At 37.7% G+C, this 57,184-nt stretch overlaps 1 protein-coding gene across 3 annotated transcripts; it reads left to right on the top strand.

Moving 5' to 3' along the window:
• Window positions 1-3,529: 3,529 nt before the first annotated feature.
• On the top strand, window positions 3,530-25,424 carry LOC121390440 (ATP-dependent RNA helicase DDX19A-like). Of its 3 annotated transcripts, none has more exons than XM_041522257.1 (12): window positions 3,530-3,552; window positions 9,411-9,524; window positions 10,699-10,999; window positions 12,779-12,917; window positions 13,781-13,873; window positions 14,678-14,780; window positions 15,383-15,497; window positions 16,776-16,953; window positions 17,737-17,977; window positions 19,359-19,521; window positions 22,992-23,183; window positions 25,293-25,424. In XM_041522257.1, exons 2-12 carry the CDS (start codon window positions 9,471-9,473, stop codon window positions 25,352-25,354), a joined length of 1,641 nt encoding a protein of 546 aa, XP_041378191.1. In that variant the 5' UTR covers window positions 3,530-3,552; window positions 9,411-9,470; the 3' UTR covers window positions 25,355-25,424. The 3 variants fall into 3 exon arrangements, with proteins under 3 accessions (XP_041378191.1, XP_041378192.1, XP_041378190.1); XM_041522258.1 differs by lacking the exon at window positions 3,530-3,552 and adding an exon at window positions 3,635-3,823; XM_041522256.1 differs by lacking the exon at window positions 3,530-3,552 and having other exon boundaries at window positions 9,211-9,524.
• Window positions 25,425-57,184: the final 31,760 nt, after the last annotated feature.

Genomic DNA, 57,184 nt, shown 5'->3' with positions numbered 1-57,184 from the left:
ACACACACCAATATTTCTCCTATGGGTCATATACATACAATTTTATGCATTTTCCCCCTCAGCTACGCCTTGATACTTTTAATATGTTGTAGATGAGGTATTTCAGATTTAAAAAACATTCAAATCAATTCTGTTGCAATTACTTGTGGGTTGACCACTTTTTGGAGCTAATTTGACTGGACTAATATTGGAGAAAGCCTATGGTAAAGTTCTTGCCTTTTAGAGTATATTTCACTTTGTTTAAAAAACAACGCCCGCCGCCTGCATTTTTGTTTGTTTGTTTGTTTGTTTGTTTGTGGGGGGTTTTGTGTGTGTGTTTTTTTTTTTGGGGGGGGGGGGGGGGACGAGACATTTACTCTTAATTAATGTGTTCTGGTTCAGTGCTGTTGTATATAATTATTAAAGGTGCATTTTCGTGGTCTAAAGAGACCATGTTTCACTACTTTTACATTTACTTGTGACAAAACATTGAAATTGGTTTAAAACTGCAGTCCCTGGAATATTTTTATTATTTAAGCATATGGAATAGATGATCCAGTTCTGTTTGGTACATATAAGATCCACCACATCGCTATAGTTTCGCAATGCTCGCTTATCTACATTATCTAGGTCAACTACAAACGATTTGCGCAACATTTATCAAGACTATATGTTATTTCTATTCATTACTTAGACCTAAAAAGGTGGGTGGGGGAGAGGGGGTAAATGCGCGGTCGGTCTAGGATCGATCCCCATCGCCGGGCTCGTTCCAGCTAGTGCGCCATGACTGGTATATAAAAGGCCATGGTATGTGATATCATGTCTGTGGAATGGTGCATATAAACGATCCCTTGCTAAAAAAAAAAGAAAAAAAGAAGTAAAATGTAGCGGGTTTCTAAGGCGCGTGTACACTAATTTCAGCGTGGTTGAGCGAAGTTTATATGGGGCCATGCTCCCCCAGAAAATATATTTTCATTTTTTTTTAGCTTGGGCAGGTAAGGGTTCGACCCCCAATACCCCTTCCCCCCTGCACATGCACCCGTTTCCTCTTAAATCAATATGCTCAAACAATGATGTCGTTAAACAAAACAAACTAACTTTGCCCTTTCCAAGCGAAAGAATATTTATTTGAATTTGTCGATTTTAACACACGTAAAATTAAGAAGTGAAAACGTTCATTGTCTACTTTAGTATATTTTATTAAAAAATGTATACATGATCAATATGTTACTAGTATACAAACTAAACTTTGAAAGTTCTACTGACACTTTATAAAATATTAATTCTGAAATAGGAAGGTACGCTTGTCGATAATACGTTGTCAAGATCAAACCGATTTTAACGAGACTCTAGTACCGTATCCTCAGCCGAACGTTCTTCGTACAGCGCGAGACAATCTGATTAAAATTAGCTCTTCTGGTCTACCAGTAGATCTAACAGCATTGCGTGGACTCCCATGTCCAGGTGACATTTCATCTATAAATAACAATTTAAATATCGACCAATTACACTTCGCCTTTTATAGCGTTATTCGGGGGCATACAAATTCTAAAAATATCGGGCGAGACTATTTATGAAATAGGCGAACTTGTTGATCTATTTCAACATTAAAAAACACGGGGGAACGTGCAGTAATAAACTGTGGATTGTATACTAGTATAAACAGTTTGTATGGCTACACCATCACGGGGTTGGGTTTTTTTTTACTTCTTGAAACGAATTTTATATAAAATTTTATATTGAAATTAGTTTCCGGCATACTTCGTAATTCACCCGAATCATTTCGTATACCCTCGGCATAATCCCGAATGTTTTCAAATTCTTTTCAAATCACTGGCATGATTTTGCAAGTAAGGTTTTGATTGGTCGAATGAAAGGTCAATTGGACATGAGCTCCAACGGGTTGCTTTTAGATCCACATGTAATAGTGGAGCTAATTTTAATTAGATTGAGCGCGAGATTTCTTATTTCATTTTTTGAGACGAACCCTACAAATTGAAATTGTCAAACGCACGTTTTAACTGAAACTGACAACAGGCTGTCGTTTGTGCGGCACAGGTGACGAATCTTGCGTATACTTTTGATCTGTCCCGGGTCAAGCCCCTGGCTATCCAGAGACAGGCCCCGGGACGGACATACTCGAAACTCTAGTGGTATATGAGCATGTAAACATTATTCGCACTCGCACTCGTATACTTTTGACGATCTCCTTTCATAGCGAACACACACGAGTTTTTTAAACGTGCATTTGAGCTGGTATTTCATATTTGTACATGATGTTATAATATGGTAACCAGAGACTTAATTTTAAACAATATTTTATTACCGCCACATTTGCGGTTTTGGATTGGCTAACAAGCAGACGCATATATATTAAGGCCTCTCCGTAAATGTTTACAATACAATTAACGTATTTCATTTGTGGCTAAGATGACAAAAATAATAGGAAGGGAGAGGGAGGGAGAGAGAGAGAGAGAGAGAGAGAGAGAGAGAGAGAGAGAGAGAGAGAGAGAGAGAGAGACAGGGAAGGAGGGAGAGGGGAGGGGGAGAGGCGGGCAGGTAGGCAGGCAGACAGACGAAGGATGTAAGAATTACAATAAGCGAAAGTAAAAGTAAACGCAATGAATGGTTAGCCTAATTTATATTTCAAAACGCTTGTAAGCTTCTTATAATTGATCTGGTATAATTTCTCTGTAATGTAAACGAACATATCAAAACTGTTATGTTTTATGACTGCGTAAACAGTGTCTTCCCAAAGATTCACGGTTTAACAAATAGTAAACTGACAAATCGTCGAAATCGTTGTAGAATATCCATTAAAACAGCGGTCAAAGATGTATGCCAAACATTTATGTGCAAACTTTGACATTCATCCAGTCACATGAAAATCGCCGAGTTTCGAACCTACGATGCCACGGATGGGTGCAATGACATGCTTGTGAAGACAAACTGAATTGATTGTTTGTTGTTTGTTTGTACTTATATCCAATTAAGGTTCAAGCACGCTGTCCTGTACATACACTTGAGCTACATGGGTTGTCTGTCCATGAATGTGGGTTAATAGTTAGTTTTGTTAGTGGTTAGTGAGAGAAAAGTTGGTATAGTGGCCTTACACCTACCAACTGAGTCGTTAAACTCACTCTGGGTGGGAGCCGGTACCGGGATACGAACCCAGTACCTACCAGCCTTTAACTGTGCTCACTGGCTCAGTTCGGTACTGACTTGATGACGAAATGTCTAGCTGGTAGCGCCGACTTGGATTTGACATGTTTCCATATCAATTAGCACCTACTTGTTTATTCGGAGCATGTATTAATTACACTGTGTACACCATTTAAATGTTTATTCGGAGCATGTATTAATTACACTGTGTACACCATTTAATTACAGCAATTAATCACAAATTACCTCATGAAGAGATTGGTGCGTTTGCGACAAATCGAATTTACAGACACCAACAAATCTGATTTTAATAGACTGGTACCGAAACAAACTATTGTATAACAGCGAAAAAGCGAACGATTCAAGCGACACGAATGCTAAAACACCAGTTGTAACATACAGCGTGTTTTGGTGAGTTATTTAGGGGTTTTCCGTTTTATTTTGATACGATTTAGTTATGAGTAGTGTTGTGAATATGCTATAAATATTGTATTTATGGAGTAAATCGTATATTGCTATGTTTTGTGAAACAATTTTCACCATCTTTGATGTAGTAATCCGATTCTGAGTTAAATTATTTTACTGATCATCCAAAACATCATTCAATGATTCATTGCGAAATTCATACCCCGATGATTATGATACCGGCGCATTTTACAATTCTTAGTCATCAGTAAATCGAGTTAGTAATCGGTTACGGAATTATTGTGAGATCCATAAATACACATCAGGTTTCTCAGTTGGGGATATGTTTTTCAGCTTCTGACATGAAATAGGTCACTAGGTGGACTAGTTCACCAAGGTAAACATCTACGGTCCGTTTTTTAACATTTTGACATTTATTGGACCCGATGTTTACAACTTGAACAGCAAAAACAAGCGTGCAGTTTCCGCCCAGATTTCAGGCGGAATCGATACAACCATGGAATTAATTATTTCGTGGCGAAATATGAGATGTACCAATAAATATAAACACTTACTGTATAAAGAAAACTTCCCGAGTCACGTTTTACGCATAAATAGACAGTTTGTCCAAATAGTAATCCTGCATTAATCCAATTTTCAGTTACGAACAAAATCTCGAATATTCCCGCCAGCCATTGTGAGCATATTTAAAATGTGATTGAAAACTGTTGGTGGAATCGGATTATTTTTATTATTATTCGTCTCGGGTTCACGAGTTTATTCCACGATATTTAATGGAATATCACGTTTTATAATAATAAATAAATAAACTTAATTAATGAATAATATTGTTTAAAAATCAATTAATTGATAATAAATTAATAATAACAATTAAATTTAACTGAATAAAACTCCTAAAATAACTAATGACCAGTAATTATAGCTAAAAAAAAGAAATGAAATTAAAACAAAAAAGAAGAGAAAAAAAGAAGAAAAAAAACCTTTGAAACACATGTAAGCAATGGCCTGTAATAATAATATTTAAAAACAATTACTAAAGGAAATAATAATTTTGGAAAAAGTAAATAAATGAAGGCCTTAAAATAAGTAATGACCTGTACTAACAATCATTATTTTTTTAATAATAATAAAAAATAATAATACACCCCAAAACTTTAATGTGATAATATTATTAACAATGCTTATAATGCAACCCACACAAAGCACATATGTAGAAACAAAAATAACAAAATAAATAAATTTAATAATCAATTCCATTCAGTTCCGCAATATTTCTTTTTACGTAAAATGCTTGATACGAATAATTCTCGTTCCGCAAAATTTTCATTCCGCATTTTCGATGTGCCAGGATAAAAATAGTTTTCAAATGTTTAAATGTGTCATCTTCAAACATCTAATCCTGGAAAGGTTACCAAAAGTATTGTACTTAATATTTTTGTCTAAAATTTATTAAAATATGTTGTTGTACGTGTTGAGGCTCTTAAATAAAGCACATATGCCTGATTTTATTAAATCGTGATTGCAAATGGAAAATTCGATCCAATGGATAAACGTTACGGCACAGCAATAAACATCACAATAATAAATATCGTGCCGGAGACGTTTATCTTGATGAACTATAGGTGGACAAACATTTCAAAGTCCAGTAAATTAACAATAACTTGATATTCTCAGAACCGAACATACGGGTACTTCGACCCCTGGCCGTCATTGTTTATCACGTGACGCGGTGAAGCTTCTCCTTAGTTACGTATGGTTTGATAGTGAAATGAGGCAACTTTGGTCGATCGTTTACAACAGTTAACGGTCACGATGCCTAAAACATGTTGTGCAGTTGGCTGCATAAACCACAACATGATGTTAAAAAAAATATCTTTTTACAAATTTCCAAAAGAAGAGACTAGGTGCCGCTTGTGGGTAGGGCCATTAAAACGACAAACCTGATGGAATTTCATGGCTTCCCTCACAGAATGTGACTACGTTGACTTTAATGTTGTTGCTTGTTGACACCAACAGATTAATTTAGCAAACAAAATGGTTAAAGCATGTGCAGTGATAAAAACCCCACATTATACTGTAAATAAAATACACAATTCCATCGTCTTCCATGAAAAAACCCCCAACAAAACGATGCATCCAGTTCTTGAATAAAGAGTATATTCCTTTATCATTAAATTTGTGTGGTCTTTATTTTTCATTTAATCATAGTTGCTTGGATATTATCATAATTTTCTTTGATCTTAAGATAAAAGTAAATGAATTCTGTTACCAAATTATGTGACATAAACTAAAAATAAGTAAAAAATGATGTAAGTTCCTTAAAGTTGTAATAACTTAAAAATAACCCCCAATAATTTAAATCAATCAAAATGTTTGAAATTAAATAGAATTACAAAGTAATGGGTTTGATTTGTAAACAAAGCCTGCTGACCTATCATGTGTCCTAAATCGCTCCAAAAAAACCTTGCACTTCCCCGGTATCAGGTCGTTTCGCCCTTATTCCCGATCGCCCCGTGTCGTTTCGCCTTCTGTACAGGGTCGTTTCGCCCTCATGTTTATGTTTGTGAATCGTGAATAAATTTGTTTACGTGACTCTAGTTGCAAATCAGATATAGGTTATCAATTTGTAACCCTTTATCAACCATAAACACCATTTATATGTATATGTTATTATGTGCAATATTTTAAAGAACCCCTCCCCTCACACCATCCCAGTTCCTACGGGCCTGATGTATTTTATATTAATAAGTACAAAGACTAGCCTACACAATGATATTGTCGATAGGACATATTAGTTATAAAGTGCTTTGATGTGTGTGGGAGGGAGAGGGGGGGGACCGCTTTTTTGCAAATTTGCGAAATTGGCCTCTGTAATATCCATTGACGTGTCATGTTTACATCTATGCTGAAGAAGATTTATGATGAAATATTAAAAGGTCCATTTGCTTCAGTTTACATTTAAATACATGCAGTTTTCTGCTGTCTGCCATTTTGGTTTTTTATGGAATACTCTTCAATAGGGGTGAAAGACTCTAAAATATTAATATAAAATCAATGGTCTCTAGTGGTATCTTTAAACAATCAAATAATATTAATAATAATAAAATAATATGACGTTGTCACATTTGCATTTATATCATAAAAAGTCAAAATGGCAACCGGCACAAAATTACATGCTTTTTGCCCTATGCGATCTCAGCGAAGTCAATACAGGTGACATGGTTATCATCTAGTATGTGGAATCCATGCCATTGTAATTGTTTTTTTACAAGATTTCTGTCTGGACAAAATGTGGGTAAAATCCAACGAAAAATAAAAGTAGGAGCAATTTATTGTAGTTGTCCACATTTTGTTTCGGACTTTACGTTTAAGTCTACAACCTTGTTGCCTGTTAGGTGACTATTACGACCAAATTATGGGTAAAATTATTTTTATATACCAAATTTTGCATACTAAAACCACCCCAATACATAGGGGCGAAACGACTCATAATGGAGGACGAAACGACTCAATTCTAAGGGCAAAATGACTCGGGGCGAACAGGAATAAGGGCGAAACGACTCGGGGTCGAATAGGAATACGGTCGAAACGACCCGGATTCCACTTCCCCCTTGTAAAAATCTGTCTTCATCGGTGAAATTATTACATTTTTCTGTAATAAATGCATCATTATCTTGAAATATTTACTTTGCATTGAAATGGATTATTTATGAAGTCAATGTGATCTATATATACATTTAAATCGCCCCAGAAAAAGATGCCTTGATTGGCCAGTTTGGAAAATTTCTGCACTGTGACCCACATGACCTCTTGCCTTCCGCTTCATGCCGAACATGTTACACTGTACAGATTATCATCAAACATCACACAGTATAAGATTAAATATAGTTAAATAAGTCAACATAACTTTTGAAGGTGTCCCATACATATATAAGTGCGATTCTGCACGTTGAACTCAAGTGATATTTTCAAAATGATATGAAGTGAAAAAATATTGATCAATTTTTTTTGGGGAAAGACTAGATCAGAAAGGGATATCTCTACTACGTCATAGGTTAATAATCACCAGGATTCTCCTACTGTGAACCAATCTTCTAACACAGCTAATTGATTGCTAAAACAACCATCACCGATAGTGTGTATTCCCACATACCTACATGTATATGAAAGAATATGTATGCTGGATAGCCCGAATACCCATCCATTAGAGAGAGCTAGCTAGTTCGATACTTCTGCCGTCAACCGAGTTTGACGTCATACTCAATTCTGTGTATGAAACAAGGAGTGTTTGTTGTCATGTTGATCACATCACATTAGCTCTGTGTTTAGCAGGTGAACTCATAATTTTTTTTAAACCGAGAACTCTCAACATCACTTTAAATCTGCCAACCTTTTTCATATTAGATAACCAGGAAGTGAATCAGCAAATTTGGCAGTCTGATTGGTGAGCAGGTTAAAATCAATGTTAAGAGTTATTTAGTGGATAGCACTTTCATTAAAAAAAAGGACCAGTTGATACTCAAGAATTTGGAACAACTTGTTGAACTTCTATTAATCTACAGCAATGGAATACTGTCTTAAGTAACACTCGGTTGACAAAAACGTTGAGTTTGCTTTTTTAAATATTGTGGAAATGCGATGTGGCCAACTTGGTCACAAGGACTTCCTGTTTTGCACATTGATGTGAATCTGACATCAAGCTTAGTTGACTGCTGCTGAATCAGACTAAGAACAGGGCTGCAGAAATGAAAAATATTTAACTAGCCCGCCGGAACCAAAACCAGCTAAACTTTATTAGTCCACCAGAATTTCTACTAGTCTGCGAGTCTATAGAACAATATATTATTAACAATATTTTAATATACAGTGTCTTCCCTTCAAATTATATATAGAGAGAGAGATATATTGACAAAACAATATTAAGAACATCTGGTGGGTGATTAACATCACGTGTCAAATCAAAAAGACAGGTAGACAGTCGGGATTGTAGTTGCATTTTTAACTTGTCCGTCAGAACGTTTACTCGCATTTGGTGAGCGGGCGAGTATTTTCTGCAGCCCAGAAGTAGCTAGATGGACATTAATATCACTCTTTATTCAGAGTCAACTCTAAATTATGCAATTCTGCCAATCACTGGATAGGCAAAGATTCCCACTCCTGAAGATAATAGGTACAACAATCATCCTAAATACTACATTGTATGTTTAGTGTTAAATACCTTCACATCAATCATTTTCGAGTTCGCTGATAACAAATATTTCACACATTAATCACTAATTAATGCACACATAATAGGAAAAAAACTGACAGCATCCCAAAACATCATTGAAAGGGGGTGCTATCTGATTTCTTCCCCAAAAGCTCCTATAGATCTTGCTACCTTTGGGAGGTCAGTACATTTGCCTTCGGAAAACTCAAACCTGTCCTTTTTGGAATTTTTTGACCTCCATGTGACCTCTTTACAAAAACCTGGATCCGCCCTCCCCCATTTAAAATTGAGGGGAGTGATTAAGTTTTTTGGGGAGACATTTAAGGTATGTAGTACTATATTGAGCAATGATATTTTACCTTTTTGTAGTTTAATATTATTTCAAAATTCACATGCTAAGGAGAGCTGAAAATTACTCTGCTTCATCTAGTCTCAGGGGAGTTATAGGAACACGTTTTAAACAGCAGTTCTCTTACTACATGCATATAATGTGTCTGAAAAGATTTTAAAATGGATCTATTAATTTCAAAGAATTTAGGGTACACAGTTTTACCCTTTGTACTTTGTACTCTCTAGCAGAACACCAGAAACTACATGTATGGTACAGTGTACACAGTTGTTGTTAATTTTACAGGTGTATTTTCCGACTCGAGTGAAATCTGTAAAGTACAAGTTTGTGAAGATAAGTGACAAGATGGCTGACTGGGGTTCCCTGGTTGACAAGCAAGAGGCGGCTCTCACCTCTCAGGTTTGTTTCTTTTTCTTTCAACTTATTTTCGTGCTTATATCCAATTACGGTTCAAGCACGCTGTCCTGGGCACACACCTCGGCTATCTGAGCTGTGTATCCAGGACAGTGGGTAATGAGAGAGAAGAAGGTGTAGTGGTTTTACACCTACCCATCGAGTCGTTAAAAGTCGCTCTGGGTGGGAGCCGGTACCAGGCTGTGAACCCAGTACCTTACCAGCATTATGTCCGATGTCTTAACCACGACACCACAGAGGCTGGTTCTCATCTTTGTTTCTTGCTGCATCAGAGCTTGCCCTGTGCATTGCCTTGAATTAGCCAGTTCCTAATTTTCATACAACATTTAGCCTTTAGATAATGACATTTTCTTTAAATTAACCACATTTCAATAATTTTAAGAAAATATATTGTACTCTACATAACTGAAAATTAGGTAAACCAAAGTGTATTCCTGTGAGAGCTCTGCTTACTGTATCGGGGTTCACCTTGTGCATTGCCAAATTAGCTAGTTGCTAATTTTCAGACAAAATGGCACATAAATATAATATTATGTAGTCTTTAGCTAATAAATGTTCTTTAAATTAACCACTTGAATAGTTTTCAAGGAAAAACTGGGTAACACAAAATTAGTTTTGGGGGACAGAGTGAGCCCTTTTTTAAAGACTGAAAATCTGAAATTAGCCAAGAGTAATCAGTTGACCTCTTTGTTTGCCAATGTCGCTGACAGCACTTGACACCAGGACTGAGAGGCAAATACATGTATGTTCAGTTTACAAACAGTTTGTAAAATAGGAGTTTTCTAATAAGTGTATTCTTTAATTAAAAAAAAAAGTTATACAATTAACTTTATTTACAATTGTCGACAGGCCCACTGGGCTGTTTCTTGTTCCAGCATGTGCACAATGACTGGTATACCATGGTATGTGCTATCCTGTCTGTAGGATGGTGCATATAACCGATCCCTTACTACTAATGAAAAAAGGTTGCAGGTTTCCTCTCTAAGACTATGTTAAAACTTACCAAGTGCTTGACATCCAGTGGCCGATAATTAATAAATCAATGTGCTCTATTTGTGTCGTTAAACAAAACAGACTTTAACTTGTTAATTGCAATTGTTCTGAATGGATGATGCCTCCTACTCTTCGCTATAAATGCACATTCCTTTCCTCTGTTCAGGTCGAAGGTTTGAACATCACAAAGCCAAAGACGACATCGTCCATGCCAGCCTCCACGGCCATCAGTTCCCACCCCACGTCGGGTGCGGGGGATGGCGATTCACTTCAGTATAAGAAGCCGTTGGTGTTTGGAGCACCTTCAACAGCAGCAGCATCAACTACAACAACAACAGCAGCTACAGCTACAACAACAACAGCAGCAGCTACCACTGCATCAGCGTCCGCAGCACCGTCAACAGAACAGAACACATCGGCAGCAGCAGCAGCCAACGCTGCCTCTGGTGATGCTGAGGAAGAGAAAGGTGTGTAGCCATTAAATTCAGGGCTCTACATTAACTCTGAACATCAACTTTTTGCTTAAGACATTGTGGCGAGCTGTAGCCCAGTGGTAAAGCGTTCGCTTGATGCACGGTCGGTCTGGGATCGATCCCACGTCGGTAGGCCCATTGGGCACCATGACTGGTATATCAAAGGCAGTGGTATGTGTTATTGTGCATATAAAAGATCCCTTGCTGCTAATTGAAAAAACATAACCCATGAAGTGGTGACAGCGGGTTTCCTCTTTCAATATCTGTGTGGTCCTTAACCATATGTCTGACGCCATATAACTGTAAATAAAATGTGTTGAGTGCGTCGTTAAATAAAAACATTTCCTTCCTTCAGACCAGTGTTTCTTCATGTTTAAGCCCATCCCATACTACTACAGTGTGTCGAAAAGAAAGATAAGAAGAAAAACAAATTGTATTTGAAAATAACACTGCAATGTCTTTATGAATGTAACCACTTTTTAAATATCGGCATAGAACAGAATCCCTCTATGGCAAATCAAAGTACCTCAGTGGATCCATTCAACTGATTGCGGGGTTTTTCCCCGTTCCAACCAATGCACCACAACTGATCAAAAGCCGTGGTATGTGCTTTCCTCTCTCTGAGAAAGTGCATACAAAAGATCCCATGCTGCATTGACAAAAATGTAGCGGGTTTCCTCAGGTGACTGACTACATGTCAAAATTACCAAATGTTTGACATTCATCAGCTGATGATTAATAAATCAATGTGCTCTAGTATCATTAAACAAAGCAAACTTTTACTCTCTAGGGCCAAATAAAGCATATTGATGGAATCTGGTCAGCGCATGTGTTGATTTTGGCCCCTGTGGGTCAACATGTAATATTTTTTCTTCAAATTTACCAATGTAGCTATAACATCATCATCTATACTAAAAATAATGCTGTATCGTCTTGACTAATAATGTGCAGTATCATGGTATTGGGGACAAAGTCGAAGTAATTAAAGTTACATAGGCTATATGGAAAGTGTGAAGGAAAGAGTTAGCCAATTATAGGCAGGGCTCGAACTTAACGACGGCACCGATGGCAATTGCCATCATTAAGATATAAATTGCCATAGGCCAGGAGCATCACTGATGGCACAATAGTGCCGTCGGTAAATCTCCCCAATAATGGCAAAATGTTTTCATCTGATGTACATTAGTTACCAGTATATAACATTAGTACATTTAAAATATATCTACATACAGCAAAATAACCTTTCTGTATTATTATTTTTCAGTTGCCATGGGCAGGCGTTAAATTGCCGTGGGTGGTCCATTTCACTAACTGCAATTTTGTTTTTAAATTGCCATGGGAGATACATTCTTAAGTTCAAGCCCTGATAGGGTGCCAAGGCAAATGAGAAATGAGAGGTCACAATGGCCAATGAAGACGGACTAATAATAAAAAAAAGCCCACATTGCCGCATCAGTTTTGGAACTTCGGTCTAACCAGAAACCAACTTTATGTTTTTTGTTACCTAAACCAGATACTCCTTTAAGCCATACTTTTAACTTGGACCTATAAGTGTCCGGTTTAAAAATGTTTCACTATATTGACAAAATTATTATGAATGTATTCATGAATTTAACACTGTGATATGTTGTTATTATTTTATCAATTAAAAATGATACAAGAAGGACAGCATTATTTGCAGTTCGTGTCCTAATTTTGGTTATTAAACCTAAGGCAACATTTGCTGTGGCCCTGAACACTTAAAGTTTGACCCGTGGAAACGTTGTATTTCAGAAACCACAGCTGAAGAAAACTCTCTTCTGAGAAAGTTACTACGATCCAAGCTGGTGACGGGAACGACCGATATCGAAATTCTGCGGAGAGATCCGAACTCTCCTCTCCATTCTGTCAAGTCCTTTGAGGCACTGAACTTGTAAGTTGTTTCTTAAATGGCATGTAATATCATGTTTTATTATCAAGTGAGAATAAAAATTTAATGTCCATCAATGAAATGATTTAATCAACAGAATAGAACTTTTAATGTCCATCAGTGAAATGATTTAATCAACAGAACAGAACTTTTAATGTCTGTCAGTGAAATGATTTAATCAACAGAACAGAAGTTTTAATGTCCGTCAGTGAAATGATTTCATCAACAGAACAGAAGTTTTAATGTCCGTCAGTGAAATGATTTCATCAACAGAACAGAACTTAATGTCTGTCAGTGAAATTATTTCATCAGCAGAACAGAACTGATGTTTCTTAACAATGAAAGGAACCCTCGTTCGAGTCGTGTGAATGTACATGTAGATTCATTGTAATGAAATATAAAGGAACCAAATACAAATGTTTGTGTAAATGACATTTCAACACATTTAAATTGTGGGGTTTTTTTTGGTGCCTGAAAAGCAGCAAGGGATTTTATGAAAATTCACTTTTTCATCGACAGAACAGCAACATTACTGAGGGTGATCACATCTTGAGCAAGCACTCTTATCTGAAATAGGAATATATGCAAAACACAGCCAAAACACTACATGTACTAATGTTGACAAAAATGAACTAATTTAAGTTTGAAATATGAATAAGAAAGTAATAGTGTGTGCACATTTTAGTCTTTACACTTTAAAAGATGTTTAGTGACATTTTATTTCCACCACCCCTGTGTAGAATTCATGTTTTTCAGTTTTACACCTCACTGCATTGAGTAAGTATTGACACAAAACCTCCATTAATATATTTTTGAAGATATTGAACGTCTTGAAATACAGAATATTGATCCGTTTCTATTTTCAGACACCCGGATTTGCTGAAAGGCGTATATGGAATGGGATTCAATGCACCTTCCAAAATCCAGGAAACAGCTCTTCCAACGTTGCTGGCCGATCCGTAAGCTGGGCCCTGCTAGTCCGACTAAATATAACAATAAAATTACTTCTGTGTTTTTACTTTCCAATTTTAATATCATATGTGTGTTTACTGTTTCCATTTCGCTGCCAAATATGTTGTAATATTAATTAGCAAATAATATATCAAATGTTTTGCTTTTATTTACAAGTGTACAATACATTTTTACTTATTAATTGATGACCACAGGGCTCAAACTTTAGAATTTGTCTCCCATGGCAGTAAAACAAAATTACCATGGTCTGCTGATGGCAGTTTTGATCCTGCCTGTGGGAATTTTTTTTTTTTTATAGCAAATAAACATGACTGAAAGGTTATTTTGCTGTATGTAGACATACCGGTACTTCAAATGTCCATATGTTATACACTGGCAGATAATGTACACCAGGTGTATACATTTTGCCACCATTTAGGAGCTTTACCAACTGCACAAGCATGCTGTCGGTGATGGTTTTGACCTACAGCAATTTATATCGCAACGACAGCAATTGCCGTCTTTAAGTTTGAGCCCTGTGATCAATGTTTGACTTTGGGGAATTTTACATCATCATGGTGTAAATAAACTGGCAACTGGCACACCAGGTATTGATATATCTGCCTGAACTACTTGGGGTAACGTGAGTTAAGTTGAATTTGAATAGAGAATGATATGAGTCTTCTCCAGTCTTTGCTTTTAAATAAGTTCATTCTTGATTAAAAAAAGAGAAAACGACAATTTGTAAGTTATTGTGGTTGCTACTTATTGTGATGGTAAATGTTAATTTTTTTTTTTTTTTACTACCACAGCCCTGCTAACATGATCGCACAGAGTCAGAGTGGAACGGGAAAAACTGCCGCGTTTGTTCTTACAATGCTGAGCAGAGCTGATATGTCCAAAAACTACACACAGGTAACCTTGAATAGTGTATTGCTAACCTTTGACAATTTTCACAAACTAGTCGTACATCAACTAAACATTGTTTATAGTTGCAACTATGGATGGTCATCATAATGCATGTGGAATATTAACACATTTTTAAAAATTAAATTCTTTTTAATTAATGGGAGGGGACGTAAAGTACTGGCTTGATACGCGGTCGGTTTAGCATCGATCCCCCTTGGTGGACCCATTTTGGCTATTTCTCTTTTCAATCAGTTCATCACTACTGGTATATCAAAGGCCATGGTATGTGATATCCTGTCTGTGGGATAGTGCAAATAAAAGATCCCTTGCTACTAATGAACACATTTAGCGTGTGTTCTCTCTAAGACTTCCAGATTACCAAATGTTTGACAACCTGTAGCCGATGATTAATAAATCAGTGACCTCTAGTGGTGTCATTAAACAAAACAAACTTTAACTTTTTAATTAACTGTTTGTTTTAATAATTATTGATTTTTTAAACATGCATTAAGATTAACATCTATGGGTGCAGTTGTCAGTCATATTGAATATGTTTATAGTAGTCAACACATTTAATTCCCAAAAAAATCGTTTTTTTTCTCTTTCAGTGCCTTTGTCTTGCCCCGACATACGAACTCGCCCTTCAGATCGGCGACGTGACTAAGGAGATGGCCAAATTTATACCGCAGTGCAGCATCGGGTATGCCGTCCGCGGCGAAAGAGGTGTGAAGATAATGTTAAACTCTTAGAAAGATATTTAACAAGCTCTGCGGCAGTGTCGTGATCCAAATCGGGGTTTGAAGGGTGATCTAGCTCAGTCAGTAGAGTGCTCGCCTGAAGTGCTTCAGTTGAAGGATTGTCTCCCCTTGCTGGACCCATTCTTCTCTGATTGGGACAGAGATTTTCCGGGAATATTTTGTTAGTATCACATCGCGATTTGCTACATACGTTTCAGAGATCGCTACACAATTTTACAACATTAAATAGTATTTGCTAATCAATTTTTAATTGAATAGAAATATCACTAATCAAGATTTTCAAAACAAAATGTACCCTGATCTTTTATATGCACTATCTAACAGATAAGACAGCATATACCACAGCCTTTGATACACAATTCGTTTGGCACTGGTTGGGATGGGGGTGGGACCCAATGGATCTGCCGAGAAGGTTCGATCTTAAGTCGAGCGCTCTGCTAACTGCGATTTTTTAAGTGACTAAATTACATATTGAATACATTTTCTTAATTAGAACATCAATTTCTATTTATTCAATGTGTTTATAGTTTGAAAAAACAAATATTAGAAAGTAAACTGAAGTTCAAATGTTTTTTTTATTTAATATGTAATAATAGTAAGTAACTATTCTCTGTTGGAAACCTCTTTAACACTGGCAGCAACATGTATTTATTGCACACGTTTATTTTGCACAAGAACCTATACCATGAGATCACGTAGCGGTCGAGTGGTATGTTCTTTCACAAAATAAACAAATGCAATAAATAGGAAGCGAAAACAGTGTATGTGAAGTTCTGTATTTATTACATACATTCTTTTATGTTTTACAAAAATGTTTTTTAATTTAACATAACAACACATTGTGAAATCTATGATCAAAACTCCATTCATGGATTTGCTTAACATTAAGAATCGTACTCTACAGCAGCCTTGTGTAATGTTTCAGATACGATGTGACGTCATTTGTAAATCATATATGACGTTGGGTAAATAAAAGGTGCTACATGTGACTGCAGTAAAAAGAAAAAGGGAATTCCCCATTTAAAAGTTCTGGTCCATATCGCACATATGTGAGATAAAAAATAAATTTATCACACGGTTTCAAAATGTCTTTATCACTATAGTAAGATTGAACAGGTATGTAATAAATACTAATACATATCGAGTTTGACTTACATGACAGTTTACCCATTTTTAATAAAGTTATGGACCTTGAATTTAGTAGATTGTTAATTTTAGTCTTATTTATTTTTTTAAATCTTAGTCCAGAAAAATCAGAAAGTTCCATACCAGATCGTGATCGGCACCCCTGGCACGGTGATGGACTGGGCAATCAAGATGAAGGCGTTCGATCTCAAGAAGATCAAGGTGTTCGTTCTCGACGAGGCCGACGTGATGATCGCGACCCAGGGTCACCAAGACCAGTCACTGAGGATAAAGCGGTAAGTTTCTACCTTTCTCTGTGGCTCTAATTTGGCATTATTTATCAGTCCCCAATTGGAGGTGACTATAGGTTTCATCTCCGTCCTTGTCTGCGTTTTCTCATTCCAGCCAGTGCTCCACAACTGGTGTAACAAAGGCTGTGGTATGTACTATTCTGTCTGTGGGATGGTGCATATAAAAGATCCCTTGCTGCTAATCGAAAAGAGTAGCCCATGAAGTGGCGACAGCGGGTTTCCTCTCTATATCTGTCTGACGCTATGTCACCGTAAAAAAAATGTGTTGAGTGCGTCGTTAAATAAAACATTTCCTTCCTTGTCTGTGTTTTTTCACCATGCCTTGAGATATTGATTTGAAATTTTGTTTGTTTATTTATTTATTTATTTATATGTATATTTTGGTTTATTAACTTAGTTAATTTACTTATTGCTGTCAATGGATCATTTGTTTACAAGTCAGCAAGACCTAAGCATAACGTCTTGATAAAATTCATTGTTTAACGTCGAGCTACATTTGTGCTAATCATGATGACGTAATATTACCAATGAAGATGACTTTGGAAATGTGATTTACTGTCAGATTAAAATGTTATTTTAGAAGTGTTATAGATAAATACAGTTCACTACTTGTGTATTTTAACATGTAAAATACCAACCATGTCTAGCTAATTGATATTTTTTAAGGCTCTGCCAATCAACATATTCTTAGTTGATATTTGCCATATTAAAAAAACCCCCACTCATGACAAATCCTATATATATTATTATTTTTGTTTAATATTTCAGAAACCTCTCTGCCGACTGCCAGTTGCTACTTTTCTCTGCGACTTATGACCAGGAGATGATGAAATTCGCCCAAAACGTCATTCCCAACAACCCGGTCGTCATTCGGCTGCGTCGCGAAGAGGAAAGCCTTGACAACATTCGCCAGTTCTACATTGAGTGTAGGAGTGCGGACGACAAGTTCCAAGCATTATCCAATATTTATGGCAGTATTTCTATAGGACAGTCAATGATTTTCTGTCAGGTGGGACATTTTCAGAAGCAATCATTTATATCTGTGACGTTAGTTAGGGGAAATCCAGGTCTCACACCACTAAAAAGAATTTTGTTTGATAAACGTTACAAATATGTTCAGTATGTCCTTCAATTATTAAAAAAGGGCTAATTTAAACCACAATATAAAATGTTATAGGCTCTTTTGTGTCACAATTAGCTGTTGACTAATTTGTCTATGGACAGGGTTAACCCAGGAAATCTGTTTCTGTTGTTAAACTGTACATGATTATTAAACAGAAAAGGAAAAAAGATGACAGTTTGAGAAGAAGCACAAAAAATAAAGTTAATATCTCATTTTAAAAACTGGTGGCGGGATTTAGCTCAGTCAGTTGAGTGTTCGCTTGAGATACTTGCATCGCAGGATCTAACCACCTTGATGAATCCATTCAACTAACTGGGTTTTTTCTCGTTCCAACCAGTACAACTGGTCAAAGGTCGTGGTATGTGCTTTTCTGTCTATGGGAAAGTGCATATAAAAGATCTCTTGCTGCATTAGGAAAAATGTAATAGGTTTCCTCTGATGACTATGAGTCAGAATTACCAAATGTTTGACATCCAATAGTCGATAATTAAGTAAACAGTGTGCTCTAGTGGTGTCGTTAAAAACAACACAGCCTTTAAAGTGACATTTTTCTGCCCACAGTACTTAATGCTTGTCCATAAGTTAAGAAAATAGTTGAAAACAGAGATGCATACATTGAATGTCACGTCTCCCCTCTCTTTCGAGTTACCATACCCTTAGAGTGAATGGGTTCAAACAAATCCCCTATAGATAATTATTAGAATCATGTAAATTTGTCGCATATTAAAGTCTAGAAATTGTGCACCCTCCCCAAAACTGAATAAAAACACTAATCCTAGGCTGAAATATGACCCTACATAAAAACATGAAATTGTTTTTTGATCACAGAATGCATGAACGTTTAACGACACCCCTGCTGTAAAAATACATGCTAGGTGTCAAACTAAGGCCCATTGGGCTATTTCTTGTTCTAGCCAGTGCACCATGCCTGGCATATAAAGGCAATGGTATGTGCTATCCTGTCTGGGATGGTGCATATAAAAGATCCCTTGCTACTAATGGAAAAATGTAGCGGGTTTCATCTCTAAGATTATATGTCAGAATTACCAAATGTTTGACATTCAGTAGTTAATGATTAACAAATCAATGTGCTCTAGTGGTGTTGTTAAACAAAACAATGATGTGGAGATCAATATCAATATAAAAATTCAAAAGTTCAAATAAAACACAGTGTAAAGAGTTTTAACGAATGCTCATTTTTGTGAATTAAAATTAATTCAGCTTGTGGAACATAATCAATTTCTGTTTCTATTATGTGTATATTTAGACAAGACGGAATGCGTCATGGCTTGCAGAAAAGATGACCAAGGAAGGACATGCTGTAGGAATTTTGAGCGGTGAGCTGTTGATTGAGCAGCGGGCAGCCATCATCAAACGATTCCGTGACGGGAAGGAGAAAGTCCTCATCACAACCAATGTGTCGGCTCGAGGTTTGTTTTACAGTTTCAGGGAAACCTTTAGAAACAACACTGTTCTGACCATGTTAACAGTTGGGTTTAGAGAAGTGGTCTGTTTAATGGAATTTGATTATATATTAAAATCTTTCTAAACCATATGGTACTGACCATGTAAAAAGTCTGCTTTAAAGAAATGGTCTTTTTTGTCGAGTTTTTTATATACAGTGAAATCTTTCTAAAGCAAACACTATCCTGACCAGGGTTTCTAAAGCAAACACTATCCTGACCAGGGTTTCTAAAGCAAACACTATCCTGACTAGGGTTTCTAAAGCAAACACTATCCTGACCAGGGTTTCTAAAGCAAACACTATCCTGACCAGGGTTTCTAAAGCAAACACTATCCTGACCAGGGTTTCTACCAGAGTAAAATTACGTACCCTAAAATCTTTGAAATTAAATGGATACTTTTTTATTTTCTTTTTCTTTTTTAGATAAATTATAGTAAGAGAACTGCTGTTTAATATTTGTCAAAGTAGATGAATGCAGGGTCCAATTTCAAAAGATTTCAGATCCATAACCAACTAGTAGGGACACTTATGATCTGGGTTTTTTTTATTATGTACCCTCAAATTATTTCTCAGCAGAAAGCCTGCTGACCATGTAAAAACTTTGGTTTAGAGAAGTGGTCTGTTTATCAATGTTTATGTAGACACTGAAAGCTTTCTGAACCAAATACTGTCCTGACCACATAGAAAGTCTGGTTTGGAGAAGTGGTCTGTTTATCGAGATTATGTATATACTATACTATACTATATAGTGAAACATTTCTAAACCATACACGGGAAATTATTTATTTAACGACGCACTCGACACATTTTATTAACGGTTATATGGCGTTGGGAAAACACTGTCCTGACCTGTAAACTATATGGTTTAGAGAAGTGGTCTGTTTATTGAGGTTGTGTATACAGTGAAACGTTTCTAAACCGTACACTGACCTGTAGACTATGTTATGAGAAGTCTGTTTATCGAGGTTGTGTATATAGTGAAACTTTTCTAAACCGTACACTGTCCTGACCTGTAAACTATATGGTTTAGAGAAGTGATCTGTTCATCGAGGTTGTGTATACAGTGAAACTTTTCTAAACCGTACTCTGACCTGTAGACTGTGTGATTAAAGAAGTGGTCTGTTTATCGAGGTTTGTAAATGCAGTGAAACCTTTCTTGAAAACAAAAACAACTATTTTCAAACAACGTAAATATTGTATTTTCCTGCAGTACCGTTTTTACGGGGGGGATGGGGGGGTAAGGAGGTCATACTGGGGTGTGTTGAAACTATCCATTTAGCTGTTTCTATTGACTGAATATGATGGATCAAGCAAAGTCATATCCGTATAGTAGTAGGATATAACTTTTGATGTCACGCGTGTGACATCACAGGCATAGCTACATTACAAAATCACTCATTTGACCTCTAGGTCATCGTGCAATGTGGCTGAAATAACAGAAATAATAGCTTTCCCCCTTAATTTTTAAGAAAATAACTAGTTAATGACATAGTTAGTTCAGGCTGAATGAGAAATTCAGCTCGGCAAGCCTTGCATAATTCCCCATTCTTACCATCACAGGATATAAAGCCGATATCCTGCACCATTAACTAGTTCTTCTCTAGTTATCAGGGTTTCTGCTAAAGGGTAAAACGGGTATGGTGCCATACCCAAATTTAATTTTTTTACAGTTGACTTTTTCACAAAATTAATTACTTTTATCATTACTGTATGATTTTCTTAACCCTAACACTAAACTTAACCCATTTTCTTTCTTGGGGAGGTCCCCCATACCCCCTATTGACTGTGGTTACATTCAGTTTCATAGTGTCATACCCAAAAATTTCTTTCTGGCAGAAACACTGATAAGTTATATATATGAACAAAATAAGAAACTTCCGCTAACTTTTCTTGAACATAACTTGATGAAAACAAACCGGGGGAATAATTGTTATATATGGGTTTAAAGAGTGTTCCATGATGCATTGTTTGGTGCAAAAATCATGGCCATAGGTTAACAGAAACTGGGAGAAATTTTGACCAAGTGTGGTAAGGGTTAAAAAAATAACCTACCCACTTAATAACGGGTATGACCACCTCTTGAATTGACCACTGCAGTGCATCGCAGGCGCATAGAATTGACTAAAGTGTTGATTTCTGCCTGTGGAATATTGTTCCATTCCTGAATGAGCGCTTGACGAAGTTTGTTGACGTTAGCGGGTGGGTTGGGACGACGCCTCAATCGTCTGTCCAGACTATCCCAGACATGCTCGATGGGGTTGAGGTCAGGACTTTTAGCAGGCCAGTCATCAATGAAATCAATGTTATTTGTCCTAAGAAAATTTACAGTGTCTCTAGCTGTATGAGAGGTGGCATTATCATGCTGAAAAATCGAAATGTTGGCGTTGTTATGGAACAGAGGAATGACGTGATGAGCGAGAATGTCATCGCGGTAACGTTGAGCATTTAAATTGCCATCAATGACGACTAGTGGTGAACGATAACCATGGGCAATGGCTGCCCAGACCATGACACAACCCCCATCCCCGAAACGATCTCGTTCAAGAACACAACAGTCAGCATAGCGTTCATTTCTCCTACGGTGATGAAAATTTGGATTCATCCGAAAAAAGAACGGTATTCCAGCGTCGCCGTATCCAACGAGTGTGTACACGTGCCCAATTAAGACGATTTAGACGATAACGTTGCGTTAAAACGCATCCGACGTAAGGACGTCGTGCATGTAAACCATTCTCCCGCAGACGATTACGAAAAGTTTGCCCACTGATTCGGTTATTATGAAGCCCAGGTGTGTTAGCAGCAGTAGCAGTGGCAGTTTGGAATCGATTGCGCAAATGCGTGTTTATGATATAGCGGTCTTGACCACGCGTTGTAACACACGGACGTCCACGACGTGGCAAGTCGTTGGTGCTTCCTGTTGTTCGAAATCTTACGCGAAGATTTCGTATCGCTCGACTAGAACTCCCAACATGCCTTGCAACGTCTTCTGTCGACATGCCAGCATCAAGCATGCCAATCGCCCGTTCGCGTAAATTATTGAGTATTCTTGGCATACTAAAAATGCTACAATGTAAAAAACGTTATTTTTTTTTTACAAATTTTGAAGCGTTTTCGTTCACTTGACAACTATGTCGGTAAGACAAGTAAAACAAATTGACCGAATACTACACGGGACATGTCGAACCATGCATGCACGTGCAAATTGAATTTCACGTTGTCGACGATTAACAGTGCAAAAATAATCGATAACATTCATGAATCCTGATAATACAGCTCGAGGCTAATACTACCTATATAATTTCATTACACAATGAATTCTTTAACACAACAAATACTATATGTACAAATCGGAAGTTTCTTTTTTTGTTCAGTATATATATATATATATATATATATTTTGTTTTTCATTAATTAAATTTTGTTCAATCATTTAAGGTATTGACGTTGAGACTGTGACGGTGGTAGTGAACTTTGACATGCCGGTCACAATGGACGGTCAGCCGGACCACGAAACATACCTGCATCGGATCGGCAGAACTGGCCGCTTCGGGAAGTCAGGTTTAGCCATCAACATGGTCGACAACTCGAGATCTATGGAAATACTTCGGTCTATAGAAAGACACTTCGGTGAGTTTATTTTTGCACAGTTTTATCAAAGTGAAGTTTCGTGTCTCTTTTACATTAGGTGCGGAACATAGCCCAGTGGTAGAGCGCTCGCCTGATCCGTGGTCGGTGTGGAATCGATCCGTGTAAGTAAGCTCATTGGACTATTTCTCATTCCAGCCAATACACCACGACTGGTATATCAATGGCTGTGGTATGTGCTGTCCTGTCCTGTGGTATGGTGCATATAAAAGATCCCGTGCTACTAATGGAAAAGAAATGTAGCGGGTGACCTCGTTAAGACAATATGTCAAAATTACCAAATGTTTGACATCCAATGGCCAGTGGTTAATAAATCAATGTCCTCTAGTGGTATCATTAAACAAAACAAACTTTAACTTTTAACCTTTTTACTAATATTTATTTGATTCATGGTTAAGATGTTTTAGACAGATCTTCTTGTTTTATTACTGGGGGTTTTCTCGCCTTTACGAGGTAAAAAGGTAAAATATAGGTATTACTTTTAGGGAGCAAGCTTCACAAACTAATTGAGAGATATTTTGGAACTACGGGATTTTTGTTAAATATAAAGATTCTTAAAGGGACATTCACTGCAATTTTTAAGATGTTATCGACTAACATGGACTTTTTAACGATTGTAATTATATATCAGATATATTTTCCTGCATAAAATATTAGTGGCTGTATATTAAATGTGTTTCTGATTGTTCTAATATTTGTACTAGATTAAATTTCATTTTATTTCCTAAACTATGTTTTTTTTGTACATACGAAATTATTTGAAGACAAAATCCAATTTGGGCTACTTACAAATATTAAGACAACCAGGGTCCCATTCCACGAAGTGATTTTAGCACTACTATCGCCATAAATACCTACCATCGCAACCTTAATTTTTGTCTACGACGCGACTTAGCTTACTATCGTCGTAAATTACTGTGGAAATTTACAAAAGGTACAAGGCAGTTGTAAGCCACTAACGTAGATGTCAAATGGCAGTTGGATGATGATTTGATAATTTTCTAAGAAAGATACTAACTTATTATGTAAAATTAGATCTAATGCATACCAAATACCTTTTATGAAACTCGGTGTTCCATGAAAAACATTCTAGGCCATATGACCTTCACAAGAAAATACGGGAGATAATTCTCATGTCTTATGCATTCGGCAATTTTCGCTTAGCACACAAACTGACAAAGTTACTTCGTGGATGTCCAATACCAATGAATACTTCCAAGATGTTCCTTAAAATCAGTAACCAATTTATTATTTAACTAATTCACACTTCTTTGCAAAGAATATATTAATCATTAACGGGGCACTTACGACTACCATAAGGTTGCTTTGTGGAATGGCTGTAAAGTTTACAGTGCCAGTTGTAAAACTCACCTTAAGTTGCTACAATTAACCTTAGCTACAATTCTTTTATGGAACGGGGTCCAGAAACACATTGAATATACACTGATATTCTAAACAAGACAATATATTTAATTGTAGAAATATTTTATTAGTCGGAAACATCTTACAATGCAGCAAACTCAGGAATGTCCCTTTAAACTTGACACATACAGGCCACAAAAATTTGCTCGCATGATCATTTTGTTCGCACGGATCTAAATTTGCATAACCTATTTTTTGTTCACACAAAATTTGCAGCACGATTTACTTGGATATAACAGGTTATGAAAAAAGGAAATGGGTTACTTGGATTTATTTCTGTGTAACCAATAAATGGGTCACGCAGATTTTTAGTTCTCAGAGGCCTGTATTTATATATACTAAGACAGTTTTTACAAATTAATGAATTATATACTACTAACAAAATTGATAATTCAATAGGGGAGTTCTACAAGCCGAGAGGCCTTTTGTTTAAAAGGTTAGGTAAAACCTATAAGTTCCCAGGGACACTGAAACCAAAAGCAACATAGGTAGGTAGGTAGGTAGGTAGGTAGGTACATTAACATATAGACAGGTAGGTAAATATTTACATAGGCAGACACGTAGGTATGTAGACAACAATAGAAAACATGCACTGTATATACACGCATGTACACAAACACACAGATGGAATAAAGATTTCTGATGGCTATCTTTTGTTTTTGTTTTCAGGTAGGAAAATAATAAAGCTGGATGCAGAAGATATTGATGAAATCGAAAAGATTGGCACCTGAAAAAAACACCCCAAAACATTGAATTTATTCTGGGATCGGCACATGAACAACATTGAACTAATTTCTTTGAGAAAAATCTTCAGTATCTAGATATCGTTGTTTTATACCACCATGAACAACAACATTATCACAATCATCATCATCATTGCTATCATCGTCATCATTATTATTATCATCATCACATTTTTTATCCTGTAAAAAAACTGTCTTTATCTATATTAACAGTGCACCTGGCAAGTGTTTGAACTTGATATAAAGCTATTAGGTGTGTAGGTTTTTTATTTTAGTTATTTCAGTTGGACTGATAATGATGAGATATATATATTCTAACAGAAAAGAAATAAAGGAACACTTCGTATGGTAAATTAATTTTAATTCACTTTTAACATAATGTGTTTGAAAGACACATGCCTTTTTGTACTGAGTGGAAAAAAATGTTTAATGCTGCTTCGTTTAAGAGCGAACAAAAGCACTGTCCTTGTACTTGAACAGAACATCTTATTTGGACTAGTGAAAATATTGGCAGATTTCTAGATGTTGTTGTCCAGTGGACCAGTGAAAAATTCGGCTTATTTCTCGCAGCATTGTAATGACTGTATCAGTTGTAAAGATCTGATGTGAGATTGAATGTCAGTAATGTGATATATTAACATGTCAGTAACATGGTTGTAATCCTAACACAATGGATGAGGCTTTTGGTTGACTGGTACATGAACTGTTTGCTGTTACTTATTTATCATTGCCTGTATATGATGTGATCAGAATGCAAGTGTAAAAGTAGTTAGATATTCAGATCAGTACCTAGGCTAAAATAGGGTGGGGGTGTCAGTGCAAACATTATCAGGGAACAGTAATAGAGTGTCTTCTCTAGGTAGACAAAAATAGCACTTTTAAAACTTAAGGTGTCCAGTGGTAAAGTGCTCGCCTGATGTGTGGTTGGTCTAGGATCGATCCCCTTTGGTGGGCCCATTGCGCTATTTCTCGTTGTAGCCAGTGCAACATGACTAGTATATCAAAAGTTGTGGTATGTGCTATCCATACTGTGGGATGGTGCATATAAAAGATCCCTTGCTACTAATGGAAAAATGTAGCGGGTTTCCTATGTAAGACTATATGTGAGAATGGCCAAATGTTTGACATCCAATAGCCAATGATTAATAAATCAATGTGCTCTAGTGGTGTTGTTAAACAAAACAAACTTAACTTGAAAACTTAAGGTAGTTTTTCTTATTTATACAACTGCCCTCCTTGCCCCATCACCCCCCCCCCCCCCCCCCCCCCCCCCCCCCCAACTGGTTATGGCCCTAGACAAACCTACAATTAGAGTAAGATTTACTGAAAAAAACAAACTGGATTAATAGGTTTTTCTGGTTTTTGGACTGATGTGACATTTTCTGTACAGTGTAAAAAACACCTCATTTAAATGTTACAATGAGACCAGTTATTTATAATGGAGAGGTTTAGATACTGCAGTCTGTACTAGTGCTGGTACTTTACATGTAATGTTACAATGAGACCAGTTATTTATAATGGAGAGGTTTAGATACTGCAGTCTGTACTAGTGCTGGTACTTTACATGTAATGTTACAATGAGACCAGTTATTTATAATGGAGAGGTTAGATACTGCAGTCTGTACTAGTGCTGGTACTTTACATGTAATGTTACAATGAGACCAGTTATTTATAATGGAGAGGTTTAGATACTGCAGTCTGTACTAGTGCTGGTACTTTACATGTAATGTTACAATGAGACCAGTTATTTATAATGGAGAGGTTTAGATACTGCAGTCTGTACTAGTGCTGGTACTTTACATGTAATGTTACAATGAGACCAGTTATTTATAATGGAGAGGTTTAGATACTTCAGTCTGTACTAGTGCTGGTACTTTACATGTAATGTTACAATGAGACCAGTTATTTATAATGGAGAGGTTTAGATACTGCAGTCTGTACTAGTGCTGGTACTTTACATGTAATGTTACAATGAGACCAGTTATTTATAATGGAGAGGTTTAGATACTTCAGTCTGTACTAGTGCTGGTACTTTACATGTAATGTTACAATGAGACCAGTTATTTATAATGGAGAGGTTTAGATACTGCAGTCTGTACTAGTGCTGGTACTTACATGTAATGTTACAAGGAGACCAGTTATTTATAATGGAGAGGTTTAGATACTGCAGTCTGTACTAGTGCTGGTACTTACATGTAATGTTACAAGGAGACCAGTTATTTATAATGGAGAGGTTTAGATACTGCAGTCTGTACTAGTGCTGGTACTTTACATGTAATGTTACAATGAGACCAGTTATTTATAATGGAGAGGTTTAGATACTGCAGTCTGTACTAGTGCTGGTACTTTACATGTAATGTTACAATGAGACCAGTTATTTATAATGGAGAGGTTTAGATACTGCAGTCTGTACTAGTGCTGGTACTTTACATGTAATGTTACAATGAGACCAGTTATTTACAATGGAGAGGTTTAGATACTGCAGTCTGTACTAGTGCTGGTACTTTACATGTAATGTTACAATGAGACCAGTTATTTATAATGGAGAGGTTTAGATACTGCAGTCTGTACTAGTGCTGGTACTTTACATGTAATGATTTTTGCAGGGCTCCTATAATGTTTATAAAATCCACTAGCTTTGGGATCAGTGATTTAAAAAATGTACTAGCCACGGTTAAAAATTCACTAGCCCTACTTTACTTTAAGTTAATACAATTTTACTAAGTAATAGTAATAATCAGATATGTCACCTAAGGAGGGAGATAGAGCTTAAAAACACTAACATTGGGGTGGGGGGGGGGGGGGGGGGGGGGGGGGTGGGGGCTTGGGGCAGGATATTCATATTTACAAATAGACTTAACTGCAATATTTGACTTCTTTTGTTTCACTAGCTGTTGGGCATGGCAATAGTAGTTTTTCACTAGCCCAACATTTAATATCACTAGCCGTGAGAGTGGGGCTACAAAGCCCTGGCTTTTGTCAAATTGTTTAGGAAAGATGTGTTTCTGCATGTATATGTATGTGTGCACGTAACAGCACGCTGTTACTGGATGGTTCATCTTTACGGTAATAAATAAGAGGTTCAACCATTTTATTTTCAGTTCAGTACATCAGTGAAAAAAAAAAAAGAGTTAACCGGTAAAAAATATGGAATGGAGTTTGCCTCCAGTTGATCTGTCCATGTTTTATCATCTTATTTGATTTAGCAATTAACTTCTCATGTAAGGCATTTTTATGTATAAAATTTTGCTTCTGTCACAACAGAAAATGTGATACTCGATGTATAAAAATGTACATACATTAACACTAGTTGTCATTATTTTGTGAAATGTACAACGATCGATCGAACACGTGTGATTTAAAATGCTTTTCTGGAACCCATTTTTATTCATTTGGTATTAGATATTAAATATGTTTGCCTTACGTTAAATTTATGCGCAAACTCCACTTTTTAGTAAGAACTGATGAGTACCATGTTGAAATATATTTGATGTCAAACACCAGACTGCAGTAATACGTCTGACGTGTTCGTGTCGCAGGATCGAACCATCTTGGTGGATCCACTCAACTGATTGTTTTTTTTTTGCATTCCAACCAGTGCACCACAACTGGTCAAAGGTCTTAGTATGTGCTTTTCTGTCTGTGGGAAAGTGCATATAAAAGATCCCTTGTTGCATTAGGAAAAATGTATAGGGTTTCCTCTGATGACTGCAAGTCACAATGACCAAATGTTTAACATCCAATAGCCGATGATTAATTAATCAATGTGTTTTAGTGGTGTCATTAAAACAAAACAAACTTTAATACACAGATATTGAAGTACATGTAAGAAGTATAAACCTCCTTTGTGAGAAAAGTGATGATTTTATGGCATGGCTGGAATATATTGAAAACAAATGCTGTGTGTTTATATTTGGCAGTACCATTATAAGACTGACTGTACTGGAAAATTATTCCTGTCTCATCATTTTGTATGTGATTTTTCAAAGCACAAACTGGCTTGTCAAGGGGAGTAATTTCCTTTTCTTGGGGTTTGTGTCAGGTGGAGTTGTAGAACTTTAGTTACCTCTCAAGTAAAGGAAGATTGATTTTATTGAAACTATATTCTGTACTGGTACTTAAAGTTTTTGTTATTTTAAAGTCGATATATATATATATTAACATGACTAGCCATAAATAAATAAAGAAGTCGAGAAATACAACTCTTGTATATCAGGAACCACAACTCTTGCACCCTGTTTGAAGTTAACATAATGTGTCAAAATTACCAAATGTTTGACATCCAACAACCGATGATTAATGAATGAATGAATGAATGAATGTTTAACGACACCCTAGTACGAAAAATACATCGGCCATTGGCTGTCAAACTATGGTAATGCAAACAAATAAAGTGATGATCAACATCAATACAAAAATTCAGGATGTAAATAAAAACAGTGTAACTACAAAAATACAAATGTCACAGATAGATATTGACTTTTACTCAAAATTTCAATTGTATCTCGAACAAAACGAGGGGATTTGTGCTGTATTGGCCATTTTTTCTCAAAGAGAATGTTACACCCCTGCACCACGTTGAGGTTACAGCACGCGCAGGGGCCAATGATTAATAAAACAAAGTGCTCTAGTGATGTCATTAAACAAAACAAACTTTAAACTTTTAAATAATGTATTATTGCAGACATTAAATACAGGTATTTGTAAAGAACAATATTTAATGAATACTTAAAGCAATTTTCATAAAATACCTCTTGAAATTGAGTGCTCGCTTGAGGTGCTTGCGTCACAGGATCGAACCACCTCGGTGGATCCATTCCGCTGATAGTTTTTTTTTCTCGTTCCAACAAGTGCACCACAACTACACAAAGGTCATGGTATGTGTTTTCCTGTCTGTGGGAAAGTCAGAATTACCAAATGTTTGACATCCAATAGCCCTTGATTAAAAAAAATCGATGTGCTCCAGTGGTGTCGTTAAACAAAATTGAAATTACATTTTTATGACAAAGGTTTTTAGATATCTAGTGAGATGTAACTTATCTTGATTTGAATGTTATATAAAAATGTGTTAACATTGCTAGGTAAATCTATTGCTATCCTTTCTGGAGGAAAGTGCATATAAAAGAACTGCTTTCTGCTAATCATGAAAAATAGGCTATATGATGGCAAAAACTGTTAAGTTCAAGGGACATTCCTGAGTTTGCTGCAATTTTTAAGATGTTATCGACTAAAAGATACTTTTTAACGATTGTAATTACATATCAAATATATTTTTCTGTATAACATATTAGTGGTTGTATATTAAACGTGTTTCTGATCGTTCTAATATTTGTACTAGGTTAAATTTCATTTTATTTCGTAAAATATGTTTTTTTCATACGTACGAAATTATTTGAAGACAAACTCTAGTTTGGGCTTCTTACAAATATTAAAACGACAAGAAACACATTGAATATACAGACACTGATATTCTAAACAAGAAAATATATTTAATATGTAAGTTTAATCGTAGAAATATTTTATTAGTCGGAAACATCTTACAATGCAGGAAACTCAGGAATGTCCCTTTCAAGACCAAATGTACCGTAATAATTATATGGACATGTACTGTAAATCAGGAAACAGCGAGTATAAAATATTAGCAAATTTAGTGAAGCCATATAAAACTCTAAAATTTCATGATGCTAAATTTAAAGAGATTGTTCAGAAAAAACATTTGTGCTATTGTCTTGTTGGTAATTAACTGAACATACAACAATAGTTACATGTTATTCATGATAACAAACCGGCGTCGTGGTTAGGCCATCGGTCTACAGGCTGGTAGGTAATGGGTTCGGATCCCAGTCGAGACATGGGATTTTTAATCCAGATACCAACTCCAAACCCTGAGTGAGTGCTCCGCAAGGCTCAGTGGGTAGGTGTAAACCACTTGCACCAACCAGTGATCCATGGTCATGGTTTGTGCTATCCTGCCTGTGGGAAGCGCAACTAAAAGATCCCTTGCTGCTAATCGGAAAGAGTAGCCCATGTAGTGGCGACAGCGGGTTTCCTCTCAAAATCTGTGTGGTCCTTAACCATATGTTTGACGCCATATAACCGTAAATAAAATGTGTTGAGTGTGTCGTTAAATAAAACATTTCTTTTCTTTCATGATAACAATAGTTAGGTAGCGTGCATGTTACTGTAGTTTTCTACGAAATTTAATTGTCAGAAAACTGCAGAACATCAATATATATCAAAAATATTCTCTCGGATGATCCTACAACTTAAGTTTATTTTGTTTCAAATGTCTAATAATGCTGACCTCGCTAAAGTTTTATGTCGCTAATATGTCACTTATCTGGATTTCGCTAAACTGTAAGATCGTTAATAATATATTATTTACAGAAATGGTCATAGTTTAAAAAGGGGCTTGTGGAACATAAATACTACTTTCCCACTTACCTGTAATGGAGACGTTTTAGCCACACCCTCCCTCATCTGTACTTGTTGGTTTACAATGTCAATGGGGAACATTACCGGCCTATGTGGCGCAGTGGTTAAGCCATCGGACTATATGCTGGTAGGCACAGGGTTCGCAGCCCGGTACCGGCTCCAACCCAGAGCGAGTTCTTAAGGGCTCAATGGGTAGGTGTAAAGCCACTACACCCTCTTCTCTCTCTCTAACCACTAACAACTAACCCTCTGTCCTGGACAGACATCTCAGATAGCTGAGGTGTGTGCCCAGGATAGCGTGCTTGAACCTAAATAGGATATACGCACGAAAATAAGTTGAAATGAGGAACATTAAATATTGCTTTACCACCCTGTCTAGAATATTAGTTTACACTGTGCAGGTATAGTGTCAAATATTGTTTTCCCCGAGTACTGTTGGAGAAACAGTTAGCTTGAAATAAAATGTTTGTGCTTCCTGCTTCTCCCATACGGTCAACTGGAATAACCCTAAACCAAGTTTGAACAATTAGGTATTGGGGAATCTTATTTGTGGTATGTCAATTAATCTAGTTCGACTGACCGGTGGTCATAGACTGTTTTTCTAACAAATTATTTGTAAAACTTAAAAATAGAGAAGTTATTTTCAAACAAAATATCAATCATTACGTTAAATTATTTTGCCAAATTAATATATTTAATTAAAATTAAAAAAATTAAAATTATTTACTAAATTCGCTATTGACAAAATAGGTGGGTTTCAGAACTAGACCAGGGCTCCATTCCACGAAACGATCTTAGCCCTAAGATCAACTTAAGTGCATAGGGTAGCTATTCGCCTAAAGTAATCTTAGTCCACTTAAGGGCATAGGGTAGCTATTCGCCTACGGTAATCTTAGCCCTAAGATCAACTTAAGTGCATAGGGTAGCTATTCGCCTACGGTAATCTTAGGGCTAAGATCAACTTAAGTGCATAGGGTAGCTATTCGCCTAAGATAATCTTAGGGCTAAAATCGCTTTGTGGAATGGGGCCCTGGTGTCTAATTCACTAAACTCTCGCAACTTTGCGATCTCGCAGTGCAATGTTAAAACACTTGCAAAGAGGATGCTTTGTTGTCTGACAGAGCCTAAGAGACCTTTGTGAATTAGGACCAGCAGTAGTTTTTATCGTATGTGCTGCGATAAGATACTATTTGCCTGTCGGAGATTATAATTTATATGTTCACCAAGTGTTTGAACTGAAATCATTTAGATTCAGGTCAAGGTAACGCTAAAGGATGAAATGTATTATGTATTATACAAAATAAAGTATTTTATTTTCCTTCCAGAATGGTTTTAATATTATTTCTTTAAAAAAACCCCAAAAACAAAACAAAACCAGTTAGGCTAGTGCACTTGGTAAAAGTTGATATAAATCTCAGTGGCGAATCTAGATGGGTATGTGAATCAGGGGTGGACCCATGGAGGTCAAAATGTTTCTGGGTCCGCCCTTATAAATTTGCAGAAAAAAAAACCCTCATCATGTTCCAGTATCTCTTCGCCCATCCCTTGCTTCCCTTACTTCCGATTAATATGACAGGAATCGTGAGGAGATAACATTGCGAAGCTTGGACTTAAACAGGTTCATATTTCATAACCAGAAAATCATTACTTCAGACCCAGCCTACCCCAGTTAAGTGTCACCTTGTACGCCCATCATCATTTCTGCATTCTTTGTTCATATCAGGTATCCGATATTGACAACCATTGTTTGTTTTAAAACATTTATACTTTTTAAAGTGAAGGAAGTTGTAGACGATCTGAAAAACAAAGGAAGAAAAGCGAATTTTAGACGACCTTGTAAACGGTTTTCCGTTGAAAATGGAAAATTATTATACTTAACAAAACAGAATAATAATCAAATATTGGTAACTTAATTTTGGTGCATGTTAGTAAAATATATGAAAATCGGCGTATAAAACAATAATATATACATGCCATAGATCTATATTATAGTTGTAATCGTGTATACAGTTTACATTTAACGTATACATTAATGATTATCAGGTCAGGTCATGTCATAGGGTTTTACGTGCACATTCAGAACAAGCTGTAGTAGCGCACACCATGACAGGAAAGGTGGGGGGAGGGGAGAGGAGGGACCGCCTGCACTGGCAGGTGCAAGGGAGCACCAGCAGCCCGATCGAATCGGTAGCAAGCGGGTGGGGGTGGTGGTGGTGCTATGGAATTTTGAATGGAGCCGTTAATGCCAAAGAGAAAGGGGTGCGCAATTTTGATTGAGGAAATTTGGCGCAATTTTGAACGGTCGGTCGAAAGGTAAATGGCCGAGCTAATATAGGTTTTGATATTAGTGAATCGAGAGTAGCTCGCATGATTATCTCTATGCACAAAGAGTAAAGCGTTCGCCTGTTGCGCGGTCGGTCTAGGATCAATCCTTGTTGGTGGGCCCAATCGGCTATTTTTCGTTCTAGCTAGTGCACCACGACTGGTAAATCAAAGGTCATGGTATGTGCTATCATGTCTTTGAGATGGTGCATATAAAAAATCGACAAATGGAAAAATGTAGTGGGTTTGCTAAATCTTAGACTGTCAAAATTACCAAATGTTCGACATCCTATATTCGATCATTAATACATAAGTGTGCTCTACTGGTGTCGTCAAAATATTTTTGTTTAATTATTATACGTATAATCTACACTCCTCATTCATTATTATACGCATAATCTAGACAACACAGTCCGTTTTATATGTATAGTAATGAATGTGCAGTGTAGATCATATATACAATGTTGGATAAATTGCCATAAAAGTCAAACTTGATCTGTATTAGTACATGATAAAGCTATACACAACATTTCAGCTCAATATATTGACGCATTGCAAAAACAAAGTCCGAAAAACTAATTTTTGTTTCGCCCAAATTAAAAATAAATAAATCATCATGAAAGTCAAACTTTATCTGTAAAGTTATAGGCAAAATCCAGCTGAATATGTTGAGGCATTGCAACCCCCCCCCCACCACCCCCCCCCCCCCCCCCCCCCCCCCCCCCCCCCCCAAAGAGTCCAAAAAACTAACTATCGCATGTCCTAAGTTCAAGGGTAATTACTCTGTAAAAAATGGGTAAATCCTTATGAAAGTCAAACTTGATCTGTAATGGTACACTATAAAGCTATACGCAAAATTTCAGCTCAGTGACTTAAGATATTGGGTGAAAAATGTCCGGAAAACAATGTTCCGTATCCCCTATGTTCAACGACCATAATTAGGTCAAAATGGGTAAATCGTCATGAAAGTCAAATGTAATGGTATATCATAACATTATATGAAAAATTTCAGCTTAATATCTCGAGGCATTGTGAATTTTTTTTTCTTCAGAAAACGTTATGTAGGACAGACGAACAGACAGAAGGACGGAGATGAAACATATTTCCTCCTCCGGTTGGACCGATAGGGGACTCATAATGAATGTGGATTATATTCACTGAATAGCACTTAAAGGGACATTCCTGAGTTTGCTGCAATTTTAAGATGTTATCGACTAACAGAGACTTTTTAACGATTGTAATTACAAATATCAAATATATTTTTCTGCATAAAATATTAGTGGCTGTTTATTAAACGTGTTTCTGATCGTTCTAATATTTGTACTAGGTTAAATTCCATTTTATTTCCTAAAATATAATCTTTTCGTACGTACGAAATTATTTGAAAACAAAATCTAGTTTGGGCTTCTTACAAATGTTACGACGATCAGAAACAAATTGAATATACAGACACTGATATTCTAAACAAAATATATTTAATATGTAAATTTAATCGTAGAAATATTTTATTAGTCTGAAACATCTTACAATGCGGCAAAGTCAGGAATGTCCCTTTAAATTATTATCAATCCCAAGTTATTTTAAGAGACAATTAATGTATTCAGTATTTAAACATAGTAGTGGATAGTGCATATTATATGTATATTAATAACTAGGGGAGTGTAAATAATTCAAGGGGAGTGCGTATTATACGTATAATAATAACTGGAGGAAAACAAAAAGTTTGTTTTGTTTAATGAAACCACTAGAGCACATTGATTTATTAATCATCGGCTATTGGATGTCAAACATATGGTCATTTTGACACAGTCATAGAGAGGAAACCCGCTACATTTGTTTTCATTAATATCAAGGTGTCTTTTATATGCATCATCCCACAGACAGGATAGCACATACCACGGCCTTTATAAATACCAGTCGTGGTGCACTGACTGGAACGAGAAATAGCCCATGGGCCCACCGACGGGGATCGATCCCAAACCGACCACGCATCAAGCGAGCTTTTTACCACTGAGCTACGTCCCGCCCCCTAATAACTGGTGGAGTGCAAATTATACGTTTAATAATGACTGGGGAGTGTATATTCTTGGGGAGTGTAAATGGTGTTTTGTTTGTCTTTTTGTCTTTCTTTTTTTTAGCCGTCCTCGGTGGTATCGTGGTTAAGCCATCGGACATAAGGCTGGTAGTACTGGATTCACATGTGCTACAAGAATAAACCGGCTCTGATCATAGACAGACAGCTCAGATAGCTGAGATGTGTGCCCAGGACAGCGTACTTGAACCTTACTTGGACATAAGCACGAAAATAAGTTGAAATTAAACAAATAAATATCTGGTTTTTTGTTGTTTGTTGTGTTGTTTGGTGGTTATTTGTTTGGTGGATTTTTTGGGGTGTTTTTTGGGGATGCGTGTGGGGAGGGGATGTTCTCTCTTTTAATTATATTTTCTTTCTTTTTTCTTTTGTTTCCTTTTTCTCTTTTCTATATTTCTTTTCACTCTTTTTTCTGTTTCTTTTCTCGTTTTATTCTTTTTAGATATATATTTATTCTCTCTTTATTGTTCAATATGTATTTTTAATGTGTTTTTTTCTATTTCTTTTCTCTTTTTTTTTTCTCCCTTTGTTTGTTGTTAACGGTATTGTTGTTTTGTTTACTATTTTTTTCGAGGATCCCCGGAGTTCAGTTTGAGAATACCGCGGTGAAACACAACATTTTTTGTCAACTCCCACAGTCTTATCCTCGATTATTTTTTTAATCGCCTTAATCTTCGTAGATATGTCATTAGGATTTCGTTTTGCGGTCAGTTTGTTCCACGCCCTAGAAAACTGGCGGGGAAGTGCAAATGGCTCGCTGTGTGCAATGTTTTAAAAAGGGACAAAACTCTCAGCTCTTTGAACAACTGACATTTTTTATTTTGGAAACGAAGATTGTGTGTAAATACGAACTCATTGAGGACACAGAAAAAAGAACAAGAGAGAAATGAATCGATACATATTTATATTACTTTTGGGTAAGTTATTAATCTGTTGGTATTCTTTTTTTTTCTTTTCTTCGTTCGTTCTTTCTTCTTTTTAAATTTAATTAAATTTAATATTTAATATTCGAAAGTTGTTGATTAATCTATTTTCATGTTTCAAAATTTAATAAATTTAACGTGTTTTAATGTCATGGACAACTGTAAAAACGGTATACCATCAAGGCAACCGAAGTGAAAACAACTAATTTAACCATTATCTTCAAGTCAAGCGACATTTAAAATCTTCATTATACCACCTTTCTAGCGTTCTTCTCTTCTTCTTCTTCTTCTTTCTTTCTTCTTCTTCTTCTTCTTCTTCTTCTTCTTATTTATTATTATTATTATTACGTTTACGTTTATGTTTTTTTATGCTTGTATCAAGTTGTAATCAAAACTGGATCTATGCTTCCCACAAGGTTCTATCCTATCTCTGTACCTAAATAAGCTAGACGTCAATTGACGATTGCGTGCTAGGATTTGTTTATACTGTGCTTGAAATGAGGCATTCTTATACAGTTGTCAGTATAGATTAGGTTACCAGTAAATACCCATGTGTTTTTATGTGGCTTGTCTTATAACTGTGCACATATAATTATGTAAATTGACGATTGCGTGCAAGAAGTTTAGGATTTTTTTTTTTTTTTTTTTTTTTTTTTCTCATATTTTGTCAGTATAGATTAGATTACAAGTATATACTCATGCGTTTGAGCGTGGATTATCTCATACACGCGTCCGTCCCATTCAGTGCTCCACGGCAGGTATAACAAAGACTTTGGTATATGCTGTCCTTTCCGTGGAATGGTGCATATAGAAAAGATCCAGGGGCGGGACGCAGCCCAGTGGTAAAGCGCTCGCTTGATGCGCGGTCGGTTTGGGATTGATCTCCGTCAGTGGGCCCATTGGGCTATTTCTCGCTCCAGCCAGTGCACCACGACTGGTACATCAAAGGCCGTGGTATGTGCTATCCTGTCAATGGGATGGTGCATATAAAGGATCGAAAAGAGTAACCCATGAAGTGGTATCAGTGGGTTTCCTCCCTCAATATATGTGTGGGTCTTAATCATATGTCTGACGCCATATAACCATAAATAAAATGTGTTGAGTGTGTCGTTAAATAAACCATTTCCTTCCTTCCTTTATATAAAATATCCCTTGCCGATAATGGTGAAATGGTCCTTACCTGGACGGAAGAGATGGCATAAATCAGCACTTGCACCCATGACAGGCGTGCCCTACAAAGCTTGCTCTGAACGTGCACGTTAAACTTGTTGACTTTGACCGTAATGAAAAAATATAGCGGGTTTTCTCTAAAGTCTACGAGTCAAAATAACAATTGTTTACATCCAGTAGCCGATAATGAATAAATCAGTGTGTTCTAGTAGTGTTGTTAAACAAAACAATCTTATCAGTGTATATCAGCCACCAGCATTTTATATCGAGCCTGGTAACAATTTCAGTAACAAAATGTATAATATGATCATCTACGGTGATGGCGCTAGCAACCTACTCGACACGTTAATTAAAAAGTAAAGTTTGTTTTATTTAACGGCGCCACTAGAACACATTGATTTTTTATCTTATCATCGGCTATTGGACGTCAAACATATGGTCATTCTGACACTGTTTTTTTTAGAGGAAACCCGCTGTCGCCACATAGGCTACTCTTTTACGATAGGCAGCAAGGGATCTTTCATTTGCGCTTCCCACAGGCAGGATAGCACAAACAATGGCCTTTGTTCAACCAGTTATGGATCACTGGTCGGTGCAAGTGGTTATTGAGACTTGCGGAGCACTCACTCAGGGTTTGGAGTCGGTATCTGGATTAAAAATCCCATGCCTCGACTGGGATCCGAACCCAGTACCTACCAGCCTGTAGTCCGATGGCTTAACCACTGCGCCACCGAGGCCGGTCGTTAATTAAAATTAAAAAATCATAATTGGCCCATATATTAATTATACCCACACTTTCAATGCATATTCTTATACATATTTTCAATAAAGTGTGTCGATTTAATAAATATTTGTATTTCCTAAGTGCAGAAATAGTTACTGAAGCAGATTTACAAATATTAATATGTATTGTCCATTTGGCATTTGCTGAAAAAGGTTAAACCTAAATGTGCTTTAATGGCGTTTTAAACACTATGTAAAATGTTCGACTAAAGTACTTTTCAGGACAAATTAAATGATATTTTATTGAAACATTTAATAAGTTAAACGTGCAACCTTGTCTTTAATATAACAGAAAAGCAGAAGATAAAAAAATGGCATTGCATCATCCAAAGGCAACGCCACACAATACGAATACCGATCGGCCTCCGTGCTGTCGTGGTTAAGCCATCGAACATAAGGCTGGTAGGTACTGGTAGGCCATATAACCGTAAATAAAATGTGTTGAGTGCGTTGTTAAATAAACCATTTCCATTTCCATTTCCGACTCAATAGGTAGGTGTAAGACCACTGCACCCTCTTCTCACTCACTAACCACTAACAACTAACCCACTGTCTTGGACAGACAGCCTAGATAGCTGAAGTGTGTGCCGGGGACAGCGTGCTTGAACCTTAATTGGATATAAGCACGGAAATTAAATGAAATGACATACGAGTGCCTCGTACGAAAATAGCCGACTTCAACCAACGAAATCGTAATGTTTTTTTCTTGTCACAATCGGTCATTCTCGTGAAAGACACTCGTATCGTGTGTGACCGCCTTAAGAATGTACACTGACCGTGGGAGCACTGAACAGCTCAAGGCTCTTCGTTATTAATATTAATCGTTATTGATCACACCAAATACATTATTAATCAATTTGGTCGTGAAACATTTCAGATTAGCAATACTTGGATTAATGTGCAAGTGGTCTAATTGATTAATGGCAGTCTCTGTGTGTGTGTGTGTGTGTGTGTGTGTGTGTGTGTGTGTGGGGGGGGTTCTCCTCTGGGCCGTGGCTTTGTGTATGTTGAGTGGGTGGGTACTTTTCTTTAACTTTTTCTTTGTTTCTTCTTTCTTTCATTTTTTTTTTTTTTTTTTTTTTTTTTTTTTTTTTCTTTGTTTTGTTTGTTTGTTTTGTTTGTTTTTCTTCTTTTTGTTTGTTTGTTTGTTTGTTTGTTTCCCTTCATCTTCCTTTCTTTCCTTTCTTTTGTTTTCATTATCTTTTTGTTACTAATTTTAATGTTATTGTTAGTTTTATGACATAAAATAATCGTTGAAGGAGGCTAAATTGGTTAAATATTAATATCTATTTCCAGTATAAATCTACGACAGCTACTCGTTGTCTAAAATGTTTTCAGGTTACACACCACCGTTTATTTTTGTATGCATTTCAATTCGATTGCAATATCAGATTAAATTCTGTGAAAAATAACACAACATTGAACTAACCACATTATTGCTATACTTAGAAAGTACAGTTGCTTGATAACCACCATCAAAATTAATATATTATATTGATTAAAAAACAATTGAGTTATCTACCCGTATGCCAGAGCACTGGCTCATTTTGCTGTTGCAAGGAATGGCGGTGTTGTACCTCCATTTAGGATTTATTGTGTTAAATGTAGCCACTACAGAGGAAATGTATTTAGCGCAGTTGGTCTAGCACGCTGAGAATCCAAAATTCTTCGAAAAATAGGATGCAGCAAAATAACCAATCTAATTAAAATTAGCTCCTCTATTACATGTGGATCTAACAGCAGCCCGTTGGAGCTCATGTCCAGTTGACCTTTCATTCGACCAATCAAAATCGTTCTTGCAAAATCATGCCAGTGATTTGAAAATAATTTGAAAACATTCGGGTTTATGCCGAGGGTATACGAAATGATTCGGGTGAATTACGAAGTATGCCGGAAAGTAATTTCAATATAAAATTTTATATAAAATTCGTTTCAAGACGAAAACCCCCCAAACCGTGATGGTATAGCTATAAAATCTGTTTATACTAGTATACAATCCAGAGTTTATTACTACACTTTTCCCCCTGTTTTGTCAATGTTTAAATAGACCAACAAGTTCGCCTATCGCATAAATAGTCTCGACCGATATTTTTAGAATTTGTATGCTCCCGAATAACATTAGAAAAGGCGAAGTGTAATTGGCCGATATTTAAATTGTTATTTATAGATGAAATGTCACCTGGACATGGGAGTCCACACAATGCTGTTAGATCTACTGGCAAGACCAGTAAAGCTAATTTTAATCAGATTGCAAGATAACGTCAGTAGCAGGACCACAATCGTCTCTAGGTGTAGGGACATGGGAAACAGGGGAGAAGCGTGATTACTTTTGGTCTTCGAAGTAATATTTTGGGCCTATCGTGAGCTCTTCGGAAATTACAGTTATATAGAAATGTAGGTTAAATTTAGTAAATTAAATTCATGATGACACATATACCCACATAATGGGAGGTAGCAAACCACCTGCCGTGACCCCCACCCCGACCTCATCCCCCACTTGGGGAAAGTGCACATACACGACTTACTTCTTTACAGGTTTGAGTAGCCTTTTTGACTGCAGCGGTCATCACACTGTCTCTCCGTGGTATGTACTATCCTGTCTGTGGAATGGTGCATATAAAATCTATCTTTCTGCTAATCGAAAAGAGTAGCCCGCGGAATGGCGGCAGCTGGTTTCATCTTTCATTATTTATATGTGATGTTTGACCATGTTTTCCACGCCTTCGTTCTTCCTTCCTTCCTTCCTTCCTTCCTTCCTTCCTTCCTTCCTTATCTCCCTCCTTTTATCTCTGTCTCTGTCTCTTTCCGTCTCTGTGTGTGTGTGTATCTGTATCACTATGTCTGTATCTTTCTCTGTATGTCTGTCTGTCAGTCAGTCTGTCTGTCTTTCTCTGTATGTCTGTCAGTCAGTCAGTCTGTCTGTCTCCCTCCCTCCCTCCCTCTCTCTCTCTCTCTCTCTCTCTCTCTCTCTCTCTCTCTCTCTCTCTCTCTCTGGTTCGATTGTACATGTGTGTGTGTGTGTGTATGTATGTGTGTGTGTGCGTGTGCGTGTGCGTCTGCGCGTGTGCGTGCGTGTATGTGTGCGTGCGTATGCGTGTGTGTGTGTGTGCGTGCGTGTGTGTGTATTATGTGTGTGTTGACCACAGCACAAATGACCATGTTACACATCAAATAGCCGTAGTTAAAACAAATTTCCCAAAATGTCGTTAAAAGCACATTCCTTTTCCTTTTCTGTTTTCAGTTGCGCTCGATCTGGCGTTGTCGCACCACCACCACCGCCACCATCACCGTCGACACCACCGCCGCCACAAGCACCATCGTCACCACCGGCACCATCACCACCACCATCACCACCGTCATCACCGTCACCACGGTCACCACCATCACGGTCACCACCATCACCACGGCCACCACTCGTCCTCCTGTTCTGATTGCTGTTCCAGCTGTTGTTCCGGATCGTCAGGTTGTTGCTGTCCATCCTGCTGTTGCGGTTCATCTTGCTGCGGGTCATCCGGATCGTCTTGTTGCGAATGCTGCAAATGCGAATGTTGCGTGACCTGCAAATGTTCAGTGTCTGTCAAATGTTGCGAATGCTGTGAATGCTCAGGGTCGTCTGGATCTTCTGAATGTTGCGGATGTTGTGAATCCTCTGGATCTTCCGGATCATCAGGATGTTGCGGGTCTTCGGGATCTTCCGGATCTGAATGCTGTGGATGTTGCGGGTCTTCGGGATCTTCCGGATCTCAATGTTGTGGATGTTGCGGGTCTTCGGGATCTTCCGGATCTGAATGTTGTGGATGTTGCGGATCATCGGGATCTTCCGGATCTGAATGCTGTGGATGTTGCGGTTCTTCGGGATCGTCCGGATCTTCCGGATCTGAATGCTGCGGCTGTTGCGGATCTTCTGGATCGTCCGGATCTGAATGTTGTGGATGTTGCGGATCATCGGGATCGTCTGGATCTTCCGGATCGGGATGTTGTGAATGCTGTGGATCATCGGGATCTTCGGGATCGTCCGGATCTGAATGTTGCGGTTGTTGCGGATCTTCCGGATCTTCTGGCTCTTCCGGATCTGGATGTGAATGTTGCGGATCTTCGGGATCTTCGGGATCATCCGGATCCTCGGGATGTTGTGATTGCTGTGGATCCTCGGGATCGTCTGGATCTGGCGGATCGGGACCGTCCGGATGTGGATGTTGTGAAGGTTCGGGATCTGGCGGATCTGGCGGATCTGGCGAATGTGGATGTTGTGAAGGTTCAGGGTCCTCTGGATCTTGCGGCTGCGGCAGCGGATCAGACTGTTCGCATTGTGGATGTTCGTCTTCTATCTCCACTGAGGAGGTCATTCCCATCCCTGTCGCTGTTCCAATCGTACAGGCGGCAGGTCTGCAGGCTGGGATTTTCCCAGCGCAGATCCCAGGAAAATAGAGGTATTGTGTCATTTCAATTCAATTTATTTTCCTGCTTAAATAGCCTGGGTCCCGGTCCACGAAGCTATGTCAGCGCTAAGATCATCTTAAGTGCATAACTACCTTATGCACTTAAAGTGATCTTAGCGATAAGATCGCTTCGTGTAACGGGGCCCAGGTCACACAAACTGTCTAAATAAACCTTACCAACCTTGCATAGCAAGTCATTGCTTACTTAGTTACTACTAACATTCATGATCTAAGACCCCCAGACCTTGTCGTTTAATGGGAGCTATCACCTTCGCTCGAATTATTATAGGAAAAGACATTAGGGTGATAAACAATGCATTCAAAACTTGTATACACATACTTATATTCTCCATCACTTCCCTGAATCTAGTTCAAAGAGATTTATTTGTATCTCTGTGACGGTACATGCTCTTAATTTGTTTTCGCCTGTGGCGATTTTACTTGTGTTAGAGGGCCGTGTGCAGTTTAATTGCACTTAAGCCCAGATGGGCAACTTGTTACGTAATACTTCTGCGCGACAGTCCTCGATCGGTACGCCTAATACACACCCAGCCATGTGGCTAGTAGTTACGTAATATCTCCGGTAGTGCTGTTTATGGCCAGGAGATTGCTCGCGGTTGGCGACAGCCAGACTGACGATCAGAGAGAAATATACGGACTCTAGTAGAGGTAGAATATTAGATGATACGTGAGGTACCGCCTTGTACCCCCAGGCAAAATCCTGATTTATAATAAATAGCTAGTGTTTTAGAGGTATCGAGGAGAAACGGAAAAGGAAGCTTCCTGGGAACGTTAGTCCGTTTGGACTTTGGTAAATATCATTTCTGCTCTGTGTATAACCTTGATGTGATTGATGTGACTTTAAATATTTTAATACTGTATTATACCAATATTCTTTAGACAGTGTCTTCGGTCATCTGACGAAGTAAATCGTAGACTTTTTGTTCTAACATTATACGAGTATTTGGTAATATAAAGCTTAGCCAGTCATCCTAGACGACCTAGGTACACTGTAGGTTATTGTCTTTATTGTGATCGGTACCAGTATTAATTCTGTGTTACAAGGTTACTGAATGAGTAGTTAGGGGTAATTAAAAATTAACCCGTTAGGAATAGAGCTGTAATTCCTTTATTAATTAAGTTCCCCTGGAAGCGTTCCTAAATTATCACACGTTACTGAACGAGTAGTAAGGGTTAATTAAAAATTAACCAGTTAGGAATGGTGTTGTAATTCCTTTATTAATTAACTTCTCCTGGAAGCGTTTCTCAATTATCACACGTGTGGGTGTGGTGTAACGGTGAAGTGATTCGCATATTGTGTAACTAGACACCTAGAGATTAACTAATTAAGTGATCAGTTCTGGGTTGTTATTATTGCTGTTATTAATTAACTACTACGGCTGTACATTTGTCAGCGTAGATTAATACAGATTCCAAAGTGTATTGTGTTTTGTTGTGTTTCTAGTGAGCTAAACGTGCTATAATAATATATACTTTATATAAGATCGTATCTCTGATCATACCTAGAGACGAGCCATACTAGGGTTTAACCGCCTGTTACAGAGAGATCTAATAGATATACAGTTAGGAGAGATATTTTGATAATCGTGTTTTATTCAGTTACGGGAATTATAGAATCCCCGTGACAATCTCCCTTTAGCATGTTAATGAAAAAAGTACTGCAATTCACTCGGTGGTGTCGTGGTTAAGTCATCGGACATAAGGATGGTAGGGACAGGGTTCGCAGCCCGGTACCGGCTCCCACCCAGAGCGAGTTTTAACGATTCAGTGGGTAGGTGTAAGACCTCTTCTCTCTCGCTAACAACTAACAAAAAAACAAGAACAAAAAAACCCAAAAAAAACAACAAACCAAAAAACACACCAAAAAGAGTACTGCAAAAGCATATCAACGTTCAATGTGGTAATATCGGTCTAATAGCCCAAAATATACCCCTCTCCCGCCAAACTAGCCTGTTTTATACCCCGGTGGTGCCCTTTTAATGAATAGGTGCGTGTGTCCGTTTTCCCGTTAGTACCCGACTCCCCGCGAAAAATATTACCTAGATCCGTCCCTGATTGTTGTGCGTCTTATTGTACAACTAAACAAAACAGGTGGGTGGCGTTCGCAAACATGCAGAACAGAACAGAACAGAACAGAACAGAACAGAACTTTATTACACTCAGGCCGTTACACAACGGCGTTAGAGGAACATACATAATAAATAGTATAAACGTGACAAGATGGTTTACAGGAGGATGAAATAATAACATATGATAATACATAATACATGCATTTACTTGTATATGATATTAATTGATAATAACTGTAACAGTAGTAGTAGTAGTAGTAGTAGTAGTAGTAGTAGTAGTAGTAATAATAATGGTGGTAGCAGTAATGGTAGTCGTAGTAGTATAATAATAGTCGTAGTAGTATAATAATAGTAGCAGTAGTAGTAATAGTAATGGTAGTACATGGTACAGTAATAATAATAATAATATTATTAATAATAATAATAATAATAATAATAATTGTAATATAGCTAGGAAACAGTTTTGATTGTGAGGTATTCAGTTACCAGGACATATATACAGAAAAATGCATTTCTATGGACCCACATCATACCTCTCAAAAAGCTATAGAAATGTGGATGATATAATATTTTAAATGTTAAATATTAACAACATATCGAATATTTAGGTTATTATAGCAGAGATTTGTTATATTCTGTATCACAATCTCAGTATAGAGCCATAAACTAAACATACATTTTATTTTATTTTCAGGAATCATCTCTGCAAACATCAATGAATCGGCTTTCATCTATGTCATGTTTTATGTTCTTCTATGTGTTGTTATGGTGTTCTACTTAATAAAATGTTGAGTTTATTTATCTACACATTCTGGTGTTGTTATTTCGGTGTTGCGGTAAGTTGAATATGGTTTCATTTGGTTAAAACACTATACACGTTTAATGTTGAGTTTATTTATCTACACATTCTGGTGTTGTTATTTCGGTGTTGCGGTAAGTTAAATATGGTTTCATTTGGTTAAAACACTATACACGTTTAATGTTGAGTTTATTTATCTACACATTCTGGTGTTGTTATTTCGGTGTTGCGGTAAGTTGAATATGGTTTCATTTGGTTAAAACACTATACACGTTTAATGTTGAGTTTATTGATCTCCACATTCTGGTGTTGTTATTTCGGTGTTGCGGTAAGTTGAATATGGTTTCATTTGGTTAAAACACTATACACGTTTAATGTTGAGTTTATTTATCTACACATTCTGGTGTTGTTATTTCGGTGTTGCGGTAAGCTGAATATGGTTTCATTTGGTTAAAACACTATACACGTTTAATGGGCGGGACGTAGCCCAGTGGTAAAGCGTCCGCATGATGCGCGGTCAGTCTGGGATCGATCCCCGCCAATGGGCCCATTGGGATATTTCTCGTTCCAGCCAGTGCACCACGACTGGTATATCAAAGGCCGTGGTATGTGCTATCCTGCCTGTGGGATGGTGCATATAAAATATCCTTTGCTACTAACCAAGGAAGTAATGGAAAAAAACCCGTGCAAATGCGGACGTGTATGTGCGTGTATGTATACGCACACGCGCGAACGTGGTGTTCTTGGTTGTACATCCAGTAGCCGATGATTAATTAATCAATGTGCTCTAGTGGTGTCGTTAAACAAAACAAACAAACTTCTTCTTGGTTGTAATGTCTATAGAAAGAAATGTTTTATTTAACGACGCACTCAACACATTTTATTTACGGTTATATGGCGTCAGACATATGGTTAAAGACCACACAGATTTTGAGAGGAAACCCGCTGTCGCCACTACATGGGCTACTCTTTCCGATTAGCAGCAAGGGATCTTTTATTTGCGCTTCCCACAGGCAGGATAACACCTACCCATTGAGCCTTGCGGAGCACTCACTCAGGGTTTGGAGTCGGTATCTGGATTAAAAATCCCATGCCTCGACTGGGATCCGAACCCAGTACATACCAGCCTGTGGACCGATGGCCTAACCACGACGCCACTGAGGCCGGTATTATTGTAATGTCTATAGAAGCTTAAAAAAACTTTTTGATGCCACTGTTTGGTGTGTTAAAGACATTTGATGAGATATTTTAGAAGTACAATCTACTGAGTTGTCATCTAGGACACTAATTATAGAGCCACGTATCATGACATTTAAATGCGATCAGCCAGTTACGTTTGTTTTGTTTAAAGACACCACCAGAGCACATTGATGTATTAATCATCAGATACTAAATGCCAAACATTTGGCAATTTTGACTTATATAATCTTAGAGGAAAGCTACATTTTGCCATTAGCATCAAGGGATGTTTATATGCACTTTCCCACAGACAGGATAGCACATACCACGGCCTTTGACACATAAGTCATTTGGCACTAACGTTTGCTGAGATACAATGCATACAGAACAAAACAGAACAGTTTATTCCCGAGTTCGACAAATCCACTAGCCCAACGCCCTGGGCTATGCTTTTTAACACCGGGCTTGTTCATTGTGACCGTACAGTAGAGCAAAACTATTCAAAATCACCGACATGTGAGAGTTGTTAACTGAGCAAAAGTCTCCAACAACCTTTTGCTTAGCTGATAGCTCTCGGGTGCATTTGCGTCTCTCTCTCTCTCTCTCTCTCTCTCTCTCTCTCTCTCTCTCTCTCTCTCTCTCTCTCTCTCTCTCTCTCTCTCTCTCTCTCCACAGACAGAACAGTACATACCAAGGTATGTGATATGCCAGTCGTGTGGCACTGGTTGGGACGAAAACAAAATCTATTCCTACAAGGACGATAGATTTTACGACCCGCCGCACCTCATGCGATAGTTCTACCACTGAGCTACATTCCGCCCCGTATGAAAAGTTTGTTTTGTTTAAAGACACCACTAGAGCACATACCACGGCCTTTGATACACCAGTCGTGTCGCACTAGCTGGAACGAGAAATATCTCAGTGGGCTTATTAACGGGGATCGATCCCAGACCGACCGTGAATCGGGCGACAGATCTACCACTGAGCTACATTCCGCTCCGTATGAGGGAGTGGCATGACCACGTGATGGTGTTAACGCGTCATGGTGTGACCACGTGACTGACGAGAGAGTGGGACGCTGTCACGTGGCGTTATTTCATATCTCCGTACTCAGAATGCGACATGCTGGGCCCCCGCTAATTACAGACACTAATAAATTATTTTTGTTGCTTACAAACACGAAAGGATTAGCATTATAGGATTGCCAACATATCATTTCATTTCAACTTATTTCCGTGCCTATATCCAACTAAGGTTCAAGCACACTGTCCTGGGCACACACCTCAGCTATCTGGGCTGTCTGTTCAGGACAGTGGGTTAATTGTTAGTTGGTTAATGGTTAGTGAGAGAGAAGAGGGTGTAGTGGCCTTACACCTACTCATTGAGCCCTTAAGAACTCGCTCTGGGTTGGAGCCGGGACCGGGCTGCGAACCCTGTACCTACCAGCCTGTAGTCCGATGGCTTAACCACTGCGCCACAGATGGATTGCTAACGTGACCCTGTCCCATACATTGAAATCGTCGCGGTTTGAACATGCCCGACGAAGGTACGGTGGCTTTTTAAACTAAAAGTGGTCTTATATTTGTTTATTAATAATACTCCACCCCTCCCTAAATTATGCGACAGTTATAATTTTATTATATATTAATTTTGACCCCCCTCCAAAACTCCCCAAAGTTCCCTTGGCATTCTGCCTCATGTCACTGCCACCCCCCCCCCCCCCCCCAATAGATTTTTTGGATACGTCACTTATTATTTTATTATTTTTAATTTGACCACGGCACAATTAACTGTCCCCTTGCCACCCTGCTAGATACGGCTATGCGATACTAATTTAGGTAATAAAGCATGGCTTCCTGCTAACTAGGGCGGGTGGATGGTTATGAATAACACCACATTTTAATGAAGAACGGGAACAATCAGCTACCAACCCGAGGCTATTCTTCCTCCACACTAATCCCAGCCGAGCAGTCGTGGGAGAATAATGGATTAGTCTAAATAATTAAAAACACACCCCACACAACAAAACCAGTAAATTAAAACAGCACGGTCATGCTCAACACTAGCGTAGGAAGTGTGGGGGGGGGGGGGGGGGTAAGAGGTGCATGTGCCACCCTCCTACTCACCCCCACTTTGTAGCTGCAGCGATGGTTTATATATATGTATGTGTATACATACATACATACATACATACATACATATATATACATACGTGTGTACCCCTCCCCACACTTTGTGACACCTTCCTACGCCCTGTTCAATCTATAAGTAGGAGACAGTGGAAATGAATTATTTTCTTTTAATAATTCTAATAATAATATAGGGTCTATTCGTATCTCCAATTATATAAAAAGAAGGAAGGAAGGGATATAATTTTGTTATTGAACGACACACTCAACACATCTTAATTACGGTTATTTAGCGTCAGGAATATGGTTAAGGACCACACAAATAATGAAAGAGGAAAAACGCTGCCGCCACGCAATGGGCTACACTTTCCGATTAGCAACATAATATGCAGCATCCCGCAGACAGGATAGTACATACCACGCACTTTGTTACACCAGTGTTTGTGAAGCACTAGCTAGAACAAGAAAAAGTCCAATGGTCCCATCGACGGGGATCGATCCTAGACCGACTACGCATCAGCCGAACTATTTACCACTGCTCCACTTTAAAACTAGAAAAGGTTCCGTTTCATATTTTTCTGGACGCTCAACTGTTCATGTCACCACCATCCTAGCTAATAATCCAACAACTCTACGCTCGAGAGCTAGACGGACACTTGGTCGGTTACAATCGCTCTCTCAGTCAGAGACAAATCTATAACGAAAATGCGGAATTTTTGCCTATCACCGAGTAGGCAAAGATTCCCATTCTAATGCAACTATAATCCTATGTTTGATGTTAAATACCTTTACAACGATCATTGTCCAGTTCACTAACAAATTTATAACATATTAATCACTGATACAGAAAATGTAGGAAGAAACCCGACAAAATCCTATTTAAACCATGTTTTGCTTAAACACGTATATTTTAAATTAAATAAAAATAAAATTAATAATAATAATAATAATAATAATAATAATAATAATAATAATAATTTTGGACCTTTCTTTTTCTTTTCATTTTTGAAATCCAGCCTGTTAGGGAAAGAAAAATAAGACTTTTTTCTATTTCCATTAATATATTTATTGCTGTGTACATCGTATATACAAAATTCACAAATAATTTGTCCAAGATGGTTTTCATGCAAACCTTTTGCCATAGGTCTTCATCTGAAAAACAATACGACATTTTCGGTAAACAAATATCATAAACAAAAAGACAGTTCTTGAGCAAAACCTCAAATAAGGGCAAAAATTAAACAAATATTCGGTCAAAATGTATAAGGCTGATACCATTTTACCATGTATTTCTATCATTATATCCTCAAAATTAGTTGTAATCCATATAAAAATGCGTAGTGATTCGTTTGTAACCCTATATAGGTGGTAGTAATGCTAATATTAATAAATGTTGTTATCTAGATTCGGTAATTTTTATTTAATTCGGGCAAAAGACAACCTGCCTCCCACCCCCACCCCTACAAAAATGGGAGCCCGCACGCCTATGCTTTTCACTAGAACTATATTAGTCTACATACTTCTCACTTGCTTCAACAGTGTTGTGATCCAATTCAACAGTATTGCGACAGGCAGCATACACCTTTCAGCACGATAGTTGTATAGGTGTTAGGCTCAAAGCATACTGAACCTGGGTCTGGTGAGTACCAGTCGAAAAGGAATGTGACAAAATAAAACCGCGAACTACAGATCTAGCAGCAGACGACATAGCAGATGCGCTATATTTTCTCAGCGATAGACTGGCATATGCACAACGTACGAATCCTACTTTTTCATTTGCATTAATAAACAACAGGAAAGGTGTATATTGATCACTGTGGAATTCTCATATTTAATGTTGATGTCTATTCAAGAAAATACATCTAAAGATATGAACGCAGACGTCAAAATACACCGGCCGTGGCGACTTTGCCACTCTCGCCAAACCCAGACCCAGATCCATCTTCAGTGTGCTTTGGCAAGTTCTAATCGAAATTAGATCTTCGATGTGCTTTGGCAAGTTCTAATTGAAATAAGACCCAGCTTCAGTGTGCTTTAGCAAGTTCTAAACGGGATAAGACTAACATTAGATGCGATCGTACCAATATGTCTATTATATTCAGCATTATGCTCCAAAACATCATAGACACATGACAGAGTACTCAGTTTAGAACTGAACAGGTACCTCTATTTTCCTGGGAATGGCGCCGGGATAACCCCCGCGGGCTGCAGTCCTGCTGTCTGTAAGATGGGCACGGCGACGGGGACGGGGATGACCTCTTCAATAGACGACGACGAGGAACAGCCACAGTGGCGACATCCCCCAGATCCTGAACCGCATGAACATCCGCAACAAGAGCATGAGCCTGACCCTCCACACCCTGATGATCCACCACAACCACAGCACGATTCCCCTGATCCCCCTGAACCCCCAGATCCTGATCCACCACAGCAACATTCCCCTCCTGATCCCCCTGAACCCCCAGATCCTGATCCCCCACAGCAACATTCCCCTCCTGATCCTGATCCGCCACAACATTCCCCTCCTGATCCCCCTGATTCCGAGCCGCCAGATCCTGATCCTCCACAACAACAGCCACCTCCTGATTCCCCTGATCCTGACCCCCCTGATCCTGATCCTCCAAAGCAACAACCCCCTCCTGATCCCCCTGACCCTGATCCCCCTGACCCTGATCCCCCTGATCCACCACAGCAGCAGTCCCCTCCTGATCCCCCTGATCCTCCACAACAACATCCCGTTCCTGATCCTGATCCACCACAGCAACAGTCCCCTCCTGATCCGCCTGAACCTGATCCGCCTGAACCTGATCCCCCTGATCCTGATCCACCACAGCAGCAGTCCCCTCCTGATCCCCCTGATCCTGACCCCCCTGATCCTCCACAACAACAACATCCCCCTCCTGATCCACCAGACCCAGAACCTCCTGACCCTGATCCACAACAGCATCCTCCACCTCCTCCTCCGGATCCTGATCCCCCACAACAACATCCTCCTGATTCACAACAGCATCCTTCTCCGGAACCTGATTCTCCAGATCCTGATCCTCCACAACAGCACGACTCCCCTGATCCTGATCCTCCACAACAGCACGACTCCCCAGATCCTGATTCACAACAGCACGACTCCCCAGATCCTGATCCACAACAGCACGACTCCCCTGATTCTGATCCACAACAGCACGACTCCCCAGATCCTGATCCACAACATGACCCACAACAACATCCCCCTGATCCTGATCCTGATCCACAACAACATTTTGATCCTGATCCTGATCCGCCACAACAACATTCTCCTGACCCTGATCCACAGCAACATGATTCTCCGGAACAGGTAGACGAACCTGAAGACCCACAACAACAAGAGTCACAACAGCAGCAACAGCATGACTCTCCTGATCCTGATCCCGATCCACAACAACAATCTCTTCCTGATCCACATGACCCTGAACCTCCTGATCCTGATCCACAGCAGCATGGTCCGCCTGATCCAGATCCTCCTGATCCACAACAAGAACATCCTCCTGATCCTGATCCTCCTGATCCTGATCCACATCCGCAGCATCCTCCTGATCCTCCTGAACCTGATCCTGATCCGCCTAATCCTGATTCACAGCAACAACATCCTCCAGATCCTGATCCTCCTGATCCTGATCCACAGCAACAGCACCCTCCGGATCCTGATCCTCCTGATCCTGATCCACACCCGCAGCATCCTCCTGACCCAGAAGATCCACAGCAACAGCAGTCGGACGACCCACAACAGCCAGAGGACCCACAACAGGAATGACATATGTCACCTGAACTGCTGCTGTGGTGATGATGGTGGTGGTGGTGGTGGTGTCCATGGTGATATCCATGGTGGTGATGTTTGTGATGATGATGATGTCCGTGATGATGGCGCCGATGATGGTGATGATGGTGGCGACCGTGATGATGATGGTGGTGGCGATGGTGATGACGCCAGTGGCGATGTCGATGGTGACGGTGACCATGGTGATGGTGAGGGTAGGCGTAACTTATAACAACCATCACTGAAAGTAGAAAAATGCGAATTTATTAACTAAATAAAGTTCGGATTTCTTTAACTGTATCCATCTCTCAACAGGCCTGCTGATTTGCCGCAAATCGCGATTGATCCTTATGAAATTGTATTGGGTAATCCCGTTTTTTTGTTTTTGTTTATTGTCAAAACGCGATATACGCCAATTAAAAAAAAATCACTTTTACTGAAAATGAAAAAATGGATATATCGCGTTTTGCGCCTAAACTCTTTATATATATATATATATATATATATATATATATATATATATATATATATATATATATATATATATATATATATATATATATATATATATATGTGTGTGTATATATATATATATATATGACTGATTGTATGTATGTATAATTGTATAATTGTACATATGTGTGTGTGTATATATATATATATATATATATATATACTAGTATATATATATATATATATATATATATATATATATATATATATATATATATATATATATATATATATATATATATATATATATATATATATATATATATATATATATATATATATATATATATATATATGAAGAGTGTAGGCGCAAAACGCGATATATCCATTATATATATATATATATATGTAGTTGGTAAGATGATTGGAACAATGCGGTTGCAGTCGTGGGAGAGTGGCAGTCCTCTTACAAACAGCGCAGGCAAAATACTTGACATGTTCCTTCATTCTGTAGAAAGATCATCCACCTCAGTGTGAACATGGTTAGTATACCCTGTGAGTTCGCCACATTTTGGTAGGGGTGCAATCATCTTAAGACAAGGTGTATTTGATATAAGAGATATGAAGCGAGTAATTAATCGTTTCTCTAATATCTAACATATTATTTTGGGCGGGGCCATGGTATGTGTTATCCTGTCTGTGGGATTGTGCATATAAAAGATATCTTGCTGCTAATCGATAAGAGTAGCCGATGAAGTGGCGACAGCGGTTTTCTCTCCCAATATCTGTGTGGTCCTTAACCAGATCTCCGACGCCATATAACTGTAATTAAAATATGTTGAGTGCGTCGTTAAATAAAACATTTCTTTCCTTCTTTCGTTAAATAAAACATTTCCTTCCTTCTAATATATTATGGGAAGGCTTTTAAAATACTGCCGTATTGATACCATATGAATTTATATGTTAAGGAGAGGTAATAATTACTTTCCTAGTCACAGGTGAATAACGAAATCAGAATAAGTTTATTCGCAAACCCAGCATGGCTATAGACACAAGACAGACGAGAATACAAACAGAAACGGAATAGTCGTGTAGTGAGTTACAATATACAAATACCGACAGTTACGTAAAACTTAGGATGATAAGTATTTGTGCAACAAACACAAGATATAAATACAAAATATAAATATAGATTCAAATATACCAATACATGCAGTTGCAAAATTATATTTTGGTTTAGGTTTACGTTTAGGACGATAAACAATAAACAATATTATTCCCTTCTCAAGAAAGGAAAGGAAATGTTTTATTTAACGACGCACTCAACACATTCTATTTACGGTTATATGGCGTCAGACATATGGTTAAGGACCACATAGATATTGAGAGAGGAAACCCGCTGTCGCCACTTCATGGGCTACTCTTTTCGATTAGCAGCAAGGGATCTTTTATATGCACCATCCCACAGACAGGATAACACATACCACGGCCTTTGATATACCAGTCGTGGTGCACTGACTGGAGCGAGAAATAGCTCAATGGGTCCACCGACGGGGATCATTCCAGACCGACCGCGCATCAAGCGAGCGCTTTACCACTGGGCTACTTTCCGCCCCTCCCCCTCCCCTCTCAAGAATGCTTTATATAAATATTTGCCAAGATTCCTTAGAGCATATTTTCTGACGACAGATGTTTGATTAACTTAAAAACAGATGGTCTCGTGTAGAAATATTGCAGTATAAAATCGTGATATGATAAAAAAAAACCCCAACATTTTAATACATTATGCAATTCATCTTCAATAACTGCACCGTTACACATACTACACAGTCTATTTCCCTTAGGACATTACAATGTCTCCCCACTTCAATAAGCAATTTATAAAGATAAACGTATTTTTTGTGATTGATTTGCAGTAGAAAAACTAGTTATTTCCTGAGGTAAAATTTAATATCATGAGTAAAGTTTCAATATTGATATAAAAACATCGTTTAGACGAGAAATGAATTATGCGACTACAGTCTTGAATAAACTAACCAATAAGCAGGTTTTGTATTTTAAATAATAAAGATATTTTAGTCCCAACATATTGACTGTTCCATACTACGGTATGTGGTAATCCTAATTCGAATAAAATGGTTTTAAAAACGAGAAAAGATTTGGCCCAGTTAAATCTAAATCTATCAACTTTTGAAAAAGCAGTAATCCGTATTTAATAGTTGTAGTCAATATCTTATAATTCTGATTTTCCTTTGAATTAAAATTAAACACAGCCGTAAGTTCAGAATATACCATCATGTTAGAACATATTTTACTTACCCCGTTAATTCAGTCATTCATTTCTTCGTTCATTCATTCATTCGTTCGTTCATTTAAAAAGTCAATATTAGCCAAAAACATTACAAATGGCTTTAAATGTTAACTTGTGAAAAAAACTAATATCGCGTCTCGAATCCGGAAAAAACCACAACCGTAAGTATTTTGCTTTAAACAATATTTATTCCGTCTCTTTGTTTTTGGTCGTAGGGATTGATCGACAGGCTTAAGTCTATATTAGACCTTTCCCCAAACATTTAGAACAGATACAATCATATTGACAAGTTGTCGAACAAAAATAGCATCCACATAACTGATAGAAGTAGTACAAACAACAATGGGTAACAGAACCTAAAGTAATCAGTTATAATACAAAATTGACTGCAGACTAAAAAAAAAAAAAAAAAAAAAAAAAAAAAAAAAAAAAAAAAAAAAAAAACCCAGAGAAAACAAAGCAGTCGAGCAGGTGGAGAGACGTGAAAGAGGAGAGAAAGAAAACAGCTTGATAGAGACGTAAAGAGAGAAAAAACAGCTATTAAGTTTCAAAACGTCTGCTGCTTGCAATAAAGTCCTGAACTGATTAAAAAAATATCTCTATTTTCCTGGGTTGTTTTAAAACTACGGATCACCAAATAGTAAAATATTATTGTTAATATGCAAGTATTTCTGTAAGTGGGTATTGCGGTGAACCCTGAAAAGTGGGCAATGACATAGGAAATATTCTGCATCTTCAATAGGAAGTCCACAAGCACATCTAGGATTGTCTTCGATGTGACTTCATTGCCAGTGTACTCTAACCAACGCCACATTTTGGTGGTGTGCAATAATCTGAAGACAACTAGAAAATATATATTTGGTTGAAGAAATATGATGGAATCATTTTGTTTTGATCCTGAAC

Source organism: Gigantopelta aegis, chromosome 15 (genome assembly GCF_016097555.1).
Source record: "Gigantopelta aegis isolate Gae_Host chromosome 15, Gae_host_genome, whole genome shotgun sequence".
Lineage (NCBI taxonomy): Eukaryota > Metazoa > Mollusca > Gastropoda > Neomphalida > Peltospiridae > Gigantopelta > Gigantopelta aegis.
The sequence above is the reverse complement of the archived record's forward strand: the minus strand, read 5'-3'. Positions and strand labels throughout refer to the sequence as shown.

Excerpts from the sequence above, each read along its gene's own strand:
- LOC121390440 (XM_041522256.1), top strand. The coding sequence starts at position 9,375 with ATGGTACAGTGTACACAGTTGTTGTTAATTTTACAGGTGTATTTTCCG. Across the intron at positions 17,978-19,358 it reads AGTCAATGATTTTCTGTCAG|ACAAGACGGAATGCGTCATG; the intron begins GTGGGACATTTT and ends GTGTATATTTAG. Across the intron at positions 23,184-25,292 it reads GTCTATAGAAAGACACTTCG|GTAGGAAAATAATAAAGCTG; the intron begins GTGAGTTTATTT and ends TTTTGTTTTCAG.